The sequence below is a fragment of the Bubalus kerabau genome, chromosome 19 (genome assembly GCF_029407905.1).
Source record: "Bubalus kerabau isolate K-KA32 ecotype Philippines breed swamp buffalo chromosome 19, PCC_UOA_SB_1v2, whole genome shotgun sequence".
NCBI classification, from domain to species: domain Eukaryota; kingdom Metazoa; phylum Chordata; class Mammalia; order Artiodactyla; family Bovidae; genus Bubalus; species Bubalus kerabau.
The window spans coordinates 46,961,806-47,033,894 of record NC_073642.1 but is presented as its reverse complement, the minus strand read 5'-3'; the positions used below and the strand labels follow the sequence as shown (position 1 = coordinate 47,033,894).

General features: G+C 37.9%; 1 protein-coding gene and 1 long non-coding RNA gene across 7 annotated transcripts; one reads left to right on the top strand and one right to left on the bottom strand.

Annotated features, from left to right (window-relative positions):
* Positions 1–24,091: 24,091 nt before the first annotated feature.
* On the top strand, positions 24,092–43,222 carry MBIP (MAP3K12 binding inhibitory protein 1). 6 transcript variants are annotated; one of them, XM_055556502.1, is made up of 9 exons: positions 24,097–24,335; positions 27,968–28,087; positions 29,825–30,049; positions 30,138–30,234; positions 32,617–32,682; positions 32,905–33,051; positions 35,573–35,670; positions 40,804–40,842; positions 42,694–43,222. In XM_055556502.1, exons 1-9 carry the CDS (start codon positions 24,207–24,209, stop codon positions 42,796–42,798), a joined length of 1,026 nt encoding a protein of 341 aa, XP_055412477.1. In that variant the 5' UTR covers positions 24,097–24,206; the 3' UTR covers positions 42,799–43,222. The 6 variants fall into 6 exon arrangements, with proteins under 6 accessions (XP_055412481.1, XP_055412480.1, XP_055412477.1 ...); XM_055556501.1 differs by having other exon boundaries at positions 24,100–24,335; positions 42,691–43,222; XM_055556503.1 differs by lacking the exon at positions 24,097–24,335 and adding an exon at positions 24,454–24,601 and having other exon boundaries at positions 42,691–43,222.
* LOC129634336 (uncharacterized) lies at positions 40,215–54,989 on the bottom strand. The gene is made up of 3 exons (XR_008705561.1): positions 54,665–54,989; positions 45,944–46,092; positions 40,215–40,347 (listed from the first exon to the last, which is right to left on the bottom strand). It is a non-coding gene; the product is annotated as an uncharacterized LOC129634336 (long non-coding RNA).
* Between the last annotated feature and the right edge of the window lie 17,100 nt (positions 54,990–72,089).

Genomic DNA, 72,089 nt, shown 5'->3' with positions numbered 1-72,089 from the left:
TGGCAGAATCAATATCTTTTATTTTAAGCCAATTTTCTGACACTAGGATTTTCCTCAGTTTAGATGGGTTCCTAGTCTTTGATGGAAAGAAGTTGACTGACTCTGGTTGTCTCAATTCCTGTCTTAAGGAAGCCAGGTTGGTGGTTAATATAAACTGTTATGTAGTAGTCAAGAAAATAACATTCAGAAGGATAAGAACTCATGAAATTCTTCAAGTATAGGGAGTATCTTTTCCATTGGGAACCCTCAAATTCTCAGGATAGGACTGGACTCATACCAGACACTCAAATATGTGTATGACTAGGCTCCATGCAACCCAAGGAGTCTGTATCTGGCTTACCTACCGAAGTATCAGACATACAATTGGTGTTGAGGAGGAAGGAAGCCAGGAGGTCCAGGAATCAGTTCAGTCACTCAGTTGTGTCTGACTCTTTGCGACTCCATGCACTGCAGCATGCCAGGCTTCCCTGTCCATCACCAACTCCCAGAGCTTGCTCAAACTCTTGTCCATTGAGTCAGTGATGCCATCCACCCATCTCAGAAAGGGTCCAGAGATGGTTACTTTCAATTCTAAGTAATACCATTCTCTTAGGCAGTATCTTAATGGATCAGACACTGAACAAAACATCTGCACTTTAACAACTATCTTAATAATAGCGCATGTTATTAAACACCGAAGAACTTTTGGAACTACTCACATTAAAAAAATTTAGAAAATTGCATTCAAATTATAGGCAATCTACATAGGAAATCACTTGCAGTTAATGTGTTGCTTAATAGGCATATGTTTCTTCATGTAAATTTTGGTATTTTCTTTGCCCATGATTTAACTAACTCACCTTTTAAAGAAACCTGTTATAAAACTATTTTAAATCTCAATAGTTCTAGCTTTTAGTGGGGGGAGGGGGTGGTGGTGAATGATGCTGCTTCCAGTTTAAAGAGTTTCGTTTATTATCATCACTGTAATAGTTCAAAGCAAAACTAAGAAGATAATACCATTTTTATTATCTTCAGGGAAATTTTCCAAGTGTTTTGGAACCCCATCTGTATTAACAAATATAAATTAGATGAAATTGACCAAAAAGAGAGCTCTCTAAATGAGAGTTCAAAAGATGAATTATATGACCCTTCACTTACTGATAATAACAATAATTTACCTTACTACTTTATAGTTTACAACATACTTTCACATACTTTGTCTCAATTGATTTGAGCAACTTGTAAGTTAAGTCATGCAGCTAACACTAGCCCATTGATTTTTTTCTATTTCCTTGATTATTCAAGCAATTCATAGTCATTGTAGATAATTTAAATATAGGAAAATACATAGAAAAGATCACTCTAAACCAATCATAGTCAATATTTTGGTGAATTTCCTTTCAGTCTTTTTTTTCTATGTGCTATTCCAGTATTTAAGCTAACACCCCATGCTGCTGATGCTACTGCTGCTGCCACGTCGCTTCAGTCGTGTCTGACTCTGCGACCCCAGAGACGGCAGCCCACCAGGCTCCCCCGTCCCTGGGATTCTCCAGGCAAGAACACTGGAGTGGGTTGCCATTTCCTTCTCCAATGCATGAAAGTGAAGTTTCCCAGTCGTGTCCGACTCTTAACGACTAGTTTATTATTCCATTGTTTTCTTTTGACATTGTAACAGCCATTTCCCATTTCCTCTGAGTCTTTAAATATCATTTGAACAACTGCATTAGACAATTCTAATTTTTAAACATGTATACATAAAAGATATTTTGGATATCTTTATGCTCAAAACATTTTTTTGTGTGTTTCAGGGTACTTTCTCAGGGCAGATTACAAGATTACATTTATCAAATACTAGAAGCAGGCACAGGATCAGAAGGGGTTTGATTTGATGTAGCTAATCTTACTGCCTTTGAGAACAATTCTAATTTTACAGTCCTTAAAAATCTATAGAAAGTTTTCTTTGCATCTTTTTAAAATGTTAGAGACAGAAGCCCTCAAATCACTCTTTTCATTATGTTCTCTGATGAAGAAAAAAAAATCTAAGTTGTTATATTAATAGAATGAGGTATTTAAGGAATATTATTAATTTTGAGTATCATTCCCTTTAAAAAGATGAAGATGTTAATAATAACAGCCAACTTTACTGAGAACTCACTATGTGCATGGCATAGTGTTCTAGCATTTTACATGTATTCATTCAATATAAGATAATTGCATGATTGAGAAAAAAGAAAAGTAATTCATTTCAACTAGCCATGAGAAACCAGTTTATTAACATGGTAAATAGGTTTAGGTTTCCCTTAAATAAATGTAGAATATAAGAAAAGCTGCTGCTAGTCAATCAACAGATATACCAATAGACACTTTCTGATCTTGAGAAATGTTGTAGAATCTCTCAGAGGCAATTAAAAATGGAAGAGGGAAACAATTGGGAGGAGGAATGAGTGACGTGTACTTTTCATTTCTTTCTTTATAAAGTAATAGATGGCTGAAAAAGAAAGATTAGGATGTGAATACTAGTGGGAATCAAAGAAAGGAATATAGTCACATAACTTGAGAAAAATGTTTAAAAGAACATAGTAGACTGATTGTATGTACTAGCCACTTGCCTGAGAAAATTTTTCTATTATCTGATTTCATGCTCACAACTCTATAAAGTAGGTGAAATTATCCCCATACAATCCAAGGGAGAAACTAACCAGCAAATGCTTGACAGAGTATAGAAGTCTAGGTTAGAAATGTTAAATAAATATATTTAATATTTTCAAAGATAAAAATAAAATCAACAAAAAATAGGTGTTGAAACACACACATTAACCTAGTAAAGCAAAATAACCAAAAAACATCTTAGAAATAAAAACTACATTTTAAATTTAAAAATCTCAGCAGACGAGCTAAATGGCAGACAAAATACAGATGCAAAGCAAATTAATGAACAGGAAGATGGAACTGAGGAATACCCCCAGAACCAAGCTATTAAAAGACATAAAATATATAAGAAATTTTAAAAGACACTTGCTGCTTCAGTCGTGTCTGACTCTGTGCGACCCCGTAGACAGCAGCCCACCAGGCTTCCCTGTCCTTGGGATCCTCCAGGCAAGAATACTGGAGTGGGTTGCCATTTTAGGACATCTATTTTCAGGAAGAAAGACTAGAGAGAATGGGCATTATCTGAACAGAAAGTAACTATCAATGTGGGAGAAAAAAAATTTTTAAAGACCTATGTCTTCGTATTTTAAAAGCTTTTCTAATGCTGCTGCTGCTGCTGCTAAGTCGCTTCAGTTGTGTCCGACTCTGTGCGACCCCATAGACGGCAGCCCATCAGGCTCCACCATCCCTGGGATTCTCCAGGCAAGAATGCTGGAGTGGGTTGCTATTTCCTTCTCCAATGCAGGAAAGTGAAAGTGAAGTCGCTCAGTCCTGTCCGACTCTTAGCGACCCCATGGACTGCAGCCCACCAGGCTCCTCCCTCCATGGGATTTTCCAGGAAAGAGTGCTGGAGTAGGGTGCCATTGCCTTCTCCGTTTTCTAATGCTAAACAACATTAATTAAAAAAAAAAACAAAACTCATATAAAAACTCATGGTGATACTTGTCAAAAGTAAAAAAAATCATTAAGCTTCCATAAAGAAAACACAGAACACTATAAGGAATGAGAAAATATTGTCGTTAGATTTCTCAGCCATAACAATAGTTCTAGAAAAAAGTCCAAAAAAAAAAAATAATAACTTTCAAAGCACTGGGGAGGAGGGGGGGAAACCTTTGAACATAGAAATCTGATAATTCAAACTGTCAGTCAAGAGTGATGACAAAGACATTTTCAGATATAAGAATATAGAAACTTTAACCCCCACAGAGCCTCGCTTTAAGATATTTGGAGAAGTGGACTTGTAGTTGAAGCAAACTTGGTATCAGAAACACTTTTTAAATGGTGTTAAATCAAAGGCATGAACTTGGACATGACTTTGAGCAAACTCTAGGAGAGAGTGGACGACAGAGGAGCCTGACTTGCTGCAGTCCATGGAGCTGCAAAGAATCGGACATGACTTAGCAACTGAACAACAACAACCAAAATCAAAGTCAGGGAATGAACTTTTTAGAGCAGTAGGAAGTTAGAGGTAGAGCTGTTGTCTGGGACATCCAGGCACTGTCTGTGTTTTGCCTAACACCCTCTTCCTACTCTTAGGAGAATGTAGCCCTCCTGGTTCTATTGGCTGAGCTGGAACTCAGCTTTCTCCATTCTGGAGGATGTTACTTTGGACAATGTCGAACCACTGCCTGACCGCTAGGAGAACCAAAAGGTCAATAAAAGCTGTGATAGATCTCTACTTCTGACCAAGATGGAGTAACAGGGTTCAGATCCATCCTGCCAAGTAATTACCTAGAAAAGAAATAAAAAGCAGAAAAAAGCAGCAGATACTTTCAGATGTTGGACAGTAAGAATCATAGGACTGTGATCCGTGAAAGAAAGGAAGCAAGCAAGTTGAGCCCTACAATTGCACCAGTTTACTAGGCAGTAACTAGATAGTTTCTATATATTTTTTTAAAATAATTTTTACTTTATTTTATTTTTGGCTGTGCTGGGTGTTTGTTGCTTCGTGGGCTTTTCTCCAATTGTGGCGATGGGGGCTCCTCTCTAGTTGCGGTGCTCCAGCTTCTCAATGTGGTGGCCTCTCTTGTTGTGGTAAGGACATGCTGGTTTCTGTAGCTGTAGCACATGGGCTCAGTAGTTGCAACTTTCGGGCTCTGGAGAACAGGTTCAGTAGCTGGTGGCACATGGGCTTAGTTGCTCCATGGTATGTGGGATCTTCCTGGACCTAGGATCAAACTGTCTGCTGCATTGGCAGGTGGATTCTTTCCCACTGAACCACCAGGGAAGCCCTAGACAGTTTCTAGTCTGCAGCATAGGAAGGTGGGATGCAAATAAGTCTAATTATTTCACTGGGTTGAAGAGACAATGAGCAGCATTTGGGGAGGAAAGGAAGCTAGAGTTTGTAGGATGGAAAACCAGAGAAAAGGAAGTTCTGCAGAGGAGAGTTCTGGAGATCTACAGATCTTTGGCTGAGTATTGATCCAGGTACATGTGAGAGAGAACTACCCAAGTTTTAAAAGTATTAGAGCACAGGATAGACAGTAGTAGAACACAGGGCTCACACAGGAATGTAAATACAATAGTTTGTGTTCTCACAGCATGAGTGGAAATCTCTTGCAATATAAGAGGTCTTGATTAGAATACTCAGAATGGGTATCGCCTTAGTTGTGAGGCTAAGTTAGCCCTGGCCTAAGGCTGCTCTGGACATGCCAAGACAGAGTTTAAAGACAAGCCTCAAAAACATTCAACTTGTTATATGTACCTTAACTGCATATCAAAATCAAATCCTAATTAAATGGATGCTTCAAAATCCAGAAACCAACAGTGTAAAATTTACAGTGTATGGCAATCAAAAAATCAGGAAAATGACCCATAGCCATAATAAAAGTCATTCAGTAGGAACATACTCAGAAATAAGAGATGATGTAACTAACCAATGAAGATATTAAAATAATGTCAACTTTTAAAACATAAAAGTAAGTGGTTTAACTAGCAAAATCTACTTTATTTGGGAATAACAGAGAAATTGCATTTTGGGACATGGCAATTCATAGGCAAGTCCAGAGAACAAAGAAAAAGCATCCTCTTATATATAGGAAAGGAGGAAGATGGAAGGGGCTGTTTTGAGTTAAAGCTCATTGGAGGAGAACGAGAGTTCAGGATTGTGGCAGCATCTTATTGGTTGAGTTGCCAGGGATTTTATTGGCTGGCTATTGCTGGGCAAGGAGAATATCTTCCTTCTTTCTGTTGGGGTATGTAAAGTAAGCTTCCTGCTGAGGTATGCTGCAAGGAGTGGTATCTGTGTGAGAGCTCCCCATTCAGGGTTTCATGACTCAATTTTGAATGAAGTTTCCCTTTATTCATTTTCATATTTCACCCTTTTGACCTTTCCTCTAAAGCATCACTAATCAAGAGTCAGGTTTTCCATATTTAGTGGTTTTATTCATTTGATGCCAGAAAGAACCTTTCCTGGTTGTCATATCCTACTTTGGAGGGAAAGGATACCCTCCACACTTGAGTAACAAGAAAGGGTAGGAGAGAGAACTCTCAGGCATTTCTTATCAAAAGTCTGTATCTTATAGAAGTCATGTTGGAGATCATCTTGAAGCACTGAGCTAGCATCACCTTATTAGTACATTGTTTCTAAAAGGGTTTGGCAAGCAGTAGGTACAAAACTTAAAAACAATTATGCAAAGCAAAATTAAAAGTTTATGACAAATCTAGAGTATATTATGGTTTTAAACCAGGACTGTAGACTTGAAGGCAGCCAACTGAAAACTGAAAAAAATCAAAGGACCCTGGAGAGCTGGGTTATATTTGTTGTAACCAGTGCACTATTCTCTGATCTTGGGTTTCTGCCCCTCCAGGGGCATCTATCCATGTGCAACAGGTATTATTTGTTATTACACAAATGCTTCTTTGTTCACAAAGCAGGCAATCAAGAGCTGTGTGATCATCTAAAAATATTTTAGCCAACAAGTCAAGTAATTTTTGTTGGGTCATTTTTGTTTTGGATAGGGAATCAGACAGCTCTCCTAATGTTAGGGAAAGATTTCTGATAATGCATTCACTGGCACTTACTGCAACCCAAGGGAGAAACACTCTCCCTCCAGAAGTGATCTGGAGTCACGAAGCCTCCTAGAAGTTTCCATTTAAGGGAGCCACAGAGGCTTAATAGGGTGGGACAGTAAGAGACTTCTGACTTGTTATGTATGTTAACAGAGACAATTAAATGTCCTAATAAGCATTGGCCTCCAGTTCACCAGTTATATAAACATTCATATGCCCATGGGAAATGCTGTTCACCGAAGACAAAAATGAAACCAGCTGGAGTTCAGAGAACCCTAGCTAAGATCTAGTTATTGATAGATCCATTAGCTGGAATTTCTCAATTAACCTTTTAAGCCAAATATCAGAGGAAATGGGATGACATTCTGTAAGATGCCATTCCATCCTAAAAGATCCTTTCTGGAAGCCTTGTAAAGAAGAGTTAGCCTGTTTGTATTTCCCTTGGATGCAGGGGGGACACATCATGTTTAGATAAAAGAAAGATGTTGGGGAACAACAGTCATGTAATTAACAAGGGTGGTGGTGTTTAGTTGAGCTAGTAGGGTTATGACTGGGGAAAGATTAAAACAAGCTTTGATCATAACAGCCTAACCCAGTAGCTAACATCCATAGGCTCACAGGTATAATTGGCAATGGCATTTGGGACTAAAGAGAAATTGGCTACATGTAAGACCAAGTGGTCTATGCCATAGTGAACAGAGTTTCTGGTGACTGATCTAACATTCAGGAAGATTCCTCTCTTTTGAAGTAGATTGGGAAAATGTGGATAAGAGCATTGTCTTTCCAAGAAAGAAAGGGAGAAAATAAGCTAAGAAGCAATAGTGAGGAAAAAATGTATGCAGATCTGGTATGGTCACCTTGGAAGAGCTGCCTCCTTCAGCTGTTGTCTGCTTTAATTCCCAGAAATCTTTATTTTCAGGTCAGCAGATGGTATAGAGGCTCAGTCAAGGTTTCGTGCTCTCTTTAGATGTGACACATGAGTCCACTCCCAGGAGTGTATCAGCATAAGGATTGGTTATCAGTATCCCACAGGGGTCTTTCCACTGGGAAAATTGAAGAGAATTTTTCTGGAGGTGTCTTTTCCTGTAGATGAAACCTCTAGGCTGCAAAATGTGGTATTTGAGGTCTTCATCTCTTGGGAGCATGCTGTGGAAAGATTGTTCTGCTAAAGCCTGGTTATTTTTAGTGCATGTAATTAGACCTTTGCAATATTGAAGTCTATCTCCTCTTATTAGTTGTGGACCAAAAGAGGCAGGAGCTAGATGCATGGGGCACCCAGGAATTATCTCAAAGGGTTTATGAGTTCCAAAGAGGGTAGATCTGAGATTTAGAAGGACCAGTAGCAGTGCCTTTGGTCAACGTGTTTGGAGGGTTTCTACAAATTTTGCCAACTGCCTTTTGATGACATCGTTAGTTCATCTCGTCCTAAAGACTAATTTAAGAATGATGATAAGCATAGTGGAAAGTGCTATAGAACTGGCCAAACAACACAGACTTGAAATAATATTTGACCAGTAAAATTAGTTCCCCAGTCACTATAGAGTTCAAGAAGGATTCCCTAGCTAGGGATAATCTTTTATGATAGTATTTTAGCCACCGAAGTGGTAGTAGATAGAGTAGTAGATAGATAATTAGTCTTATCTACATGGAAAGATTACTACCAAGTGGAAAAACAAACCATGACTAAATCATATATTTATATCCCTGAGAGAAAGAAGCTGAATAAAATCCATTTGCCATACTTCAAATGGTCCATTTGACAATTTACTCAGCAGCAGTGTGGACATGTTTCCCTGGATTATATTGTGGGCAGGCAGAGCAAACAAAGTAGGCACTCCTTCCAGCCTTATTTCCCCACCAGTATTGATTCATAAATGTCGTCACTTTACCCACAGACTAATGGTTTAATGTATGTGCAATGGTCAGGAATGAGAATCTTAGAGTCTCTGGAAGAACTGGGTTAGTATTTGCCTCAAATCAGGGTTCTCTTTTTATTAGATTTCCAGTAAATTCCAATAATTTTTTTTTTCTTTTCTGGGGCTGACTTTTGGGCGTGAAAGTGAAAGTGTTAGTTGCTCAGTTGTGTCCGACTCTTTGCGATTCCATGGACTGTCTCCTGCCAGACTCCTCTGTCCATGGAATTCTCCAGGCAAGAATACTGGAGTGGGTAGCTCCAGTCCCTCTTCCAGGGGATCTTCCTGACCCAGGGATCAAACCCAGGTCTCCTGAATTACAGACAGATTCTTTACTGTCTGAGTCACTAGGGAAGCCCCTAGTCAAATTTTCTAGATTATCTAGAAACATCCCTTTGGACCATAATAGAGTTTGGTTGTTGGTTCCTTTGAGAGCAGAATGCTTGGTGGAAATATCAGTGAGGTGGTTTCCTTTAGCTTCCAGGGAGTTAAGTTTGGAATGCCTAGGGACCTTAATAATAGCCAAAATGCCTAGTAATATAGTGGCATATAATGAAGCAACAGTTAGAACTGGACATGGAACAACAGACTGGTTCCAAATAGGAAAAGGAGTATGTCAAGGCTGTATATTGTCACCCTGCTTATTTAACTTATATGCAGAGTACATCATGAGAAACGCTGGGCTGGAGGAAGCACAAGCTGGAGTCAAGATTGCCGGGAGAAATATCAATAACCTCAGATATGCAGATGACACTACCCTTATGGCAGAAAGTGAAGAAGAACTAAAGAGCCTCTTGATGAAAGTGAAAGAGTAGAGTGAAAAAGTTGGCTTAAAGTTCAACATTCAGAAAACTAAGATCATGGTATCCGGTCCCATCACTTCATGGCAAATAGATGGGGAAACAGTGGTAGACTTTATTTTTCTGGGCTCCAAAATCACTGCATATGGTGATTGCAGCAATGAAATTAAAAGACTCCTACTCCTTGGAAAGAAAGGTATGACCAACCTAGACAGCATATTAAAAAGCAGAGACATTTCTTTGCCAACAAGGTCTGTCTAGTCAAGGCTATGGTTTTTCCAGTGGTCATGTATGGATGTGAGAGTTGGACTGTGAAGAAAGCTGAGCACTGAAGAATTGATGCTTTTGAACTGTGGTGTTGGAGAAGACTCTTGAGAGTCCCTTGGACTGCAAGGAGATCCAACCAGTCCATCCTAAAGGAGATCAGTCCTGGGTGTTCATTGGTAGGACTGATGTTGAAGCTGAAGCTTCAATACTTTGGCCACCTATTGCAAAGAGCTGACTCATTGGAAAAGACCCTGATGCTGGGAAAGATTGAGGGCAGGAGGAGAAGGGGACAACAGAGGATGAGATGGTTGGATGGCATCACCGACTCGATAGACATGGGTTTGGGTGGACGTTGGGAGTTGGTGATAGACAGGGAGGCCTGGTGTGCTGCGGTTCATGGGGTCACAAAGAGTTGGACATGACTGAGCAACTGAATTGAACTGAATAAGTTTTGGACATAAGAGCATTTTTTTTTTCATTTTATTCCCATTAGAAATGAGGTTTAAACCTGTTTCCATAGCATTCTGAAGCCATGGGCTACTCCAAAGGCATACAGACTACTGGAATAAACGTGTCTTTGCCCAGGGCTAGAATACAAGCTCAAGTGAGAATATATGATTCAGCCTATTGGGCCAAGGTAGCCAAAGGCAAAGATGCAGCCTCTGTGACTTCAAAAGTAATTGCATCAACATATTCCAGCTTGAAGTTCACCATTTTTATCCTTTAAATACAGAGCATTGGTAAACCATGAGAACTCAGCATTGGTTAGCCACGTTTGCTGTAAATCATTGTGAGGGGTCAAAAAGTGATCTGTTAGAGTCTACCAGTCACAAGTGAAGTCGCTCAGTGGTGTCTGACTCTTTGCGACCCCGTGGACTGTACCCTACCAGGTTCGTCCATCCATGGAGTTTTCTAGGCAAGAGTACTGGAGTGGGTTGCCATTTCCTTCTCCAGGGGATCTTCCTGACCCAGGGATCGAACCCGGGTCTCCTGCATTGCGGGCAGACACTTTACCATCTGAGCCACCAGGGAAGCCCAACACTAGTCGCAAGGAGTATCATTTTTAGAGGAGGGAAGAAGGATGGCAGGGTTAAAGTATTACAGTGAGTTACATGAGGAGTGGTTAGCAAGAGGTGAGACAGCTGGCTAAAAGGTGTTGAGTGTGCTGAGAATTCAGGAGGGCTCCTACCACATGGGATACAAAGGTGGTTAGAGAGGATCCCGTGGCTATTTCTTCAGTGGCCTTAACTAAAAGGACAGTGGCAGGAATGACTGAAATGAAGGGGTTATCCTTGAACCAATGCTATACTCTAGTACTTAACAGTGTACTTAAGAGCAGTGCTTAACTGCTGACTGTAGTACTCTATGGGGCAATGGTAACCCCCTTGTTTTTGGGTAAGTACTTCAAGGGTGCTTCCATCCTTTTCATATATGAAGAGGAAAGGGGGAAGTTGATAATTAAGGTATTCAGGGGCAGGGAAATTTTTATCAGGCTTTTCTTTCTGGTATTATACCTGTGGCGGATTCATTTTGATATTTGGCAAAACTAATACAATTATGTAAAGTTTAATAATAAAATTAAAAAAATAAATAAATAAAAGCTAGGTAATTTTGATCTTTTCAGTCAATATGGTCAAGTTTGGTGTTCTTTGCTGCTGCTGCTGCTAAGTCGCTTCAGTCGTGTCCGACTCTGTGTGACCCGATAGACGGCAGCCCACCAGGCTCCCCTGTCCCTGGGATTCTCCAGGCAAGAACACTGGAGTGGGTTGCCACTTAGTAATGTATATAAAGACTGGGCCAGGAGAGAAAAGTTCAGAAGTTGGTTCTGCCAATAGTCAGCCAATCTGAAAAAACTTTGTAGTCAGAGTTTGATTTGGGGTTTGGGAGATTCAGGATGCCATGATGCATATCTGGATCTCAGTTCAGCCCTTGTTCTGAGTGGTTGTTCAGTCGCTAAGTCATGTCTGACTCTTTTTGACCTCACGGACTGCAGCATGCTAGGCTCCCCTGTCCTTCACTATCTCCCCAAGTTTGCTCAAACTTATACCCACTGAGTCAGTGATGCCATCCGATCATCTCATCCTCTGTCATCCCCTTCTCCTCTTGCCCTCAGTCTTTCCCAGCATCAGGGTCTTTTCCAGTGAATCAGGTCTTTGTATCAGGTGGCCAAAGTACTGGAGCTTCAGCTTCAACGTCAGTCCTTCCTATGAATCTTCAGGGTTGATTTCCTGATCAAACCAGGGTTGACTGGTTTGATCTCCTTGCTGTCCATGGGACTCTCAAGAGTCTTCTCTAACACCACAGTTTGAAGCATCAATTCTTTAGCGCTCAGCCTTTTTTAATGGTCCAACTCTCATATCAACACATGACTACTGGAAAAACCATAGCTTTGACTAGACAGACCTTTGTCAGCAAAGTAATTTCTCTTCTTTTTAATATGCTGTCTAGGTTTGTCATCAGAGAAAGCAATGGCAACCCACTCCAGTACTCTTGCCTGGAAAATCCCATGGATGGAGGAGTCTGGTAGGCTGCAGTCCATGGGGTCACGAAGAGTCAGACACTTACTGACCGACTTCACTTTTGCTTTTCACTTCCATGCATTGGAGAAAGAAATGGCAATCCACTCCAGTGTTCTTGCCTGGAGAATTCCAGGGACAGTGGAGCCTGGTGGGCTGCTGTCTGTGGGGTCGCACAGAGTTGGACACGACTGAAGCGACTTAGCAGCAGCAGCAGCAGCAGGTTTGTCATAGTTTTTTGTCATAGTTTTCCAAGGAGCAAGTGTCTTTTAATTTCATGGCTGCAGTCACCATCTGCGGTGATTTTGGAGCCACCCAAAATAAAGTCTCACTGTTTCCACTGTTTCCCCATCTATTTGCCATGAAGTGATGAGACCAGATGCCATAATCTTCGGTTTTTGAATGTTGAGTTTTAAGCCAGCTTTTTCATTCTCTTTTACCTTCATCAAGAGGCTTTTTAGTTCCTCTTCACTTTCTGCCATAAGGGTGGTGTCATCTGCATATCTGAGGTTACTAATATTTCCCCCAGCAGTCTTGATTCCAGCTTGTGCTTCTTCCAGCCCAGCATTTTGCATGATGTACTCTGCATAGGTATAAGCAGGGTGACAATATATACCTTTGATGTACTCCTTTCCCAATTTTAAACCAGTTCATTGTTCCCTGTCTGGTTCTAACTGTTGCTTCTTGACCGGCATACAGGTTTCTCAGGAGGTAGGTAAGATGGCCTGATATTCCCATCTGTTTAAGAATTTTCAACCATTTGTTGCATCCACACAGGCAAAGGTTTTAATGTAGTCAATGAAACAGAAGTAGATGTTTTTCTGGAATTCTTTTGCTTTTTCTATGATCCAGCAGATGTTGGCAATTTGATCTCTGGTTCCTCTGCCTTTTCTAAAACCAGCTTGAACATCAGAAAGTTCTCAGTTCATATACCATTGAAGCCTAGCTTGAAGGATTTTGAGCATGACCTTGCTAGCATGTGAAATGAGTGCAATTGTGCAATAGTTTGAACATTCTATGGCATTGCCCTTCTTTGGGATTGGAATGAAGACTGACCTTTTCCAGTCCTGTGGCCACTGCTGAGTTTTCCAAATTAGCTGGCATATTAGGCGCAGCACTTTCACAGCATCTTTTAGGATTTGAAATAGCTCAGCTGGAATTCTGTCACCTCCACTAGCTTTGTTTGTAGTAATGCTTCCTAAGGCCCACTTGACTTTGCATTCCAGGATGTCTGGCTCTAGGTGAGTGATCACACCATCGTGTTTATCTGGGTCATTAAGACCGTTTTTTGTACAGTTCTTCTGTGTATTCTTGCCACCCCTTCTTAATCTCTTCTGCTTCTGTTAGGTTCTTGCCATTTCTGCCTTTATTGTGCTTATCTTTGCATGAAATATTCACTTGGTATCTCTAATTTTTCTTGAAGATATCTTTAGTCTTTCCCATTCTATTGTTTTTCCTCTATTTTTTTGCATTGTTCACTTAGGAAGCCTTTCTTATCTCTCCTTGCTTTTCTTTGGAAATTTACAATCAGTTTGGTGTATCTTTCCCTTTCCCCTTTGCCTTTTTCTTCTCTTCTTTTCTGAGACTAGGGCCCCAAATGCCAAACTTGGGTCTGAATAAACTGCAGTTTCTGCTTAGAAACTCTATGTTCCTTTGAGGCTAAAAGTTTTAACAGGTGACTGCTGTCTTCCGGAGAGGAGACCTGGGAAACAGGGTGAAAGTGAAAGTTGCCAAATCGTGGCCAGCTCTTTGCAACCCCATGGACTGTAGCCTGCCCACCAGGCTCCTCTTTCCATGGAATTCTCCAGGCCAGAATACTGGAATGGGTAGCCATTCTGTTCTCCAGAAGATCTTCTCAACCCAGGGATCAAACCCAGGTCTCTGACATTGCAAGCGGATTCTTTACCATCTGAGCCACCAGAGAAGCTGGGTAGAGAAGCAAATTGTCTACATATTGTAATAAAGTAGAGCTTCCAGGAAATTTTATATCATCTCAATCAGTTTTTAAGGCTTAAGAAGAAGGACTTTCAGTAAATCCCTGGACGTTACCGTCCATGCCTGTTGTTGTCATTCCCAAATAAAGGCAAAGAGATGCTGACTTATCCTTATCCATGGAGATGCTAAAGAAAGCACTGCATTAATCAGTCACAGGGAAAATTTTGCTTTCAGTGAAGATAGAGGCTAGTAAAGTATGGGGATCTGGAACAAGGTGATGAAGGGTAGCAATATTGTTTATGGTTCAGAAGTCTTGAAAAAAAATCTCTGTTCTCAGACATTGAGTTCCTTGACAGGTAAAATAGGGGTGCTGCAGGAAATAGTGTGGGGAAAAATGAGGCCCTGGCCTTCTAGTATTCGGATTTTGGTTTAGTGGTATGCAGGGCCTCCATATTTATAGAATATTTATCACTATTAATTCTGGGAAGAGGCTTTGAGGGATCAACCTAATGGAAGTTGCACCTTGGATTGTACTAACATTATTAAGGATGTTGGCCTTAAGGAGGGTGGTAGTGGATCAATAGAGACAAATAACTAGTCTCCTTAGAATTAGCTCTAGAGTCATCAGAAACAGAACAAATAAAAGATATTGAAGGATCATTTGTTTTGGCTAGTTGTCCATTTTGCTTGCTGCTATCAAATTCTAGAATTATTTCCCCTTTTTGGAGAAAGAAATTCCAGCATGATATTTTTGTAAGAAATCTTAGTGTTTGAGCACCAAGAGCGTAGCTCCAGAGTCAGTAAAATAACAAGAGAGATTCATTCCCAATCTGGAAAGCGGTTTCTTCAAGTTGACTAAATGGAAGTGTTGAGAAAGCCTCTGTAATTTCTGAGTCCTATCATTGGGGGTTAGGATGGCATTTGAAAGGCTGGTTAGAAGGCTGAAGGCACCTTGGCACCTCAGCTTGTAATAGGCTTTCTTCTAACATCCTTGCTCTTTGTAATAATGACAAAGAAGGCTTAAAGTTTGTTTAGGGACCTCTATTTGCTAGAGTTGAAAATTGAGGATTTTAGTGGGCTTTTAGTTGAATCATCCGGGGTGTGGGTGAGCTGGTTGGCTAAATTAATTAAGTATGGAGAAGCTGTAATTTCCCATTCATCCTGATCCTTTTAACTTGAAGAGAAAGATCCTGGTTCAGCCCATGAACCAACATAGTGTTAAAGGCCACCTGAATGGATTCAACATTCAAAGGAAAACTAGAAATTTTTTTGTTTGTTTTTGTTTTAAGACAATTTGAAGCTGGCAGTAACAACCATGAATAGCTCATTGGGCTTCTCGATACAAGCTTGAATTTTGCTTCTCTCAGCTAGCTTTGGGAAATGGAGTTATCTGGCAATTCCCTGATTCTAATCATATAATAAAGCAACAGTGTTTTTTTCCCCAGATTGTAATTTTAAAGACTTCCGGAGATCATCACAATTAGCAATTTCCATTCAGTGTTGGATCTAGCCTTCAGTGAACAAGCATGGGAACTAGCTGATATAAGACAGAGAAATGAAACTGATATGTTTAAATGACTATATTATATTCCTTATCAAATCTGTGGGGATACTTAGATACTTTAGGAAAATTTTTGACTGTGGCTCATAGTTTTAGTTCAGGGAACATATTAGGGAACCTAAGAAACATTTGGATCCTTAGAAGGTCTGATTTTAAAGGGACATATTTTTATAGATCCAGGGAAGGAAAAAGTCAGGAGAGGTTCAAGGAGAAATAAAAGTTCAATGAGAGATTTAGAATAGAGAACCAAAGGGTATAGAGGAGGTAGGGATGGCACAGAAGGGAAAGAGGAAGATGGCACCAGAGACAAAGAAGATGGGCGAGGAGGAAAAGAGGCCTCAGAAGCTTTCTTGTTTGCTTTCAAATATAGGCTTGTGTTGGTTTCTTTAGAAATGGTATTTTGGCAAGAGGAGATTTTAGTATTGAATGCATTCATAAACCTCCGGTTTCCAATTTAGTAGCAATCCCATTCAGTCTGCTTAATTTTAGAGCTGCCGTCTTCTAATTTAGTGCTGAGAAAAACGAGTTTGGCGATGTTGAAATTTCCCCATAACGGCCATTGGAGATCTAAATTATTTTTGGTTAGTCCATTTAGCTAAAAATGTACATGAGGAGAGACTAAACTAGCTGGGTTCCCAGAAGGAAGGTCCTCTTGAGAGAATTTAGAAAATTGGGATTCCATTTTAAAGCCTGTGGTTCAGAAAACAAATGTATACTTACCAAAGAATGATGCTTTGATGAAAACAAAAACAGACACTGAATTAAAGTTGGCAAGCTCAACCAAAAGGAGGGAGCTTAAATCTCAGATGAGACTTGCTGTTGTTGTTCAGTCACTAAGTCGTGTCCAACTCTTTGCAACCTAAGGCATCCCTGTCCTTCACTATCTCCCTGAGTTTGCTCAAACTCCTGTCCATTGAGTTGGTGATGCCATCCAACCTTCTTATCCTCTGTCACCCCCTTCTCCTCTGCCCTCAATTTTTCCCAACATCAGGGTCTTTTCCAAAGAGTTGGCTCTTCACATTAGGTGGCCACAGTATTAGAACTTCAGCATCAGTCCTTCCAATGAATAGTCAGGGTTGATTTCCTTTAGGATTGACTGGTTTGTTCTCCTTGTAGTCCAAGGGACTCTCAAGACCGCCTCTCAATAAGAAGCGACTTACTGACCAAAAAGGAAAAAAAAAAAAAATAAGACATAAGGACATGGAGTGCAAAGGGCTCAAGTGGGCAATGCCTAGGCACAGTATAATCAAAATTGCTGAGAACCAACAATAAAAAGAAAAAATTTTAAAGCAGTTAACAGAGACACAGAGAAACAAGGCTAGTAACTACAGCACACTTCTCAATAAACTATGCAAGCCAGAAGATAATGGAGACGTATCTTTAAAGTACTGAAAGAAAAAGACAGCAGATTTCTTTACCCAACAAACATTAAAAACTGAAACCAAAATTTCAGAAAAATAAAAATTAAGAGAAGTCATTACCAACAGATCTTCAATACAGAAAGAGTTAAAGGAAGCCCTTCAACCAAAGGGCAAATGATACTAGATGGAAATTTGGATCTACCCAGAGAAATGAAGGGCACCAGAAATGTTGAGTAAATGAGTTAATGGAAAATACATTTTTTCATATTTTTGCCTTAAAAAATAATGGTTGGTTCAAGGCTAAATAATAATCATTGTTTGTGGGAAGATGTAATGTGTGTGGGCTTCCCTGGTAGCTCAGCTGGTAAAGAATCCACCTGCAATATAGGAGAACCAGGTTCGATTCCTGGGTTAGGAAGTTCCCCTGGACAAGGGATAGGCTACCCACCCCAGTATTCTAGGGCTTCCATGGTGGCTCAAACGGTAAAGAATTTGCCCTCAATGCCAGAGACCTAGGTTCGATCCCTGGATTAGGAAGATCCCCTGGAGGAGGGTGTGGTAACCCACAAGAGTATTCTTGCCTGGAGAATCCCCATGGACAGAGGAGCCTGGCATGACTACAGTCCATGGGGTCTCGAAGAGTCGGACACAACTGAACGACTAAGGACAAGCACATAACGTGTAGATTTTCCTGTAGATGGTTTGTTTATGTTTCCATATTAACTTTAACTTTTAAAATGAACTTTCCAGATCTAGAAAAAAATATTTATTGTTATTTTATTCAAAGTATATTAACTTTGTACATTAATATGGGGAGAACTATCATCTTTATGATATTTAATTCTTAGCCAAGAATGTAGGAGGTCTTTCAGTTTTTTCGAGTTTACTCTGTGTTTCTCAGAAGTGTCTTATAGTTTTGTTTAGGTAGATTTTTGTACATCAGTTTGGAAACCTGAATCTTAAATATTATGAACTACTGACTTATGAAAATGAATTAGAAATGTAGACCAACTACCTCTGAAAATAAAATACAAATCAAAGGGGAAAAGTGGGGTTAATTTTATAAAGCTTGATTAACATGATTTTCAAAGAAAAAAATGTCTTTAATATAAGGTGAACATTTATAAAGATAAATGAGGTGATTAACAACTATAATAAAATAGAAGAAATGTAAAATGTACTTTATAACTTTGAATGAACCATTTTCTTTTAGTTGGTCTTTTTTCTACTAATATTAGCAACTTCGACACCATTTTTCTACTTTTTCTACCAATTACTGAGAGAATGGTGTTAAAGTCTCCAAATATAATTGTGGTTTGCATCTTTCTCCTTTCAGTCCTATCGGTTTTTGCCTCAAATATTTTCAAGATCTATTTTTGGTGTACAAACAATATTGTTAAGTCTTTTTTGATGAACTGACCCTTTCAACATTACATACTGCTCTTGTGGGCTTTCCAGGTGGCTCAGTGGTAAAGAATCTGCCTATCAAGCAGGAGACGTGGGTTTGATCCCTGGGTGGGGAAGATCCCCTGGAGAAGGAAATGGCACCCACTCCAGTATTCTTGCCTGGAGAATCCCATGGACAGAGATCTCTGGTGGGCTACAGTCCATGGGGTTACAAAGAGTTGGACACAACTTAGTGATTAAACAACAGCAGCAGCTGCTGCTCTTGTGATATCTGCAGTCTGATATTAAAATAGTCATTCTGGCTTTATTTCTTTTTTGTGGGTGTAGAGGATTACTGAAATTAAGGCACTAGAGGCAGTACAGTGGAAATATATAAAGTGGCTGTTAGAGTGAAATATTCGGCTTTTGGATTTAGGATAGGTTGCAGATATTAGGAAAAGAACAAGGGTATACCAGGCAGGTGAATAGCTGATGGAGAACAGATGGATTTATTTTTATTGGTACTTGCACACTGTATATTTTTTCCATCTTTAACTTTTAAGCTGTCTCTATCTTTATATTTAAAGTGGGTTTCCTTTAATCAGCATATAGTTAGATATTAATTTTTAATCAGTCTTTAAATCTGTGTTTAGATCATTCACATTTAATTATTGATATTGTTGGATTATAATCTATTACCTTATTATTTTCTCATTAAATATTTTTATGATTCCTTCCTATCTCCATTGCTGGCTTATTATTTATACTTATTTTTTTAAATGCTTTGTTAGTTAACCTAGGGTTTATAATTTACATCTTTATCATATTCTACCTTCAAATATTATGCTGCTTCATGTACAAGGTGAAAATCCTACAACTGAATATTTATAATACCTCCCTCCCAATTTTTGTGCTATTTTGGTCACGCATTTCCTTTATATATGCTGTAAACCCACAATAATGTGCTACTATTTTTACTTTATACAGTTAATTATCTTCAGAACAAATAAAAGAAAAATGTCTCCTATATCACTTTATTTTAACCATTTATTAACATATTCATTTTGCTGTGTAGATACCAATATTTTTCTGCTGTCATAGTCCTTTTGCCTAAAAAATTTCCTTTAACATTTCCTATAGTGCAGATCTGACATAGTGAATTATCTTGATTTTGTCTACCTTAAAAAAAAAATTCTTTATTTCTCCCTCAACTTTGAAATGGAGATATGGAGCCTAATTTCCTTCTTCTTGGGTATGGGCCACACAGAGTAACTTGCTACTAACAAGTAGAATCAGCTGGAAATGACAGTGTGTGACTTGAGAGTTGTTGTTTAGTTGCTTCATTGTGTCTGATTCTTTTGTGACCCCGTGGACTGTAGCCTGCCAGTCTCCTCTGTCCATGGGATTTCCCAGGCAAGAGTACTGGAGTGGGTTGCCATTTCCTTCTCTAGGTGATCCTCCTGACCCAGGGATTGAACCCATGTCTCCTGCTTGGCAGGCAAATTCTTTACCACACCAGGGAAGCCTGTGACTTGACTCCATCCTAAAGTCATTGTGACTTCTCTCTGGCTGTCTTTCTCCAAAGTGGGTGACAGAACCACCATTCAAAGTCACTCCTGAATTTCTCATACAGAAATTTGGTGATAAGAAATATTTGTTGTTTTAAGTCACTAAATTTGTGGATATTTGTTAGGCAGCAGTATATAATAGTGGAGTTCTCAGGGTTTCCTGGATCTGATGCTTTCACTATTTGATAGTGGTTTGGCTTTCACTAGTTTTGGAAATTTCTTGGTCTCATCTTTTGAAATGTTTCTTTTGCCCCAGTCTCTCTCTATTCTTCTTTAGGGGTTCCAATTACATGTATATTAGACTCCATGATATTGTTCTATGGTGGTTGGATGCTCTATTTTCAGTTTTAAAAACTTGCCATCCTTAAGTCACCAATCCAAGCTGAGCAACAGCCCCTTCTCTGAGGGACTCCACAGGGATGTACCTCTAAGCTCCTAAATTTTAATAATTTCAAACTTTTCTCTTTGTTCCCATAGCTCTAGAGGGGTTAGCTATTTCCCAAATTTCCTAACAGTGTGATAGATACTGTTCTCTTGTTATCTTTTCAGTTAATTAACTTATCATACGTAACAATTTCTATTAAAATTTTCTTTGTTGAAGTAGCAGTATGTTTTCTTAACCTTGAATGAATCACAAATCAGTATGGGAAGTCCTAGTAAACCAATCCTCAAAGCTGGGATTTTCAAATTGGTTTAGCTGTGTCCTTGGACTTGATTGTGGTGCTGAGCTCCTTGCTAATAGAAAGTGGAATGTTGTGATCTGTTGCATGCTATGGCAATACAGTTAACTTTATTCCAACTTCTTTGATCATGGAAACTTTTGTTGACAAGAAGCATCTTGTAAGACCAGTATTCAGCAGAGCAAACTTTGGGAAATGCTGGCTTCACCATACTTCTCTATCCAGTGTATCCTCCCTAAACATATCATGGCATGTTAAAGTTGCTGCTACTGTTTTATCTAAATTGAGAATTTGTACTCATCATTTGAACCTCAAAATCCATGTTTTATATCAAGTGTTTAGAGTTTTTCCTGATAATGAATCCAAACACCTCTAATTGGTTGTATTGCTTTATACATACCTCCAATATGATTGTTGTCACATTACATCATAGTTGTTTGTTTACATAAATGCCTCACCCATGAGAACTGGAACTTTTTGAAAGACAGTCCTTGCCTGATTCATCTTTGTACCTTCAAACCTGGTCAGAATGCCTGGCATACAGCTGGTACAATTAATTTTATGTGTGTCTTTCATGAGAAGGTTATGGAGGCTAGCTGTGCTTATTCATTAAGGAAAATTTAAGCACTTTGAATTTGCTGTTCCAGGGGAGAATAAACAGACATGCTTCATTATTTGAAATGAATGGCTTATAGCATTCTTACTGTGTTGTACAATTTCCCCTCAAGAGCAGAAGCTTTTGTTTTTCCATTTTACAAATCTGTTCAACTTAGGCAAATAAATTAAACTCAACAAGCATATATATACTGAGCTTCAGGAATAGCTTCAGGATAGTAGGCTTCAAGAAGCCTCCTGATAATAGGCTTCAGGAAGGAGTAAGAAAAGTTCCTAGAAAGAAGAAATAATGCACAAGAGAGTCAATTTTCAGGTATTAGCTAAGTAATCAATACTATAAGTGGAAGTCTACACATTGAAATAGAGAATTTATATACAGATCCAATGGCCACTAATCAATTCTATATTAGAGGTTCAAGGGAAAAAGTAAAACTCTAAATTTCAAAATCAGTGATGGCAAAGAAAAGGATGCTGCTGCTGCTGCTAAGTCGCTTCAGTCGTGTCCAACTCTGTGCGACCCCATAGACGGCAGCCCATGAGGCTCCTCTGTCCCTGGGATTCTCCAGGCAAGAATACTGGAGTGGGTTGCCATTTCCTTCTCCAATGCATGCATGCATGCTAAGTCACTTAAGTCGTGTCTGACTCTGTGTGACCCTATGGACAGCAGCCCCCAGGCTCCTCTGTCCACAGGAGTCTCTAGGCAAGAAGACTGGAGTAGGTTGCCATTTCCTTCTCCAAAAGAAAAGGATGAGCAGTATCTTATTAAAGATGGTATTCTTATACAAATCAAGTTCCCAAATGTGTTTCATACCAGTGTCCTGAATATTGGGGGAATAAAAGAAAGACCTCACATCTAGATGAAAACAAATGATCTGGAATTGGTTGCTAATATGTTACCAAACAGAAACTAGTTACCTCATTAGAATGATACTCTAACAAGAGAACCAAAGGCAGAGAAAATATGCTAACATTGCAAAGAATCCCGAATTTAGGTTATATATGAGAATGAGTGGCTTGAATGAGAAGGTTACTTAATTTGGGATTAGATATTGTGAAATCTATCTGACATCTCTAGACATAGGCTGGATTATAAACTGTATATCTTGCTGTGAACAGGGACCAGACAAGATTACTGAAGATCCTATCAAGCCTGATGCTCTTTGAAAATGAAAGCCTAATTAAGAGCCTCCCTAGGGAGAGGTCAAAGGCTTTTTTAAAATCCCTATTGCTCTTAATCCCAGTTCCTTGGTGCCTTATTCCTTTCCTTTCATTCAGTTCACTTCCTTCGCTCGGTCATATCTTTGCGACCCCATGAGTCACAGCACGCCAGGCCTCCCTGTCCATCACCAACTCCCATGCCATCCAGCCATCTCATTCTGTCGTCCCCTTCCCCTTCTGCCCCTAATCCCTCCCAGCATCAGGGTCTTTTCCAATGAGTCAGCTCTTCGCATGAGGTGGCCAAAGTACTGGAGTTTCAGTTTCAGCATCAGTCCTTCCAATGAACACTCAGGACTGATCTCTTTTAGGATGGACTGGTTGGATCTCCTTGCAGTCCAAGGGACTCTCAAGAGTCTTCTCCAACACCACAGTTCAAAAGCATCAATTCTTCAGCACTCAGCTTTCTTCACAGTCCAACTCTCACATCCATACATGACCACTGGAAAAACCACAGCCTTGACTAGACGGACCTTTGTTGACAAAGTAATGTCTCTGCTTTTTAATATGCTATCTAGGTTGGTCATAACGTTCCTTCCAAGGAGTAAGGGTCTTTTAATTTCATGGCTTCAATCACCATCTGCAGTGATTTTGGAGCCCAGAAAAATAAAGTCTGCCACTGTTCCACTGTTTCCCCAACTATTTCCCAGGAAGTGATGAGACCGGATGCCATCATTCAGACATTCACTTCCTTTCATTCAGACTACTCTAAAACTGAAGAATACACTTTGTGCAAGTTTCTACCTCTGCTTCTTCTAAAGGCATTAGTTTATTAGAACATTAAATCCTCCCTCCCTTATCTCTAAACTGACAATGTTTATTGTTCAAGTGTTTATGAACAGATTTTAACACTAAAAACTTTCTAACCTTTTTTCTTCAATTGCACAGGACAGACTTTTTAATGTTAGACTCTCTAATACTACAAACTAAGCATCTTTTAACAAAGTTATCTGATAAGTAATATTTTGTCAATTTTCAATTCAGATTTGTATATTCTGATTTCAGAGATTGTGTTGCATGCGATTGCTTACTTGGTTTAAATTCCTGTTGGGATCATCTTGACAGTGTTTCCCTTTATTGAAAACAGTTTTAGGATGAGTGTCTCTATCCTATTACCCAGAGAAAAACAACTGATTCACCAGTTTTAAAACTTGACCGAACTATTTTGCAGATCTAATAATATTCCCTTGATAGTAAATGAGGCATAAAATTTTTTGTTTTATATCTTCTTCCTCTAATGAAAAATTAGTGATGTTAATTTGAATACGGGTGAAAATATTCTATCCAGTTATGACAATTCTGTATGGAAAAGTTCTCAATATTTACAAATAAGCGTTGGCAGCGCTGCATCCCTGATGAGGGATCTTTCTCCAGACCACTCCACAGGGCCGTGTTAAAATTTTAACTTTTAATATGGGACTAAATCACATTTAACTATAAGTTTTCTCTAGCAATACTCATCACTAATATCTGAGTAAAGGTACACTTCACGAAGCTAACCCTCTTTGGATACCGATTCCAATCTCCAGGGGAAATGTGGCCAGTCTCACGTAGGTCGGCAATCATCCGTTCGCTGTCCTCAGCGGAACCTGATTGGCGCAGGTGCTTGTCAGTCACACAGTGGGTCCTCAAAGCCTTGGTCTAAAAGAGACGCAGTGCTTTGACATCATCGCGGAGCGACCGAGGCGATGAGGGAGGGGTGGGTTGTGAGCGCACTTTGGTGCTGGCGGGGGCAGCCTCAGAAAGTGTCATGGCTGCTGCCGCTGAGCCTAGTCGCCCGACCATCGGTGACAGGAGCCTGGAGCGGAGCTGCAGCCCCAGCCTCTCCCGAGAGATAGTCTGCGAAGTCTTTCGCTCCTTGCATAACCTGGCTGGACAAGTGAGTGATGTTCTGTGGAGTAGGGGTTTGGGAAGCGGCCTGCCCCTCCCCCCATTTTCCCTTGCGCGGAGGCAGGGGGCACCGGAGGCCTGCAGGGTGTGGGACCCGGCTGGAGTAGCAGAGGCCGGGGTAGGAGCGTGGGCCCGGTAGCCTGTGGGCTGAGTGAGGATGGCCGCGCTGGTTAGATCATGACCGGTGACAGGCTAGATTTGCAGCTCTTCTCACCAAGAGTGAATGAGGCTAGTGTGAGTGATAAACGCGGCTCGGTAAGAAACAGGCTTGGAGAGAATGGATACGGAAGAGCTTCTCTGATGGTTTGGGAGGCGCCTGGAGCCTCAGGATCGTTTTTCTTCCAGTTCATTCATTGTAGAAATTGATAGGTTCGTAGGGCCTGAGATTTTTAGAAAAGCGCTCTCTCCGCCTCTTTAGGGTGATTTGCTCTTATGAGTCACTTGCTTTTGTTTATTTTTTTTCCTTCTGGCCGTAGCTTGCATCTCTTCCCCTTTAAAACGAGGAGGAAGAGAAAAAGAATCTAAACTATTTCTAGCATAAAGTTGGCTGAGTTACCCTTGGTCTATACAGCTTGCATCACAAGTTGTTTAACTCGTAATTCAACTATTTATTAGTTTAACTGGCTGGTAAATAGCTTTTGTAGAAATGTCATAATAAAATAGAGCTTAAATAAAGGTACTCCTTACACTGAAGGCACTGTTTACTGATGTAAATGCAAAGCAAATTTTAAATGAGAAACAGCTTGAAAATACGTTTATCTGCTTTCAAAAAGAAATCTTTAAAAAAAAATCTTGGACTTAGGCATTTGTGTTGAAGATAACAGTAACTTCCTTTATGAAAATAGTGTGTTTGATTTGTGAAAATTATTTTTAAAAGCCTTGGGTAGATGGTGAATCAGTCTTTTAAAAGGTTATTTCAGTATTTTAAAGAATTTCAATGTTTGTCCTGACTTACAAAGAGCACTGGTCTTAGTTAAACATTCATTTTGGAGTAATGGGATGATTATTAATAGAGTCAGCTAAAAGTTATAACTTTTAAACTCATTAGTTTGTCAAGGACTTAGAACTTTTATTTATTTATTTTTTAAGACTTAGGGTAATTATTTCAGTCTGAAGACTCAAGACGTGTAAGTGGTTTAAATGTTTGAGAACTTTCTATGGCGTGGACGTTGGAACTTTTTTTTTAATCCTAATATCAAGATGAAAAAAGTTTATACTCACCTATAGTTTACAAAAGTACCCCCCTACCACTGAGGAGATCCTTTTTAAAAACATTAATTTAAACCTATCTTTTGAAATAGTTTGCATACTGAATTTTTAAAACTCATTTAAAAATTTTAAACATTCTGACATTCTGTAGGTAAAAATAGTGGTTAAAATTTACTTATGTCACATGTCAAAAATATTTAGAGTAAATATTTGGTTAGTTTTCATGACAGAGTAAAGGGACCATAAATAAGACTAAATAAGATTGTCAAAAAATAAGATTGTCTCATCAATTAAATGCTAGCCAATTTGGTGATACTCTCTATATTTTGAGATGTACTGTTAAAGATAACGAAAGCCAGAGTACTATACTTATAAAATTGTTCCTGGTGGAAATAACTATTTCCTTTTGAAACAAGATTAAGGAATCTTTCAAAATGTTGTAAAATGCCCAGTTCCTTCTATATACTATCATTGTGTTATTAGCTCTCCTCAATAGGAAACATAAAATCAGATGTTAAAATTTTTCTAGCCCAGATTTTGAATTTATTGAATACTGATTTTGCCTCTGGTTGCTGCGTTTTACCAAGCTGAAGAAATATTTACTGTTAACTTGGATTTTTATATTAGTGTAATAAAGTTTTTACTGAAATGTGTATTTTAAATAGTCCATATTAATGACAGACTAATACCTTTTTGATTGAATGGTTTACAAGTTCTATAGGTAAAAATGCACAGAATTCATATATTACTAATAGGGAATTTGTTGAATAATAGTTGGATGTATTGGGGATAGTTTTAAAGTTAATTTGTGACATTGTTACGTGGTTTCTTCAAAGACCAAGTATCTTGCACTTGAAAGCTTATGTAATTCTGCTAAATTGAAATGAGAATATAATCCAGACATTCAATTTAATTTCTGTAAGTTATTTTCTCTAGAAAATTTGATGCTTTGCTTTGGTTGAGGATTTGCCTGCGTTATCCCCAAACTGTATTTGTAAATTTGTTATAATCAACTATAGATTTCCTTCAGAACTGTAAAAGTATAGTGTTGGGTTACTTCCATGCATAAGCTGTTGTCTAAGGAAACCTTTATAAGCATTAAAAATAGAAATTAAGATTAATATGATTATCTTAATATAAAACCTTAGTTAAAATAACAAACTAGTTTTTGCCAGTGCATCCTACACAAAACTTCTTTACACTTGTCTAATATGGACTTTAAATATTTCTGTCAAAGGGTGGTCATACAGCGTTCATTCGTATAGTGCCTTTTGGGGAACTTTGGATCTCTTTGGTACATTGATTGATTTTTTTTGTTTTATTATAATCACAGTTCATAAGATCCTAACTAATAGAACACTTGTCCTTATTTTGTAGAAAACATGACTAATTTTAAATAAATGATTTCTGAAAAAATAAGAGTTAACTTGATCCTGCGATGCAGGATATATGCCATAACACACGTGTCCCTAAAAATGTTTACAGTGATTCACTTTTATTCACTTGAAATACTAAAGATGGAGGCTTTCCTTCTAAAATGTTCATTCATCTTGATATTAATTTTATATTCAGGTTTGTGGTAGCTTTCTATATATAATTTTATCGTAATAGGTCATACGTAGCCAATTTATGAGAAATTTTCATATGATAAACTCTTTTACTTTACTAGAAAATACTGTTTAGCAGTGAGTCTGACCTTTCCATCCAGTCTCTGGCTGTTTATTACACTATTGTGGAAAAGCATTTGTTTTTAAATTTCAGATTTCCACAGCTAAATAATAGTTTAATTTTTATTTGAAGTAAACATATGCTGCCATGTATCCGCAGACTTTATAATATATATGAATATGAATGTATGAGTTGATTTTTAAATTAAAAATAATTGGTTAAAATTGAAAACAATGAAAATGTGATTCGGAAGACATCAGAGGAATGATATATTTGTTAAATATTTATGTACATATTTAACAAAAAGAAATGCAGAAATTTTGAAATCAGAACTTTCATAAATGTACCTCCCCCCTGTATTTAATGCTCTTAGCTAGAAGCAGTAGGATTTTGAATAGGGCAAGCATTTGTTGGCCCCTATCCAAAAGTTTTTAGATGCTGAATTATAAAAAAAAAAAAAGCCTCACCTTTTCATCTTTCCTGGATAGTTTTGCCTGTGAGATGGTCCCATTACACAGACCCAAGAAAAGAATTAAGAGATGTCATCTGCTTTTTTCTAAGAATTGGACCTTTCTTGCCTTTTTGGAGTGCTAGCTAGGTAGAGCACTTTTATGTATCATTAAAAACTTGAGAACTTTGAGCTAAATGGCATGTTATTCTATAGAAATCTTATTTTTGTGACAATCCCATATGTACAGCTTAATCATGTAATTTTTGTGATATTGCTGGTTTGCCCCTTTAAAGCTTAACCTCAGAGATGATGTGGTGAAAATTACAATCGATTGGAACAAGCTCCAGAGCCTCTCGGCACTCCAGCCCGCTTTTCTCTTTAGTGCACTTGAGCAACACGTTTTATATTTACAGGTAAATTTCTTGTTAAAAATGTTAACTCGATATTGAGACTAGAAATTAATTGTAGCTAAATTGTACACTGGAGTATTTGTAGGTTCTGTCTTACCACCTTATTAATACTGTTATTAATAAAAGGTTACTTCAGCCAGATTGGATCCAAATCTGTTAATTTACATAGTGATCAGGACAGTTACAGGAATATAGCCGAATGGGCTGATGTGGGTGTGACAACTGAATGAATGCAGTTCTATTCGATTCCAGACTTGCACTGAAAATTCAATACAGTTGCATCTATGGTGGGTTATAATTAAGCAATAAGACACGGCAGGTGTGTGTCATGCTATGATAATGATTCCATGCCTTGGGTGAGTTTGGAGGCTCATGGAGTGCTTTCAGTGGTTCAAGAAGTGGCATTATCCCAGCATGACACATCCTGGAGTGTCTATTGCAATTAAACAGTTTCAGCATAGTTTTTAAAAAGAAAGTAATTTCTGTGACATTAATGTCTCATATTAGTAAGTAGCTGGTCACTATTTTATCATCTCAAGAGTTTGAAATAATTCATTCTTTATATTAAAAGCCAACACTGAATTGTTAATCTATAAGAGTATTGCTATATTTTTTTTAATATTTCAGTTCAATAACCAAACAGTATTATGACCTTACTAGTTTCCACGTGAACATATTTGCAGTTATAATTGATGGAAGTTTACAGTTTATCTCTAATCAAAGTATAAAATATGAAGTGTCATAAAGGTTTGGATTGGTCAGTTTAGTGCCATTAAGATATAAGGATTCAGAAGAACTTTTGGTATAGCAGACAAAGGAAGCAAAATTGTGGTATGAAAAAATAATTGGAACTTTGACAAGTGTTGGTATGTTTTGATTAGTGAAGTAGACAATTTTCAGCCCTCTATTCAGGACTTTATGGGAAATTTTAACTGTTTCATGTTAAAAGTAATAGTTAACCATAGTTTTGAAGGGTGGAAGCAAGGAGCTATAGGACTCAGTTGAGGCCTAATTTTGTGTGTGTGTGTTGAGGGGATGGTAGTATAATTTATATGATAGAGTTGTATTCCCCACTAGTATTGTAGGCATCTACCTCTTTGAGCTATGGCTCTTGGTAGTTTTTTTTTTTTCCTTGTTCATTTTCTTTTTAAAAATGTAAATTCATGACCCAAGAGGATGTCATGTCAGGAAAAGCCTGAGTGTTCACTCAGCATAACACCTATGTATTTCATGTCTGTGCTCTCTCATTCACTTTGGCCAACTGCAGTTTCAAGTGGAGACTCTCCAGTGATACAGTGCTAATGCGGGGCTTTGCTGAGTGAGAGCACTGGCTCTTGTGTTAAGGAGGAAAAATACGAAGCCTTAGTGTTCTGAGGAGGCATTTGAATGACATGTTAATTAAGTGGCATTGGTGCCAGAGGCTGAGGCTTTGATTTGGCACAAAATAAAAGATGAGTGACAGAATGATTCCCTCAAAGAAAATTTTAAATTTCCTCAGGTTTTCTTTCTCTTCTTTCCTTTTTTCTTTAAATAGATTTATAGCAAATGATATTGGTCACAATAATAGAGAACAGCAAAAACACTTACATGTGGTCAGATCTATGTATGATGCCAACCTTTTATATTTAGTTAACTGATACTGAATATTGCTTTTACTTAGCTGAAATTTATATAAATATGGTAAATGTGATTAATTTTGATCAGTTTGAACCTCAGCAGATGGAATTGTGTTCTTCTCAGCCTTTTTTAGCAAAACTTCAGCCTCTGATTAAAGAGGAGAATACAACTGTTGTTGAAGAAATAGGAAAAACAGAAACAGGGAACAAGAATGAAGTAAATGCCAACTTTCCCATTGGAGACCTGGAAGAGGAAGAAAAGCCCAAAGACTGTGATATAGGAGATGTGAAAAAGACACAGGTCCATTTTGATCCAGAAGTAGTTCAGATAAAGGCTGGAAAAGCAGAAGTAAGAAGTTGGGTTTTGGGGGGCCAAGGGAGTATTTTTTAAAATTTTACTATGTTTGAATTAAGATGCATATACTTATTGTTTGCAGATTGACAGACGAATATCTGCATTTATTGAAAGAAAGCAAGCTGAAATCAATGAAAACAACGTCAGGGAATTTTGCAATGTTATTGACTGTAATCAAGGTAACTACCTAGAAGAAGTTAATTTTTTTTAGGATTTTAATGATCTTTTTTTTTTTAAATGGATAACATTAAGAACACAGTTTAATTATTTCACAGGTTTATTTGGAAACTAAGACAGCAGAATTTTCTTCTGTTTAATAATAGAATGTATTGCAAAATGGTTTTCATTTTGATTATACAGAAATCAGATGCTAACGTGAAAAGGCAAATGTTTACCACAGGTGAAGAGATTGTTTTAAAGTTCCTTTAGGAAATGAAGATAACATATGGATGACAGGGTTGCTTAGTCACACTGTAAGAAGGAGCTGAGCTATATAAATTTTAAGTCTAAAGGTACTTATGAAATTATGACATTAATACATGAAGTTAAACTTAGTAAAGTTCATACTCCTCAAGAGGGAGCAGTTTTCTCACTGCTCCTTAGCTGTTTGAAAGGTTTTATGTCATGATAAAACCAATTTGTCATCAAGACTGTGGTATCTTATGCTTCTTTCGTTTCTTTCATACTGTGCATACATTTGCTGTTTTTCATCAGAATCTCCTTTCCTCTTCACATGATACTATAGTGTATTTACAGATCTGCAGGTATGCTGCAGAATACAAAATTGCAAAGCACTGGCATAGATCGTATTCAGGCATCATAGTAATAATCAGAACAAGTAGTTCTTAGAAAAAATTGTGGAGAAGTGTTCCTAATTGGGATGAGGCATTTTCTTGTTGCCTCTAATATCTCTTGACTAATTATTACGAATACTGAATTGTCAGATGAACCTAGAATTGACTCATACCACATTGGTGCACTGATTCTCTTCATAATGAAGTAATAACAGGCTCAAGGTGGGTCCTAAATTCAGCCTTTCCTATTATTCACATTATACACGCGTATCTCTAGATTTGGTATATTTGACTGTTAGCTTTTCAGAACAGGTGCAGCAGTGGCAAAATCTCAGGTACGACAATCAAACTGCAGGCAACCCATGAGCAAGGGTTTGTTGAGGGAGCAAGCACATGTGTCACTAATGTTATTCCTCTGCTCTCCCTGCTAACTCTATTATTATAAACCACCAGGGGATAGAAATTGACAAGAATTGAAATGCTCAGCAGGATTCCTTGGCCCATTCAATCCCTTGCTGGCTTCCAAACAGTGCTGGGAAGAATTGCTGTGGAGAGTGACTAGCACTCATACATTCAATGTCTTCACACCATGCTGAATTTCTCTCTAATGGGTCGGTTAATCTATGTATTTGGAATATAGCTCTGGAATGGATGATAGCTTCTTTTTTTTAACCCTTAGCCCCGTGAAATGGTAGAAAGAGAATGGAGAGGTGATGGCCCTTTAAACATATTTTGAGGTTTCAAAAAGAAAAAGAAAATGACTCTGCCTGGTATCTATATATAAAAGATAAGCAAATTTAGAATTTTATTCCCACGGTTTATGTCAGCAGAACTATCTCAAGGAAATTTAGACTGAAAAAATTCAGATGTATTATAATGTGTTCCTTTCAGGACCTCTCAGTTGACCAACATACATACATTAGGTTTTTTTTCAAATTCAGATTCCCTAGGGAAAAGAACTTTCTTTCAGTATCTTTTACCATCCATTTTTATTATAAAATAATCAAGGGGAATTTTTTAGGAAATTTACTGCAGTACATGGTTTTACTTAACATCATTTTAAAGATTATTTTATGTTTATATATTAATATCATTCCAACTTTCCCCCTAATTTATTTCTTGATATCTAACTTGAAAGAAATTATACTTTTCTGCTTAGAAAAAATTTGCAACAAATTTTCACATGGTATCCTTCTTAAAATTGTGTTTCTTGAAAGGGATAGTTAGGAAAGATATAGATAGCTTTTGTGTTTAGGGATTTTAAAAAAATGAGCATCGAAAATCTAGGCAAGTGTAAAAGTATGTGTTGTAGATTTCAAGGTCTTTTTATGTGGTATTCTGAAATACAAAAGTATTAAATGCATAATCTTTTATATTTGATGTTCCCTAATTAGATGAGCACGCAATGTCACAAATGCTGTATTTTTTATATGCTGTATTTTTTATATTTCAGTAAAAATACTGAGCTTTGTTTATTTCTATGTTGAAATTGAATATCTCTTTAGATTACACATTTTTAACATTCTATAATATATAAATTATTTTCTCCAAAGACACAGATGGTCTTTAGGAATGTTGGTATTTGTTAAAAATTAAATTATGCCACTGAATGTTGAGGACTTTTCTGTATATAAATCAGACATTAGATAAGATTAGATGTTCTCTGATTATGCGTATGAGTAATATATGCATTATTGAAGGGTTATCAAAATGTACATTTGTAGTTAAGAATATACTTAAACTTATACTCATCTAAATTCTTCTTAGAAAATAGTTGTGCAAGAACTGATGCGATTTTTACTCCTTACCCTGGGTTTAAAAGTCATGTAAAAGGTAAGTATCCACCACATAATATTTTCATCATTGACAGACACTTATTCTTAATTATAAGCAAAATGGAATAGAAATTACTTTCCTATAAAATTTTATTTATTAAAAAAAAATCTTGCCTTTCTTCCTACTTGTGGTATGAAAAGAACGTACAGTACTATTTGGGAGAGAGAATTTATGAGTTTTGAAATGTAAATTTAATAAACTCAAAGTTTTTGAACTTAGTTTCTAGAGTTGTGAATACATATGGACCACAGACTAGATCTGAAGGAATTCAAGGGTCGGGTCATAACAGTATGCTCCGAGATTGTGGTAATCAGGCTGTAGAAGAACGACTACAGAATATCGAGGCTCACTTGCGATTGCAAACAGGTAAGCAGAGTGCCTGGCAGTGCCCTATAGTGGACCTTTGGAAGTGGTTAAAGAAATTCCAATTCATTTATTCACCAAATTTTCATTGAGGGTTTGTCATGTACAAAACATTGTTCTGATGGGTAGAAAAGGGAAGAAAGCATAGTCCCTGCTCCTAAGGAGTTTACAGTTCATGTGGTTGTGTTCCTCTTCCTCCCCTTACACTTCCATCAATTTCATGACCATCTCTCTCATTCTTATCACTGTGCTAGGTACAAAGTATTAAAAGGTGTGACCCTAGTCCTTTAAGATTTTCCAGTGAAGACAAGCATAGAAATAAAGACATGCCATTGGGGAAGTGACCAACATTTATTAAGTGCCAGTCACTCTGAAAGTATTAAACGTATATCAATTCACTTAATATTTAACTACCTTGTGAGGTGTTGGTGCTGTTACCCTTGTCAGATAAAGAAACTGAAGTTCTGGGAACTCAAGCAGCAAGCCCAATGTAGTAAGTGGAAACAGGAAATCAAACCTAGAACTTAACTGGCTATAAAGCCTCAGTATCCTTCCCCATTTAGTCATCAGATCCTGTCAGTTCTATCTTATAAATATCATTATGCACAGAGGCACAAAATACGATTCAGGGAATTTCTAAATCCAGTCTAGCTGGTGTGTTTGTGGATGGAGGTAGAAGATAATAAGAGAATGAGTAAACCATTGAGGATAATAAGAGATAAGCATTAAAATTAATTCTCCCAGAACTAATTTAAACTACAGCTGTATAATAGGATTGACTGGTTTATTATATCTAATAGTATCCAGTAGCTAATTTTGAGAAGTACCTGTTGAATGCCTACTATATGCAAAGCACTGTTTTAGACAGGAGGGATAACTGAGATGATGTAATCACAGTTCCTGGCTTCGAGGACTTCATAATCTATGGAAGAAAGATTTATAGTGAAGGGGGATGTTAAATGAAGATTATGGTGGGGCTCAAGGAGCCTCTTTGTGAAGAGATTCAGGCAGTGCTTTGTGGACCCAGTGAAGCTTGAACTGGTTCTTGAAAGGTACAGAGGTGCAGCAGAGGACATTCTAGCGAAAGGGAGCAGCAGGAGCAAAGTCAGATGAGTAAGTTATTCATTTCCCTTTATTCAAGAGCAGGAAAAACCAAGCTCCTAAAAATTAGTTTTCCGAAAAAAACATATTTCTAGAGTTTTTGTATTTAACAAGTTGATACTTTGGATGTGAATGTTCTTAATGGCATATGATTATCTAATGTATTTATTCATTCAGTACGTATTGAGTACCTGTGCAGTCTGTGAACTGATGCTTCCCAGGTTTGTGCAGTGCACAGGCTGCACAGCCATACCCAATGAACGAAACAAAAATTTTGCCTTCTTAGAGTCTATATTATTAGAGTGAAGAAACAGGCAATATATGAGCAAAATATATAGAATGTCAGTGGGTTTAGAGAAAAATAAGGGAGGGAATGTTGGGTAGGGGGAGGTGGTAGCTCTGGTATTTTTTAAAGAGCGGTCAGGGAAGGCCTTACTGATACGGTAACTTTTGAGCCAAGACCTGAAGTTGGCAAGAGCTAGCCTTGTGAATACAGAGGTAGAGAGAACCACAAGTGCTGAAGCTGTAAGAGTACTTGGCCTAGTTGAATAACAGAAAAAAGAGATCAAATAGCTGAAATGGTATGTGGGGACAATGTCCAAATTGTATAGGACCTCGTAGACTACTGTAAAGGTTTTTTTTTTAATGTCAGTGAGGTGTGAAGGTGTTGAAAGGTTTTGAGCAGAGAACTAACACTCTCTGAATTACATTTTTAAAGGATCATTGGCAGCTGTGTTGTAAACAGACTTGAGGCATGCAAGGCAGAATCAACTAGACCAATTTGGAGGTTATGATAATCCAGGGAGAGGTGGTGCTTTTGACCAGAATGTTTGCATTGGGGGGTGCTGAGGAATGGAAGAACTTAGGATATAATCATAACCTTGAAATCTCAGTAACCTTAATTTTACCAATCCCCTCCCTAGAAAGTTAGTTAAGAATTATGGTAAAGCTCTTTTTTATAAAAAGTTCTTCTGAGTTAAAGGAGAAAATACGGCATGTAAGGAGAAGTTTAAATTGAAGAAAATATGACGTATCACAACCACTGAATTGTCAGTAGTCACTGCATTTTTCTCCTCCTTAGTAAGTATCAGAGTCTGTCAGAGATACAAGTTGTTCTGTATGGGAACTATTAAATCTTATCAAATTGTATCTTATCAAATGAACTTAACATAAAACAACATGCCTAGCAACATAGGAAGCATAAATGGGGCTTTGGGGAGAAGTGTGATACAATAATATATCCCATAGTGTATAATATGAAAATGTTTGCTAAAGATTTCATTCTATTTTACTCCTGTTAATTTATTTTCTTAAGTTTAAATAGTTCCCATTCTTTTGCATAAGTGTCTTTGCATGGTATTTTAAGGATAAAACTGTAAGAAGAATTATCCAATAATATCTCAGTTTCTTTTCATGTATTTAGGTGGTCCAGTGCCAAGAGACATTTATCAGAGAATTAAAAAACTTGAGGACAAAATCCTTGAATTAGAAGGCATCTCTCCTGAATATTTTCAATCTGTAGTAAGTATACGTATCTTTAAGAAAAAATAAATGTTATTTTAGGATTCTTTATCATATAACAATTCACTCATAGATCTCCTGTGTGCAAAAAACCGTTTTAATAGTTTAGTGATGAATGAACATAGTTCTGAGTAAAGAGTTACCTAGTTCTTTAAAGACTGAGTTTTTTTAATGTTGTATTATGGACATAATTTTTTTGAAGAGTTACATCATGGCACATTACCCAAATTCTCAAATTTAAGCCATTTTTTGTGGCATAATAAATCAGCCTGAATAGCCCTATTGCTCTGAACTTGCTGTCTTGTAAAACAGAGGCTTCCTCTGGGGCCTTATTTTCCATTATCCCTCTGCCTCTTTAATCCCTCTCTCTGCAGACTTTCTGAAAGACTAGTCTTCATTTTTCTCCTTTTCCAAGAACACTAAAAAACAATCTGTGCTGATAAGTATCTTTGTCATATTAGCATGTTTCAGACAACTGATCCTGGGCTCATTGTGTTATTTTCCTCAGTCTTCTGGGGTGATTATACATAACACCTGCCTTCACCTGCCTTTTCTGGGGCTTTGTGTGTGTGTATTTTAAAGCAATGCCATATTCGAAAGAACTAAAGTAAAAGTGAACTAAATTTTTAAATTTACTAAATTTTTAATGAAATTTACTAAAACTCCTATTTCTGAAATATTATATAAAATAACTCAATTAGCATGGATCATTATAAGTCACTGGTGAAAACAGGATTATTTTCAGAATAACAGCAATCTTTCCAAAGTTTCAAGTTGGTATTAGAGTAAGGTACAAAAAAGGAATATTTCCAGATGAAGAAGGTAAGTCAAATAAACAAAGTGAGCAGTGAATCTTAAAGCTCAATAATTTAGAGAGTTTTAGTGATTTACTTCCCTTCAATATAAAATGAGGCTGATTAAAGTACTGAGGGCTGAAGCAAGGATTAAATGAGATAATGCCAGTCAGGCACCTAGCATGCTGTGTAGCACAAGGTAAAACCTCAGTAAATATAAGCATTTAAGTGCAGAAACCATTTAGAGGTAGCTGTATAAACATGGGTAAGTCATACAACTCCTGGCCTTCTCTAATTTGAGATTTGTTGGTGGTTTTACATAATTACAAAGGCCTTTCCATCTTGAGGATTTTCCTTTGCCTCTTCCTAGGAAACTTCATAGAGATTGTATGCCTTTTCCTACAGTAACACATCATAAGTTTTTCCCATTCAAGCTGCCTTCACTAAGAAATCCTTAGGCAGGTTATTTTTTCTAGTTCAGTTTCATATCTTGTTAATACAATTCTTGTTAACAATAGAACTCATCTTACAAGAGAGTATTATAGAATTACATACCTTTAGTGGATCTTGGCCCTTCAGTCTTTCTTCTTTCTCTCTGATTCGGTTTTTAAAAGCTTAACATATCTCTGTTACTAAATTTAATTAACAAAAGGACAACCCCTTCAAATCATAATCTTATTTTGGGGGATTCTTTATACACAGGGTAGAATGTTTGGTTAAAGAGGTAGAAATAGATTATAGAAGACCTTGAAAGAAATTTAAGGTTTAAATGCTGTGAAAATTTTTGAGCAGGGAAATGACTTGTACAAATGGTAGAAGATTCATCTGATACTGTTCTATAAGATATATGAAAAGACTGAAGAAGACAGTATTATACCAGCTTAAATGTGAAGTGCGATCCTGAAACAAGGACATGAGAGCAAGAATAGAAAAGATTAGTGCCACTGACAGTAGGAAAGAAAAGTTGGCAAAGATTGATAATTGATTGTATAGCCAGAATGAGTCTAGTCTTTGGTTAGAAAAATAATACTATCATTGGTAGAAATAAAATCTGGAGGAGGAGATATTTTGGGAGGAAATGTGGACTTATAGTCAGCAGGATATGCAGTTAGAAGTATCAGGTAAACTTTTGAAGGTGTAGGTAGGACTTAACACTTGATACAATTGGGAGAGACAATATAGACGTGATAGGTAGAATGGGTAAGAACATTGAGACTGTCAGAGGCCTGAGGTCTGAAACTAACTTCAGAGGCAGGAAGTATTATAAATGTCAACAGGATTGGCCTGTATGTGTTGGGTTGTCACACTTGTAATAAAACTAGTGCTTTAAAAATTTTTTTCCAAATATATTAAACATGTATTTGATTAGAGGGATCATTTCTGGATTAGTATTTGAAATGACATATCCAAGTTAATAGTGAGCTACAAGCACAAAACACTGAAATGTTTGAACTGGTTTTGTCCTTAAGGCCTCTGAATATGTATGGTACAGACTCAAAAGCAAAGATTTCATACCCACCCTTCCATAACAGAGGAATGTCCCAGCTATAGGAGCTGCATTCCTTTCTCAGAATGGAACCAGCTTTAGAGCTGTCGTTGTGTGTGTGAGATTGATACACACCCTGCAGATGACATAGCACATTATTCACCACTCTTACTTTTCCTCTTGCTGAGAGTACTCATAATGGCAGTTGCATAATTTTACACGTCTTTTCTGTAGACTCTTGAAGAATAGACTAGATATGTAGCACAGTCTTCTAGCTTCCAAAGGTAGGAAGTAAAGGAATATTGAGCCCATTAAATTTCCTAAGGATTGAACTTTTGTTAGAAATCAAATTTATGAAAAGTTTTTAAATGAAATGTATCTAATCCAGATTCACATGTAGGTAAATTCTAAACACAGTTGGATGAGATTATCATGGGTAACCGTGCGGCACAGTATATGAAAAGGGAAACGTAAACAGAAAAACGATATAAACTATGTTTGGTTCCTAAAAAAAAGTAGCTTATGTAAAGTTCTTTTCATTTACGAAACAGACATAAAACTCAAAAAAAGTTAATGTATATAAAGCAGGAATTACAACAAAGATTAGTATATGTTTAAACTTTTAATGTGGTAGTTCTAAAGATCTTTACCCTTCACATTCAACATGGAAAAATTTGAATGTAGTAATGTTTTAAAATTTTTGGGTGCATTGCTTAACAGACCATTTAAGAGGTACAATCTTTATGAGTATGTCCAGATACTTACTTACTGATTTTTAAATTATGACCCTGGAAAACAGTAAGTATAACATTCTTCACGAGTATATTTCCATAGCACTTTGTTCATTTGATAGCATTTATCACTTACATGTTTATATGTCTGTTTTTCACACTAAATATTTAGCCTCTGAAGGGCAGGAACTGTCTTGTTCATCTTTGAACACAGAATGTAGTAGGCATTACATAAATGTGCAAATGAATGGATAGGACTTGGCCGATAGTTAGCTATTGGATTTTTAAAGGGATGTTGACTTTGTTTGAAAGCACTGATTAGATGGAATCGTAACTCTAGCCCATAATGGTTAAGTCCTGGTTCTAAAGGGAACTGTGGGGAGAAGGGAGCACTGAGTTAATTAAGTTTTTGAGAAAGAGAAACCTTGAATGGGTTTCTGTCTGGTGGCATTGTGAAAGCATGAGTTAGAGTTTGGAGTCAAAGTTCAGAAACATATCATTGCCCACGCCGGGGAGAAATGAAGGTCTGAAACAGGGCAGTGGGACTAGAAGGGACGAAACATTTAAGGCACTCCCCTGTCACCCTTGACAATCGGTTACCCTTTACAACAGATGAGAAGTAAAGAAAGGGGTTGGTCATGAAAGAGGTCAGCTTACCACTAAGTTTCTTCAGAGCGTGGGTTTCTTTTAAGTCATTGAACCACTGATGGCCTTATTCTGATACTTCTCACTTTGGTTTCATGATACATTAATCTGATTGCTCAATGACATGGAAACTTGCTATATTTTACAGGTTAAGCTGTTAGGAAAACAAGGGGAAATGTGTTTTCATTGCTGTGTCAAAAGCCACCTCTTGGGAACGTTTGAGACTGGGTGGGGACCAAATTAAAAATTGAGCCCTTACCTGCCCATAAGCCCCACCACAGTATCCTGCTCAGTTTGGCACAGGAAGAAGCATGTTTATGTAGGCACTTCCATATTTAATTATTCCAACACTTACTGATTTCCCACTTACTAGAAACTACTGACAAGAGGCATACCTCAGTATTCTTTGAAAACAGCTTTAAATCTTCATGGTTGCAGATGTTCACGAGAAAATTTTACTGCCTGTGTTGACAGTTTCTTTGTCAGATGTACTAATGTACTAATATAATTTGCCATTCAAGGCCTTGTAGGTCTGTGAAACTAAGAACAAAGTCAAGCAATCATTTATTAGATCAGGGTTTAAAAAAACGCACAGCAGTATGTTGGTGAAAATGTTATTAGCTTCAAGTAATAGAAATTTATACTCAAACTGACTTAAACAGTATGAAAATAATCTTATAACACAGGAAGTTCAACAGTAATGCAGTCTTCACGGTAAATTGATTTATTGGGCTAAATCATGACTGTCAAAGAACTGAGCTCTTTCCCGTCTCAGCTCTGCTTGGTGCTGACTTTTTCCTCAGGCAGATGGTAAGATAGCCACCGTGTTTTCTGGTGTCCTGTCCAGATGACAACAGCGTCCGGAAGAACTGCCTCCTAGATGGCTTTCTCTTAGAAGTGAAGAAGTTTTCTGCAGAAGCTCTTCTCTAATTCCCAGCTGACGTCTCCTTAATTGCTGGCCAGAACGAGGCCCTTACCTCTTGTGGTCACTGACGACCAGTGGGGTGGAATCGTTAGTCCCCTGAGTCACACAGACAGTGCCCATTATAGTCAAGACTGTTTTCACCCCGCTGCCTGGTATTCCACATTCTGTTTCTCTCTGACTATTGCTGTTTCACCTGTTCAGTATCCTGGGATAGGAATGTTCTAAGAAAGGAAACTAAGTAGAAGATCCACAGAGCTCCTCTTACCACAATCTCTAGGCCTCAGTACAAGGTGGAAATTAACGGCTAAAGTATAGTTGTGTATAGCCAGGGACAAGCATGTTCTGACATTACCACTTATACTTTTAATACTATCTTTGGAGGGTAACTTCCAAAGTAGAAAAAAGCAGGTGTCAGTTACAGATAGTGCTCAGTGAGTTTGTGGGCTTTATTTCTTCCAGGGTTCTCCTTATTTTGTTCACTCTTCTATAAAGAAAAATTATTTCGATTTTCTAAGTATTGATTACTTTTTTTTTTTTTTACTTTTAATCTAGAACTTCTCTGGAAAAAGAAGGAAAGTTCAACCACCTCAAGTAAGTTACTATATTTTTATTTTGGTTTCTGAAATAGTTTGGTTTTATACCTTTCTTATTAATAAAAGTTTCTACTGTGGTTGCTTTTAGGTCATATCCTGGGATTTAGGACTGGAAAAAAAGGGCAACATAAATTAATGTGTCATTTTAAGGACATGGAGTGACTCAGATAAAAAAAAAATAAAATAAAATAAAAAAATAAAATTTATCCAGATGTTAACTGTAGAAGAAAGTATCAATTACAAAATGCTGAAAAATAATAAATGTTCAGTTTAACTCTCATCCGCTTTCCTTCTGCAGATAAGGCTAATTAGCATCTAAGTCAAAAAAGGTGTCTGGCAAAGTTGACTTTAGTCCACCCCTGTTCACAGTACTACTGTATTAATTGAATCTTTAAAAATTTATGTTCATCCAATATTATCATTTCAACATTTAATAAATTAGTTTTTACAGGTTATACTCTACTTAGTTATTATAAAATATTGGTTCTATTCCATGTGCTGTGCAGTATATCAGTGTAGCTTATTTCATACACAGAAGCCTGTATCTGTTAGGCTCCTACTCATATCTTGCACCACTCCAATTTCATTCCTTTATTGTGGCTTATTTTTGTATTTGTCCCAGATCTAGTGCAAAGGTATGGAGGAGGCCAGAGCATGGTGATTGTAGGAACTGAGGTGGCTGCTCTGCTGTCCAGGATTTGGACTTCCTCTGTGGCTCTTCTGTTAGTGCCCAAAGCTCCTCTAAGCTGCAGTGTGGAGTGGACATGCTGGGGCGCTCATGCTGGGAGACAAACCACCGTGTTCCTGAGTGCTCTGACAGTGGCCACCTCCTTCCCACCCCGATCCTACTCTTGGCACCCTTTTCTGTTTCTGCATAGCTGAACAGAGTCTTTCCCCAGTGTTTGGCCCAGATCTCGCAGGCTGTGGTATGGAGTGAACAAGGCTGGCGGTGTTCACCCCTTTAGACGGAGAGATCTAGCAAGGCAGCATCTGCCAGTGTAAGGCTCTCTGCACCCTGATTATTGGGAAGCCAGCACAAGCGCTCCTCCCCATAGAATCTAGGCTTCACCAGCCCTTCCGTCTGTCACAGTGGATTTCCCAGCAGGCGTGGGGACTTGTCGCCCCTGTGCAGGACCCCAGGACTGGAATTCCCAGATTATGGCTTAGCCTGCTTGCTCCCTCCCCAATGCCAGCGTTCCTCCCTTGGAAACCTTCTCTTCCTTACATATCCATCCCAGGGGCACAAGTCCTGACCTGATGTTTGGTTTTTCTGTATTACTTGGTTTTGTAGAGATCTTCCTTGCAGCTTTGGTTGTATAATTCTGCCATTTCCAGTTAATTTTCTGTGATAGTTGTTCCACATGTATATTTTGATTGTTTGCAGAGGTGAGCGCCACATCCTTTGCAATCTTGATCCCCTTCTATTTTTAATTGTAAAACTTTGAAATTTGAATGTCCACTTTTTTTTTAGATTAACTGCAATCAACTACCTTGGCTTTAAATTAAAAGAGAATTCCCAGTTACTTTAAGCAATTAAACTAAAATTTTTTTTTCTTACTATTGACTATGAGAATAGGCAGTTGAAAAAATGCTTTTATGACCCTTTCAAAGTATAAAAGGTCCAAGATAGCTTAGTCATTAGAAAATCAAAAGTAAGAAATACTTAAGCCTTGTTGTTTTATGTCTTTAAATTTATAGCATAGTAAACATATATGGTTCAATTTAAAAATTATTCTCATGAGAAAAGTTATTTACCATGCTTTTGGATATTTTATGTATTTATAGTACATTTAGCACTTTACCTGCATTAAAAGTCTTACTCAGCAATTTGTGTTATTGTTTACAGCAGAACTATTCACTGGCTGAACTTGATGAGAAAATTAGTGCCCTCAAACAAGCTCTGCTCAGAAAATCGAGAGAAACAGAATCCATGGCAACACGTCACCTTCCATGAAAAACTCCTCTCGTTCTGTCATTTTATTTTTTTAGATATGTGTGTGTAACTTACGTATCCATTTAATTAATTGCAGTGTTTTTATTAATAGTAGACTTACCTCAGAAATCAAGGTTCATTTTCATGTGAGTCCACTTTGCAGCAAGCAGTCTTTAAATATTCCAGTATACTTTAAGATAGTTAATGCGTTGAAAGTAGCATTGTTGGAATTTATTCCCTTCTGTTTTAAAGGAGGTATTTTGAAAATTGAAAACCTTAATTAGAAAGAAGTACATCTTTGTGTGTATGTGTGTTTATCACAGAAAGGTTTATTTTGAATAGTGATGTTTAAGAAGACTTTATATTTTTAACATTGATGTTAACCAGTTTTAGTTTAAAACAGTACTTTGTACATAACAGGCATTCAATAAAAGTTTGAAATGAATTTTAAGTGCATATATTCTTTTCCAAGTGTCAATTTAATCTAAATAAATAGATCAAACCTTTTAGGGGCTTCCCAGGTGGTGCTGCTCCTGCTAAGTCGCTTCAGTCTGTGTCCAACTCTGTGCAACCCCATAGACGGCAGCCCACCAGGCTCCCCAGTCCCTGGGATTCTCCAGGCAAGAACACTGGAGTGGGTTGCCATTTCCTTCTCCAATCCATGAAAGTGAAAGTGAAGTCGCTCAGTCGTGTCTGACTCTTAGCGACCTCATGGACTGCAGCCTACCAGGCTCTTCTGTCCATGGGATTTTCCAGGCAAGAGTACTGAAGTAGGGTGCCTTTGCCTTCTCCTCCCAGGTGATGCAGTGGTAAGGATTCCGCCTGTCAATGCAGGAAGCTCAAGCGAGGTGGGTTCCATCCCTGGGTTGGGAAGATCCCCTGGAGAAGGAAATGGCAACCCACTCCACGATTCTTGCCTAGAAAATTCCATGGACAGAAGAGCCTGGCAGGCTACAGTTCATGGGGTCTCAGAGTCAGACATGACTGAGCACAGCACACACACACATCTGTTATTCTTATTGACTATGTGACCTTAAGCAAGTTACTTAATCTCTCACTGGGTGTTAATTACCTTATCTGTAAAATGTTAGGATAATATATCCTACATTTGTAATGAACAATAGTTGAGATATGCATGTACAGCTTTTGAGCCTGTCTGACATAAAGGAAGTGCTTAGTAAATGTTATTACTGTTGACTAAAACTAAGTCTTTGGAAAGTAGTTAAGATATTACAACTTACATAGTCCCTTTTCCTTGAGCACCTCCCCTCTTTGGACTGCCCCAGTTTTATATTAGGCAGTACATATATGTCCATAGTTTCAAATTAAACATTTAAATGCCCACATACCTACGATCAATTAATCAGTGACACAGGAGGCAAGAATATACAGTGGAGAAAAGCCAGTCTCTTCAAGTGAAACTGGAACATTTCCTCATAGAGTATACAAAAATAAAAATGGTTAAAAGGCCTAAATATGACATGTTGATATATGGCAAAACCAATACAATATTGTAAAGTTAAAAACCGTAAAACTCGGAGAACATAGGCAAAACAGTCTTTAACATAAGTTGTAGCAATATTTTCTTGGATCAATCTCCCAATACAAGAGAAATAAAAGAAACAAACAGATGGAACTTAAACTGCAAATTTTTGCATAGCAAAGAAAACCATCAACAAAAAGACAACGTATGGAATGGGAGAAGACATTTGCAAAAGGATGTGACTGACGGGTTAATATTCAAAATATCTAAACTGCTCATAGAATTCTTATCAAAATATCCAATCAAAAAATGAGCAAGCAACTTGAACAGACATTTTTCTGAAGAAGGCAGATAGTCAACAGGTGCATGAAAAGATACTCAACATTGTTATTTCCTAAGTAATTATTAGCAAAATGCAAATCAGAACCACAATGGGATAACTCGCCTGTCGGAATGGCTGTCATTAAAAAGAACAAATACTGGAGAGGCTGTGGAGAAAAGAGAACCTTCATACACTTGTTTGGAATGTAAACTGGTGTGGTACTGCAAAAGTTCCTTAAAAAAACTAAGAACTATCATATGATCCTGTAACTCCTCTCCTGTGTATATTTCCAGAGAAAACACACCAAAAAAGATACATGCACCCTAGTGTTTACAGCAGCATTATATACAATAGCCAAGAAATGGAAGCAACCTAAGTGCCCATCAACAGTGCTGAAGATGATGTATATATATACAGTGGAATATTACTCAGCCCTAAGAAAATGGAGTAACTGCCATTTGCAGCAACATGAGTAGACCTAGAGAATATTATGCTTGGTGAAGTCAAACACAGAAAGACAAAATTTATAATATCACGTGAAATTTTAAAAAAAATATAAATGAATATATATAAAACAAACAGACTCACGGACCTAGAAAACAAACCTGCAGATGTCAAAGGTGAGAGGGATGTGAGAAGAGACAATTTAAGGATGTGGGATTAACAACAGATGGGAACTACTCTGTGTAAAACAGAAGCAATAAGGATAAGTGCCCTGTACAGCATGGGAAACTAGACCCATCATCTTGTAATAACCTATAATGAAATGTAATTTGCAGATGATCACTATTCTGTACACCCAGAACACAATGTTGTAAATCCACTATACCTCAACTAAAAAAAAATTTAAAGCAGCCATAATCAAGGAGCAGATATTTCGCTCAAGAATTGTTTGGTTGTAAGAATCAGAAATCTGCCTAAAAAGCTTGTAAAGCAAAGTTATTAAAAAGGATCAGAAATACGGAATTTATTGCAGGAAATATAGCTCGACATTGTGGCATCCAGAAAGTCACCAGCAGATTTGTTCATCTCTTTTGCTGTGTCTCTATCTGCCTCTGGCTCTGTCTAGTTCTGTTTCTGTCTATGCCCTCCTTGCTCTCTGCTCTCCCTCTCTGTCTTTTGCCCTCTGTCTTCCTCCTCCTCATTCCTTTTCTCTTACTCATAATCACCTATGCATCTATTTTATTCTCTGTAAACTGGTTCCCCTGAAGGCCTCTTCATTTCTGCTTCCTCACATGGGTGACCTGTTAGCCCTGTACCCATGACCTTTGAAGTTCCATGGTGCATGTTCTGAACCCAGCTCTATAGAACCTCACAATTCCATGGACTGCCGCTTGCTTACCTGTCTCTGTGTTTCTTACCTTTAAGTCCTTTAGAGGCTGAATGTCAGTGGGATCGGGGGTCTCAGTCAGTTGTGGCCAGGTCGATGGGGCAGAACCTCTTCATAGAAATATGCCGCGTACACACGACCTTGCACCATCATTTGTGGAAGCCTTGAAAATGGGGTCACCTGGTTAAAAAAAAAAAATGGGACTTTAAAACTATTCCCAAGAACAACACGTGGATGGGCTGTTTCCACTAATGTCTATAATCTTGCTTAATGGGATCCGGTATTACAGGAACAGTGACAAATGCCTGCCCTTCAGTCTCTATCTGGTGTTCATAATCACTGTCCTGCCAGAATGACCACCTCTGGGTTTATTGGCATGTTTTACTATCGTTACATCAGCAATACAATAGGAGAAACCTCAACAAAAAGGATCAGTTGAAAAAGGAGGAAGACTTAAGAGGTGGCGAAGAAACTTAGAAAATAGGATCATTAACTGATCATTGGTCTGCCCCTAAAATAAATACCCCAAATCTGTTTCTTGGCCTTTAGCAAAGTAAGTTCCTAACTCGCACCTGCCAGTCCTAGGATCTGGCCATTAGAAGGATTTCCTTTTTCAATTGTCCTTTCAGACCTGCTCTTCAGAAGGACATTAGAGAGTCCTTCTCTCTCCAGTAAGTATTGTCTGGTGCCAGCATGCTTTCCTACTTGAGTTGGAGCCTCCAGAAGAGGCCAGGATGCACCATGTTGGTATGAGTTGGTATAACTGCCTAAGACTACGGCTCTGGTGGTAACTGCCCAGTATGTTAGCGGGCTCTCAATCATTGTCTTTCTTGAGTGTGTCACTGACTGAAAGGTGATGCCAGGAATTTCTGAGGGGAATAGAGGGTAGAGTAAGCTTGCACCCTTAATCACCAGGCCACCTAATGACCATTCCTTCAGGATTTTTGTTATTCAGCTCTCCTTAGACCCCATTATTCTTAATGGCTCTGTCCTCAAGAGAATAAAGGAGGAAAAGTGACCTGAAAGAGGACTATAGGGCAGGAAGCACTTCTTCGCTAGTCTACCCTTAAAACCCCATCCACAGTTACATTCCAGTCTAGGGACATGTTTTACTAGAGATTGGGAATTGGGGGCCGTGGGGGGTGATAGGCAAACATCCTGCGGAAAAAGGCTAAGCTTCCTCAACCAGTCTAGCTATTGCTAGCTATCGTCCTTTCAACTGCCAGGCTCTCGAGCCCTGACTTCTTCCAAATTAATGAATAATATCTGGATCTTCAACAATCTAAGCAGAAAAGAATATGAAATATAGATACATAATTACCTGCTTTTTCCAATATACTTTTTGCCAAACAACCTGGTACTGAGAACTCCTTGCCACTGACTTTTACGTCCATAGGGAATTAACACATTCCCACATCTCAACATCTGAGAACTTATATCTGAGGCTTTGGCTTTAGTGACGTGGCTTGGGCTCAAGAGATTTGGGGCAGTTGTTTAGGTATCTCGCCACCTCTTATTTCTATGCCACCCGATTTCTATGGGACTGGGGAATCTCTGCACCCGTGCCTTTACCCCAGCCCTCTGCCTCCACTCCACAGACAGTCCTACATTTTTCACTCAGGGCCTAATACAATCCTATTCCTGGCACTGATTTCTGTTTTAGGGATTTTGTTGTTTCCAAGAAACAGAAAACCAATTCTGACTTAAGTAAAAGGATGTTGTTATAAAGAATGTGAATAATTCAAACTGCAGGAAGTTCACCCAGGATTGGTCACCCTCTCTCCCCCACAGGGGCCTGTTATCTGGATTCTGCATACCGGCTTTGCTTCGTTTGAAGTTTGGCTTCAAAGATGTCTTTGCAATCTGGTTTTTTCCGAGACTTTGAGCTCCATGGTGCTGTTAGCTTTGACCCAGCCCTTTGGTTCCAGTGTCCTGAGTTTGTTTCTTATGATTCAAAACCTGGGGAAAAAAGGAGTTCACATTCTCAAGTTGGTCAGCTATCCACCCTGGACCAATTTTCTTTGGTTTGAGTATTAGGATCGCCAAGAACAAACACACTTGCCAAGCCTTACGGGGAAAGAAAACATGGACTCAGAACTCTGACCCTGTGTTCTCTGCCACATTATAAAGTTTTTAGTTCTTTAAGTGATACTTCTTATCCTGTAACTTTAACTGAAAACATTTTGAGATTGTTAACCCTAGAGATACTAGTTGGGGTCACTAGACAAAACTGTAGCTTTTTGGTTTCTTTTGAGCAACTATTTGTAAGGACTGATATTTCATGACTTTTAGTTTTTCTTAATTTTTCTCCCAGGGATAAAGAGAAAATTTATTTTTTATAAATAGGATACAATCCAGTACATCTTTCAGTCCCCATGAGAATCCACTGGACCCTTTTATTACTCTGAGATACATTATGGGATCTCAGTGATTTAATTTTATTCAATTTTTCTTACATCATTTGAAATATTTTACTTTTTCATTATCTCAAGAATTATTTAATTATTATTAATCAATTATTCCCATGTCACTATTTTACAATAAATGATGATCACTATTACATCATCCTTAGTTTCCATATTGCATTTCCCCTAGTATTAACATCATCTTTTAATAAGATATAAAATTCTAGAAAGATACCATCTTTTGAGTTTTTTTTTTTTTTTTTTTTTTAAGGCCTTCAATGAATCCAGTTGAGAGTTTAGATGAGATCGGGCATATTTAGGGTGGTATGGCCTAGACCACAGTTGAGAGTTTAGATTATTTCATTTTGACTATAATGACAAATATGAATAGGAGAAAATCAATAGAGGAATCTTCACAGTTATTAAGAGAATCAGAGGTAGATACAAAGAGACAGAGGGTTATCTAGATCCTAATGATGTTGATGAAAGTGATCATTGAGGCAAAACCTCAGACTATAAGCCTTCAGGTGCATATTCTAAATAAGTTTTCTCAAACTGAAGAATAGATGAGTGAATCAGATATTTCTAAGAGCAACAAGGAAATATGGTATTCTCATCCACTTACTCAATAGGAAGGGCTTCATTATGCAATAATTTAAGACAAGGACTTGGAGCATCTAATTTTGCTAAGTGGATAGTTTAGGAGTATTTGTCCACTGTTTTTGATGTTTAGCCACCAAAATTTACTTGATATAGTTCCCAGGTGAAAAACGCTAAATACAGACACAGACTTCATTTTCTTGGGCTCCAAAATCACTGGACGGTGACTGCAGCCATGAAATTAAAAGATGCTTGCTCCTTGGAAAAAAAGCTATGACAAACCCAGACAGATTATTAATCCTGCATATTAAAAAGCAAAGACATCACTTGCTGATAAAGGTCTGTATAGTTAAAGCTATGGTTTTTCCAGTAGTCATGTACAGATGTGAGAGTTGGCATAAAAAAAGCTGAGCACTGAAGAATTAATGCTTTCGAATTGTGGTGCTGGAGAAGACTGTTGAAGAGTCCCTTGGACAACAAGGAGATCAAACCAGTCAATCCTAAAGGAAATCAACCCTGAATATTCATTGGAAGGACTGGTGCTGAATCTAAACCTCCAATATGTTGGCCACCTGATGCAAAGAGCTGACTCATTGGAAAAGACTCTGATGCTGGGAAACATTGAGGGCAGGAGAAGAAGGGGCAACAGAAAAGAGAGGATGAGATGGTTGGATGGAATCAACCATCCAACCATGGACATGAGTCTGAGCAAACTCCTGGACTCCATGGACATGAGTCTGAGCAAACTCCTGGAGATAGTGAAGGACAGGGAAGCCAGGCATGCTGCAGTCCATAAGGTTGCAAAGAATTGGACACAAATGAGTGACTGAAGAACAACACAAATGTGACTAAAAATAAATAAATGATGTAGAAATGAAAAATTACTGGACTGTCATTCTAATTATTCATACATATAAATTTAAAATTTAAATTTTTTTCTAATAATTGCCATCCTTCTTCAAAAAATTATGTCAAAGTTTTTTTAATGTATTACATTTTGGTAGTGCACATGCAAGAAGAATCAAAGTAACAATAAGCCAGCATCTAATTGAAATGTATTTGAAATCTGGAGTCACTATTTATAAGATGGGTATTTTCCAGATTCATGCATAGCAGGTAATGACCAGTTAGTTACCTTCAACTGACACTGTCCATTTTAAGGGTCTATAACTTCAAAGCCAAAAAAAAAAAAAAAAAAAAAAAGAAATAAAAATTGTGTTCACTATGCTTGAATTTTCAAAGTTCTAATTAGGCCATGCCTTTATACTTCTGTAAAATTATTCATAAAGTGACTTAAATATATATTGTTAAATTTTAAGATTAATCAATGCAAATGGTATTTTTCCTGGTATACTGAAAGTTAAGATATATTTTTCAAATATGAAAAGCTTTGTAAAATTCATATGCCTAATGGTAACTTTATAATGGTATCAAAGTAAAAAAAGTAATCATATTTAGATAAGAATATAAAATCACTTTACAAGCTTGTTTTTTAAATGGTTCCAAGAAATTTAAAGACATGAGGTCACTTTCCCACATACTTTCTCTAGGAAACTTTAGTCAAGAGGAATGAATAAAATCATGAGAAAATCCTTGGACTGCAAAATATTGACATGCTTCTGTTTTTTAAAATAGTAAACATTTAAGTTGCTGGCAAACTGCTTTCTCTATGGAAAAAGTTGGGATACTTTAAAAAACAACCCATCCTTGTAGGACAAAATGCTTCAAATGTTCTATACTTATTTTTTATAACATTCACTTCCTGGTAAGCACAGAACTGGCTGAGAAATTTGATTTATTCTAAGTACTATTTTCGTGTCTTTAAGTGGCCTTTCTGGGATGACCTTAATCTACACTGCTACAAACCACTAGAAAAAATTTTCTAAGTTATAATTAAAAGTTTTAATATTGATATAAGTTTAGACTATCAAACAGAAGGGGTTAAGATAATAATAGATCTTTGTCATTCCAAAATTGTGAAATTAACCCCTTTTTTAAAAAAGTATGAACTATTTCAAACATACAGAAAAATACAGACAATAATATATGAATCATTTCCCACTACTCAGAATTAATAGGAGTTAACATTTGCCATACTAACTTAAAGTTTTTACTTTTAAAGGAAAAGGCCAAGTAGAGATATAATGAAAATCAAATCAATCTCTCTCTCTCACAGAGGGTGACACAATCCTAACATTGGTATGCATCATTTTCATAATATTTCAAAAATACTGATTTGTTTTTAGCATGTTATGTTAATCGTATCCTACTTAAAACTTGCTACATTTTACTGAACACAGTTTTGAGTTTTAACCATATTGACTAATGTATATCTACTTTACCTATTTTAACTGTTAATTAATATTTCAAATATATGAATAAACTGGAGTTTATATGTTCATTTCTGAAATGAGGGCTATCTAAATTGCTTCCACTCTTTTCATGTCTTGGTGGATACCCTGAATTACATGTGGCAGCCTCTGGCATGGGTAGGTTTCCAAAACACATAGCTTCCAACCTTGGAAAACAAGCTCCCCTAGAGATACGCTGGAATGTAATTTTAAAAGAGGGATGTAGGTTAACCAGTTATTTAATATAGGTAGAACCAGATATTTCAAGTGGTATACAGGAAAGTTTAACCAAGCATAAAATATATGCTCAATTTTTAACTGTGAAAATTCTGTTTCTTCTTGTACCACTCTAGTCAATTTAAACATTTAGAGCTTAACAGCATGGAAAATATCCTTTTAAATTCACTGTTGCTAAAGAACTTCAGCCTTCATATGGCAGCCTATTAAACAGCTTCTATTCACCACCTCTTTTTTATCCCTTGTTCTTGGAATTGTGATCTCATTTTATCTGTTTCAATAGTAAGACAAGTATAGATGACCTCTTGTGCCAATTAACAAATCTGGTGGAAAAAAAAAACATGACTGATGCTTGAAAAGTCATGGCCTCTACTTTTATTTGCCTTTATAAACAAAATCAGAAAAAAAGGAATAGAAAAGACATTCTGTTAACCTTATTCTCTTGCCTGAGATGATCAACCTAATATAACATTATGATATAAAAAGAACTGTTGAAAATTCATTTATTCACTCAACTTGTATTAAAAAATAAGCACTATAAAGGGCCTGGGTATATAGTGATGCACAAAACAGGTAGAACTGCTGCCCCCAGAAGCCTTAAGCAGTATATGTCCTTATACACTGCATTGACAACAGCCCCAGTTACTTCTTTTCAAGAAAACTCGGGGGATCTGGAATGCCAAGAAGCATAACTAACATGATCAAGAGAATGAAAATAACCAGAAAAGCTAATCATTAAGGTCTGTGTATCTATTATGCTGCTTTTGTGTACAAATTACAGAAAACTTCTACTCAACTGGCTTAAACAATGAGACATTTGTTATTGCACAAAAAGAGAAGTCCAAGAGTGGTCAATCCATTAGTTTCATTAAAGAGACAGGTTCTTCCCATCTTTCTGCTCTGTCACCCATAAGCCTTCATGGGGCAAGAAGGCTGCCACACTTACAGGCATCACATCCAGGAAAAACCATGTAGGTAGGACAGCAGAAGATGTTGTCTTCTGACACTCCTCAAGTGTCTCTTTTTTTCTGAGACTTCCTCTTTTTACATTTCATTGACCAGAACTGCAACACATACACCTTCCTAAACCCATCACTACCAGGAGGAATTACATTTGCACAACTGGCTTAGACTAATTTAGTTCAATTCAAAATACTGAGCACCCACACGCCAAATGTTCTCTACTCTTAGCTAAAAAAAAAAAATAAATGAACAAACCAAATAGATGACAAGTATTGTGTAAAGCTCAGGGACATACAGGCAGTGATGTAAATGGAAAATTAAAATCTCTGTGTTAAACAAATTGATCAAGAAATTTGTTTTTAAAGTTTCCATGTGACTATGCTGGAAAACAAGATCAATGTTGGGAGGTACCTATGTCTCCATTAAGTCTTTTTTACAATTGCTTGCTCTCAGAAAAATAATTTCAAACCTGAAACTTTAAGTGGGAAATAATAAGATTTTAAACTCGTATTCATTTCATCAGTTAAACACCATTACTGAAGGAACATTTTCTTCCCTCAAGAAATAAAAATATGTCCCTGACTCTGTTTTATATTGTGTCAACAAGCCAAATTTTAAGTTTTATGTCAATGATAGAATAGAAAGGATTATTCTTATACTAAATAATACTGCTGACAAGAGGGAAGTAATCCCTTTAATTTATTTTTTCAAAGTACCTTCTCATACAGTAATCTGAATTGTACCACATTCTTACTATAGAAAGGGGTAACATGAGGCTTGATTCCTCATTTTTTAGATGTAAGAACTAGGATTGTTAAAAGTTAAAAGATTTGCCCCAAGGACTTCATGACCAAGTAGTCACAGAATCAAGATTAAAATCAGATTACTTCATTCCTAATCCAAAGGTTTTAGAGTAATTTAACAAAGTTTCATGTAACTTAAAATTATGACACTCTAGAAACCCTTTAAAAGATTGTTTAAAAAAATTCAGAATTTCTCTTTTCAATAAATTCTAATATAATGGCTTTAAGGCCATATCCTCTCCAATCTAGCCCCAGCTATTAGATCCCTGAATCCTAGGTACTTTGGATATATTAGGTTCAAAATGCTTCTTTTTCAAATGTTTCTATCACCTTCTCCTTATTAGAAGTTGCTACATATTCCATATAAACTCAGAATGCAGCAAGCCTGTGCCTAGGCATGCGTGTGGATTTAAATCCTAGCTATAGGAAATATTTGAGAAAAATCTCACTGGAAGGGTCACTGTATAGGAAAAATGACTCTTCCTACTTTCCTGGATTTTAGGAGGGTAAAAAGTGATAAAATGTTTTAAATCTGTCACACTTAACCCCTCTTTTTCAAAAGTGAAAGTTGGGTGATAGGAAACTAAAGAAAGCAGCAGGTTCAGAGAACAAGACATTTCCTAATCAAGACTACAAGGAAGGAATAAGGATTTCCTCAAGAGGATGGTGACAAGCCATTTCTCCTTGGAAATGCTGATTTATTATACACGGAGATTATACAGAGTGCAACATTGACATCTCCTGTCCAGACCAGACTCCTCTGCCCATGGCGTGCTCAAGTCCCACCAGTCCCACTGCTTAGCCGTCCTGAATCTCCCACCAGACTCGGCACTTCAGAAACTAGACTCCTGATCTTTTCCTCTGAGCCCTTCCAGTCACATCCTTCCCATCTCCGCAGTGGCCACTCCCGTCTTTCCAGGCCCTCAGCTCAAAAACCACCTTTAACTCCTTTTTTCTTTTTTTTTTTTAAATTTCCCACATTCAGTTTGTCAGAAAATTCTGTTGCCTCTTCAATATATTCAAGATCCAACCATTTGTCTTCACTTCACCACTACACCCAAGCCCGAGTCACCATCACACCGAGCCCCTGGCTGATAGCGAAACCCCCCGGGGGTTTCCCTGCCTCTGCCCCAGCACTTCAGCTTCTGTTTTCAACCCCACAGCCAGAATGATCACTCAGATCACATCACCAGAGTGATCACATCACCAGGGTGACCATGTCAGTTCACATCAGCCACTTCTTTGCCGAGAGCCCTACAGTGATTCTTAGTTCACTCAAGAGAGAATCTGCAGGATCTGCGTGCCTTCTTCCTTATCTGACCACCCCCTCTCCACCCCATGGTCCAGACACACCTGCTGCCTCGCTGCCCCAGTACGCTCACCAAACGCCTACCTCCCAGCCCGGAACATTCTTCTTCAGATGACTGTCCCACATGCCCTGCCCCTCTTTGCTCAAAACTCACTCTCAAGGACGTTGACATGCCAGAAAAAACACCAGGCAGCATTTAAATATAAGTTCAGGTAAGCAATAAATTGGAGAAGGCAATGGCACCACACTCTAGTACTCTTGCCTGGAAAATCCCATGGACGGAGGAGCCTGGTAGGCTGCAGTCCATGGGGTCGCTGAGGGTCGGACACGACTGAGCGACTTCACTTTCACTTTTCACTTTCATGCATTGGAGAAGGAAATGGCAACCCACTCCAGTGTTCTTGCCTGGAGAATCCCAGAGACGGGGGAGCCTGGTGGGCTGCCGTCTGTGGGGTCGCACAGAGTCGGACACGACTGAAGCGACTTAGCAGCAAGCAATAAATAGCCTCTTAGGTACCCAACACTTTCATGTTTATCTGAAATTCATATTTAACTGTATATCCTTTTGTTTTGTTCTCTTCTAAATCTGGCAACCCTACAAACAGGTTCTTTCTTTTTTTTTAATTTTATTTTATTTTTAAACTTTACATAATTGTATTAGTTTTGCCAAATATCAAAATGAATCCCCCACAGGTATACATGTGTTCCCCATCCTGAACCCTCCTCCCTCCTCCCTCCCCATACCATCCCTCTGGGTCCTCCCAGTGCACCAGCCCCAAGCATCCAGTATCGTGCATCGAACCTGGACTGGCAACTCGTTTCATACATGATATTTTACATGTTTCAATGCCATTCTCCCAAATCTTCCCACCCTCTCCCTCTCCCACAGAGTCCATAAGACTGTTCTATACATCAGTGTCTGTTTTGCTGTCTCGTACACAGGGTTATTGTTACCATCTTTATAAATTCCATGTATATGCATTAGTATACTGTATTGGTGTTTTTCTTTCTGGCTTACTTCACTACAAACAGGTTCTACCCCGACCCAAGCACATCCTGCCTTCCCTCTACCCCCACATTCCAGATTTCTTCTCACCTGCCCTATTTTTTTTTTTCTCATTCCTCCTAACACTGTTTCTTCTTATAAACTACATAATTTACTTAAATATCACATTTATTGCCTGCCTCCTCCTCTGGAAAAATGATCTACATGTGAGCAGTTCCAGCATAAAAGCAAATTTGTGATCAAAAATTTTTATTTCTCAGCACATTTCTTTTCTACTGTTTTGAAGGGTTGGAAGTTTATGAAAACACTTGAGAAAACATAGGCACTGCTATCTCTCCATCCTTACTATTTTCACACAATTAATACATATGCACATGTTAATATAATTGATTTCCACTTAACACTAACATTTGCTGTAAACTATAGAAAAGAGGTTTGTCTTCCAAAAAAATACACCAGACACATAAGTAACAAAATTGAAAATTCCCATGGGGAAGAAAATAACCTAAAAAAAAAAAAAATCCAGGGATTTCCCCAGTGATTCAGTGGCTAAGCCTCCACACTCCCAATGCAGGTGACCCAGGTCCCATCCCTGCTCAGGTAACTAGATCCCACATGCTGCAACTAGGAAGTTCACAAGCTACACTGAAGATCCCATGTGCCACGACTAAGACCCAACACAGCCAAATAAATACATATTTTAAAAAATCCAAACACTGTGATTGAATTTCCCAATTATGTCTTTGTTTGATAGCAGCCAAATAGAGAGATATATTTTAAATTAACAAATGAATTTTTTTGCAGCAACATGGCCATCATCTGTTGAATTCTACAGCTTAATAAAAGCTATGGAATATGTGACCTCCTTGTTCTTTGTGATTCCTTCATGTACTTATTCACTCAGCTTACAGCCGCGGTTTAGCTGCTATGTGTAGAGCACTGGGTGTTAGGCAATGGGGAGAGGGGAGTGGGAGGAAGACACTGGAGAGAGAAGGACCCAAGTCTGAAAGACATGGGAAATCAGCTTAAGCAGCCAGCAGGAGGAGGAGGGAAATGGCCCTGTCAGACTCGCTCCTTAGAAAAATTACTCTGGCTTCTGTCTACAGTGTGGAGAGTAGATTACTATAGTTATTAACTACATTACACTTGACTAAGAAGTTATTATTATAAACAGGGTCTTAACCTTAAACCTCTAGGCTTCCAAGAAAAAATTTCAGAAAAGGGATGTTTGGAAGAAACCACAGTAGATCTGTTTTAAATACCACAGTCTATTCAAATGTAGTTGATTTAAAGTTGTATAAATAGCAAACATCTGCAATTATATTCGATTCTGTGAATTTCAACTAATGGAGAAGAGTCAAGTCTAAAATGGAGAAAAAGAAAGAGCTGATGTGAACTAACAATAGGGAGGATCTACTCAAATCAGACAAAGGATGAGGTCTCATGCATTATCTCATTTAATCCTTAAAACAGGCTAAGAAAGTCTTGGGTTATTACCTTTATTTGCAGATAATGGATCTGAGACTAAGAAAGGTGAGTCTTGCCCTTTGTATGGGGCAGAATTGGCTAACCTGCCCTCACTCTCTCTCTAAGCCCACGTTCTTTTCTTTACAAAAAGCTGCAAATACATTCACAGTACAGCTAAGTTAGGCAGAAGATGGGTTGAGGAAAGGCTGATGTAACCTTGAATAACAACAGAATAAAAGGGGGAAGATGTTCAGCTAGAGTAAAGGCAAAAATTTAATTGGAAAAAATTATGAGGAATTATCCTTTTGATAAGAGCAAAGAAAGGCAAATTTTCATCTCAAATGAAGAGTGGAGAGCATCAATTTTGAATTTTTTTTGGAATATGACAAGTACAGCCATAAATATAGTTTCTATTGAACTACAGAATTCAGATGTTCTTCTTGCTGAGGTACTACTATTAAAAATAAATGCTACAGAGAAGAAATCCACTTATTAAGTCATTTAACACAACCTCTCTCACATAGCCTGGTATTTGTCACTGGTCAAGGAGGTTTAATGAGCATTCAGATCCTCTGAAAGTCAGCTATTTGAGTGTATTGGCTGCCCAGCAGGGTAACATTACTTGCTACAGGGAACAGAGGGTCTTCTGTCTCCAAAAGGACCTTTCATCTAGGTTTGTGACAAAAATTCTAGAATACAGACTCTCTTTGGCCAGAGAGCCAGTCACTCTGAAAAATCACTTCATGCCCTTTCAAAGACACAGGCTAATCCAGGTCTGGGGCGCAGCTGACGGTGACCCACATATTGAAATTCCAGGAGCACAGGAAATGGCCACTTCTTGAACCAGCCTCCCTACTTACTACCTGGTAGAGATCTTACATTAATATGTGTGGTTGCTTCATGACTCACTCACCTCATGAACTGGCCAGTCAGCTACCAAGCCTCTAGGCAATGAATCACAGATTTGTTGAGATTCGACAGGGAAGGTAAGAGGGGAAAAGGCTGGCCTAAGGGTAATCCCAGATAAGGCAATGGCACCCCACTCCAGTACTCTTGCCTGGAAAATCCCATGGGCAGAGGAGCTTGGTAGGCTGCAGTCCATGGGGTCACTAAGAGTCGGACACGACTGAGCGACTTCACTTTCACTTTTCACTTTCATGCATTGGAGAAGGAAATGGCAACCCACTCCAGTGTTCTTGCCTGGAGAATCCCAGGGACGGGGGAACCTGGTGGGCTGCCGTCTATGGGGTCGCACAGAGTCAGACACGACTGAAGCAACTTAGCAGCAGCAGCAAGGGTAATCCAGCTCACCAGGAAGCAGGTGAATCTATTCAGGTTAAGAGGATGGGGCTGCATATGTTAAGAGACCAAAGAGTTTTGTGACCATAGTCACTGCTCAGTGTTTCTCAAAGAATTGTTGAGGTATTAGGAAAAGTAGGTATTAGGAGTCAGGCCTGAAACTAATGTTTACTTAAGTTTTCCACTGACCATATCTGAACAGGTTAAAAACCGCTTAGGTGAATGAAGTGATTATACATATATTCATACTGCACAATTGCACTTATTTCACATACTAGCAAGGTAATGCTCAAAATCCTTCAAGCTAGGCTTCAACATGTACTTCCAGATGTACAGGATGGATTTAGAAAAGGCAGAGGAACCAGAGATCAAACTGTCAACATCTGTTGGATCATAGAAAAAGCTAGAGAATTCCAGAAAAACATCTACTTCTGCTTCATTGACTATGCTAAAGCCTTTGACTGTGTGGCTCACAACAAACTTTGGAAAATTCTTAAACATATGGGAATACCAGACCACCTTACCTGCCTCCTGAGAAGCCTGTATGCAGGCCAAGTAGCAACAGTTACTTGGACATGGAACAATGAATTGGTTCAAAATTGGGAAAGGAGTACATCAAGGCTGTATATTGTCCTCCTGCTTATTTAACTTATATGCAGAGTACATCATGTAAAATGCTGGGCTGGATGAAGCTCAAGCAGGAATCAAGATTGCCAGGACAAATATCAATAACTTCAGATTTGCAAATGACACCACTCTAATGGCAGAAAGTGAAGAGGAACTCAAGAGTCTCTTGATGAAAGTGAAAGAGGAGAGTGAAAGAGTGCAAGAGCTGGCTTAAAACTCAACATTCAGAAAACTAAGATCATGGCATTCGGTCCCATCACTTAATGGCAAATAGATGGGGAAACAATAGAAACAGTAAGAAACTTTATTCTTTTTGGACTCCAAAATCACTGCAGATGGTGACTGCAGCCATGAAATTAAAAGATGATTGCTCCTTGAAGAAAAGCTATGTCAAACCTAGACAGTGTATTAAAAAACAGAGATATCACTTTGCTGACAAAGGTCCATATAGTCAAAGCTATGGTTTTTCCAGTAGTCATGTACAAATGTGCAAGTTGGACCATAAAGTAGGCTGAGCACTGAAGAATTGATGTTTCTGAACAACGAGGCTCCAGAAGACTCTTGAGAGTCCTTTGGACTGTAAGGAGATCAAACCAGTAAGTCCTAAAGCAAATCAACTCTGAATATCCACTGGAAGGACTGATACTGAAGCTGAAGCTCCAATACTCTGGCCACCTGATGTGAAGAGCTGATTCATTGGAAAAGACCCTGATGCTGGGAAAGATTGAGGGCAGGAGGAGAAGAGGGTAACAGAGGATGAGATGGTTGGATGGCATCATCGACTCAAAGGGCATGAGTCTGAACAGATTCTGGGAGATCGAGAAGGACAGGGAAGCCTGGTGTGCTGTAGTCCATGGGGTTGCAAAGAGGTGGACATGACTGTGACTAAGCACACACTCACATAAATAGAATATATACACACGCAGGCACACCCTTCTCCTGGGGCATAGTGTGAGCCATGCATGAGCTTTTCTAAATATGGGTGGATGTTTTTGTGCCTTTCTACTCAGTTAATAAAGCAGCTAAGAAAAAAGATGAAAAAGGGAATGAGAGGGTGGAGAGGCAAGGCCAAACTTACCAATTGTCTTTGCCCCTATCTGGCCTCTTGGGGCTTATAGACAGCATCACTTAAGCAGGCCAGCCAAGCATAAATCAGTACACCTGTGTCCTTGAGGCAGCCCTTACTGAGGAGTTTATTTTTGTTTCAACACTTAAAGTCTGACTAGCATTTGCTCCCTGGAAATGGAATGGGTGGGGGGCAGGGAGGTCTTTGAACATTCCGATGCAGTAAAGCCGCAGCCGGTACCCTGGAGGAGAACAGAAGGGAAGAGAGGTGTTCCCACTGCCAGAGCTTTCTGCAGATAATTAAAGTGAAGGCTGTGACTCGCAGCAGGGTGATTTTAACATATCTGGCACAGGGCTTGACTAGGGTCTCTCAATGTCTCTTCCTTTGCAGTTATGCCATTAGCTTTCAGAATATCCTGCATGGGGAGAGACACTTTTCTTCAATCCATTCCATTTCTCAATTACTAAAGAGTTTTGAGTTTAAAAGTTCACCCCCAAACCCATTATGTTCCCGTCTCAGGCGTCCCCCATGTCTAATGGGTAGTAAGGAGATCACTCTTTCAGACACTACAGTGCACATTACTTAAACATCCAGCTGCCCTATTTCACACGGGGAATAGGCTATGCAATAAATCTATCTGATCCTTTATTGTCTGCCTAGGGAATGTATGCAGGGTTCTCATCTTTGCTACAGAAACAGATTTCTTCTTTGCTGTGTAGAAAGCGATTCATCTCTAGGAGGCTAATTTCTTATAGTTGAGTGCAGGATCTTAATAAATAAACCAAAAAGTGAAGTGCTATTTTGAACAGCCCTCACACCAGCAGGAAGAATCAGTGAATGAGGAACCATAGAAGACTGTTCACTCCATACGCATTTACTCCAAAATGTTATTTAGATCAGCACTGGATTTTTTTTTTTTTTTTTAGTAAATTATAAGTGATTCTTCTTTCTGTATTAATTAAGAACATACACTACTTCTCAAGTGTTTTAACTCCCCCAGTGCCAAGCTTAAGTCCTCTGGATTAATCCTGATTCATGAAGAGCTTTGAAAACATAACAATGGTAAGCAACAACTCAGAGTGATTAAGGAATCAAGATGTGTGCAGGTGCTTGTTAAAAAAAATGCACTGAAAGATGGCAAATGGGAATTAGAAAGATAGCCCAGACATACTGTCAGAACAAGCTAAAAATTTAAGGCTTTGAACATGTTAGATTTACATCACATCACAGGTCAGAAGCTGCTGTGGGAGGAAGGGAGGTATGAAGAACATGAAAGATGCAAGGTTTTTAGCAGAGTGCCTAGCACGGACTTAGTCCTCAAAAAAAAAAAAAAAAAAAATAGCATGAAATAAATGGAAAACATTGACAAAAAATAGGGATGGAAAGAAAATAGTTTTTCTGTGATCATTTTAGGTAGTTTTACAGCACAGAAAGGGGATTCAAGGTATCTTTTGTCCAGGCTCATCTGATGAGATGTCTTAGGTATACATATTAGTCTATATCAGAACATATTAGTATTTTCCAGAGAAACAGAGTCAATAGCATAGACAGAGAGATAGGCAGACAGGCAGATAGATATTGGGTTAGCCAAAAATTTCATTTGGGAAATGAACATCATAAGATGTGGAAAACATCTTATGGAGAAACCCAAATGAACTTTTGGACCATTCTAATATTAAGAGAGATTGGCTCACATGATTCAGGAGAATGAAGTCCAATAATCTGCCATCTGCAAGTCAGAGGCCTAGGAAAGCTTCAGTGGTGGTTTATCTTCAGTCCAAACCCAAAGGACTGAAAACCATGAGGATCCAGGTCCAAAGGCAGGAGATGGAAGTTCCATAGTTCAACAGAGAACAAATTTGCCCTCCCTACACCTTTCTGTTCTATTCAGGCCCTCAACAGATCAAATGATGCCCACCTGTAATGGAAAAAGCAAATTTCTTTACTCAGTACAATGATTCACACAGTAATCTCTTCCAGAAACATCCTCACACACACACCCAGAAATACAGCCCCGGCAATTTGACACATAAAATTAACCATCCTCTATGGTATAATTCTCCACTTACACAGCCCACTTTTTAATCCAAGCGATCAAATCATTCCTACACCAATACAATGTTCCCTTTCTGTAATATAAACTTGTTAATTCATGCATAGGCTTTTCCTCAGTTCAGAGAACTCATGGCCCGTGGCTTTCTCCAAAGCAGTTCTGAGAGGATGTGACTGGATTTTAAGCCCAGATCCTATAAACCGAAGGTTTCCCTGTTAGGGGAGGGGACAACCACCATGTATTCATGATGTTGAAGTGTCTTATAAGGAACAGAACCAGGATCCAAAACCCATCTCTCAGGATTTCCCAGTAATGATCTCCCCAACAGTCTCACGGCTGCAAAAGTAATCTCAATAAGTCCTCCTATTATGGGAGAAGAATATCCTCAGAAAAACTAAGTGTTTCAGATTTTGCCTTAATTTTAGCTCAACATGCAAGGTTTCTTCGTTTTTGTTTGTTTTTTGGCTTTGCACAATATGTCGGATCTTAGTTTCCTGAACAGGGATTGAACACAGGCTCACAGCACTGAACGCATGGAGTCCTAACCACCAGACCACCAGGGAATTCCCTATTAATAGGTTTTTCATGGCAGTAATGACTAGCTTAAGACTCTCTTGACAAATACCCATTAGAAAGCTTAAACAGTGTTTCTCTTGGCCTCTATCAAGCTAAGGCCCTACCCACTGGTTCAGCACTGATTTTTTAAAATTAAATAAATACATACTTTGCTCTTGGGATAGGCAATGTTCACTTTTATCTGGCATAACTGAGAAATTGGATTTTTAGAGAGTGAAAACAAATACATGCTAATTTTATGACATAATCTCTCTAGAAAGGAACAAACCATATCGAAACGATCTCCATTGTAGACCTTTAATTAAACCATGCCTGTGCTGGACAAAATACTCATCACAACTGGGAACAGAGAGGTATTGTTTTAAACCTATTATGCACAAATCATCTAATTTTTTCAAGGTTAATGAGTGTAATTTACCCATCTTTGGTTACTAAAGGGGGTATATGTGATGAACAAAACTTAAGAGTTCATCCATTTCATTTCTGTTGCTGATTCACTCACATTTGTTTGGCTTTTATGTCCATGTAATTGATTTGTATAATACTGTCCAAGCAGATGGGCAACTGCTCATGACCACTTGCAAACCATTTAGATTATTACTGTACTGATGTTTATTCAAGGCCAAATGGAGAGAACATAAAAGGTGTGATGTTCAGCTTAGCATAACAATATCATGAAAAATCTATTTGGTCTCAGCAGTAAAATAGAGTCTCCCTACCAATCAGTTTCATAAGTGCAAGTGAATTGCTTCTGTCCATGTGGTAGACTAGCTCCCCAAATTAATTATGGCACAGTGTTCTAGCTTCACAATATACTGCAAACTCTCCAAGAACACAATAAAAGGACAGTCATCTCCAATGATACAAGATGTTAAATTTCACAGTGAAGAATTCTTACACTTTGAATCAAGGATAAAAAATTACAACCATCTGTTAAAAGTAAGTAAATAGATAAATGTTTGATAACCCAGAGAGCCATTGTCCACTCAAATTAGTTCGTGGATAGCACTGATTCTAGTTTTTTTCAATAAATATATATTTTCCACTTTAGTAATATACTATATTGAACATCACACCTTTATTATCTTGCTTTGAATTATAATTAGTACCATTAAAATGGGAAGATCCCTTGGAGGAGGGCCTGGCAACCCACTTCAGTATTCTTGCCTGGAAAATCCCTTGGACAGAGGAGCCTGGCGGTCTATGGTCCATAGGGTTGCAAAGAGTAGGACATGACTGAAGCAACTTAACATAGCAGCACCATTGACAACACATCTGTTCAGAACCTTTCGGTTTTCTTTCTTAGAAATTTACTATATATATATATACACATAAATATATATATATATATATATATATATATGGATGGATGTATATATGTATAGTGTGTGTATGTGTGTTTAGATTTGACATTTGGATGAAGCTAAACATGTTTAAGGGCTTCCCAGATGGCTCAGTGGTAAAGAATCCACCTACCAGTGCAGGAGATGCAAGAGACCTGGTTTCAATCCCTGGGTTGGGAAGATCCCCTATAGGAGGAAATGGGAACCCACTCCAGTGTTCTTGCCTGGAAAATCCCACGGACAGAGGAGTCTGGTGGGCTACAGTCTGTGAGGTCACAAAGAGCTGGACACAACTGAGCAACTGAGCACATACACACACACACATACAGAACTTTAAGGCCACAGTTTTCACACATAAATACTGAGACATTCTTCCCTTTATTTATGCCAGAAGAAGCTAATTAAAGCTGTTTCACCAAAATCCAGACCAGTTATAAATGCTTTGGAAGGACTGGAAAGACGTTTTCATTTTTATCCTAAGTGCTAACAATCAACCAAGTCTATAATGCAGACCAGAGAGGTCAAGACACTTCAGTTCAGTTCAGTTCAGTCGCTCAGTCATGTCCGACTCTTTGAGACCCCATGAATCGCAGCACGCCAGGCCTCCCTGTCCATCACCATCCCCCGGAGTTCACTCAAACTCATGTCCATCGAGTCGGTGATGCCATCCAGCCATCTCATCCTCTGTTGTCCCCTCTTCCTCCTGCCCCCAATCCCTCCCAGCATCAGAGTCTTTTCCAAGGAGTCAACTCTTCGCATGAGGTGGCCAAAGTACTGGAGTTTCAGCTTTAGCATCAGTCCTTCCAAAGAACACTCAGGGCTGATCTCCTTTAGAATGGACTTTGGATCTCCTTGCAGTCCAAGGGACTCTCAGGAGTCTTCTCCAACACCACAGTTCAAAAGCATCAATTCTTTGGCACTCAGCTTTCTTCACAGTCCAACTCTCACATTCATACATGACCACTGGAAAAACCATAGCCTTGACTAGATGGACATTTGTTGTGTGCAAAAGAAGGCCAAGCTTGGAAACGTGAATATCTGAGTGATTCGGAGGAAAAGCAAATGATCTCTAACCTGGAGTAAAATCACTGTGGCTGAGATCTATTAGAGATTCACCAATACCATTTTGTTTCTCTAGACATAAAGGAACACTACACTTCTCAACCTCCTTTGCAGTTAGATAGGGACCATATAACCAAGTTCTGGCCAACAGAATGTGGGTGGAAGTGATATAAGCTATAGACATAATGTAAACCACTTTCTGGACTGGCCATGACCCATTTGGTCTCTTCTTGCCAGATCTTCTTTGAGGCCAGTCCAAATTTACATGGGAAAACTTAGGTCTACCTTAAAAATCAGATAGAATTTTAGGCTGAAATTCTCTAAACCAGAAAGTCTTGGGATCCTTGAAGAATAAAAACTGTTTAGGCCAGGCTAATAAAAGCTATGGGCATCACAACAAACTCCATTTTTAAAAGACTGTGTGGCTCTATATGGAGAACAGTATGGAGGTTCCTGAAAAAAACTAAAAATAGAACTTCAGTATGACCCAGTAACCCCACTCCTCAGCATATACCCAAAGAAAACCATAATTCAAAAAGATATATATACCCCAATGTTCATTGCAGCACTATTTACAATATCCAGGATAGGAAAGTAATCTAAGTGTCCATGAACAGAGGAATGGATATAGGAGACATGGTACATATATATACAATGGAATATTCAGTTCAGTTCAGTTGCTCAGTCGTGTCCGACTCTTTATGACCCCATGGACCTGAGCATGCCAGGCCTCCCTGTCTATCACCAACTCTTGGAGTTTACCCAAACTCATGTCCATTGAGTCAGTGATGCCATCTAACCATCTCATCCTCTGTCATCCCCTTCTTCTCCCACCTTCAATATTTCCCAGCATCAGGGTCTTTTCAAATGAGTCAGCTCTTTGCATCAGGTGGCCAAAGTACTGGAGTTTCAGCTTCAGCATCAGTCCTTCCAATGAACACTCAGGACTGATCTCCTTTAGGATGAACTAGTTGGATCTCTTTGCAGTCCAAGGGACTCTCAAGAGTCTTCTCCAACTGAAAATAATAGCAAATTAAGCAACTGACAAACAACTAATCTCAAAAATATACAAGCAACTCCTACAGTTCAATTCCAGAAAAATAAATGACCCAATCAATAAATGGGCCAAAGAACTAAATAGACATTTCTCTAAAGAAGACAGATGGCTAACAAACACATGAAAAGATGCTCAACATCACTCATTATCAGAGAAATGCAAATCAAAACCACTATGAGGTACCATTTCACGCCAGTCAGAATGGCTGCAATCCAAAAGTCTACAAGCAATAAATGCTGGAGAGGGTGTGGAGAAAAGGGAACCCTCTTACACTGTTGGTGGGAATGCAAACTAGTACAGCCACTTTGGAGAACAGTGTGGAGATTCCTTAAAAAACTGGAAATAGAACTGCCTTATGATCCAGCAATCCCACTGCTGGGCATACACACCAAGGAAACCAGAATTGAAAGACACACGTGTACCCCAATGTTTATCGCAGCACTGTTTATAACAGCCAGGACATGGAAGCAACCTAAATGTCCATCAGCAGATGAATGGATAAGAAAGCTATGGTACATGTACACAATGGAGTATTACTCAGCCATTAAAAAGAATACATTTGAATCAGTTCTAATGAGGTGGATGAAACTTGAGCCTATTATACAGAGTGAAGTAAGCCAGAAAGAAAAACACCAATACAGTATACTAATGCATATATATGGAATTTAGAAAGATGGTAACAATAACCCTGTATACGAGACAGCAAAAGAGACACTGATGTATAGAACAGTCTTTTGGACTCTGTGGGAGAGGGAGAGGGTGGGATGATTTGGGAGAAAGGCATTGAAACATGTATAATATCATATATGAAACGAGTCGCCGGTCCAGGTTCGATGCACGATACTGGATGTTTGGGGCTGGTACACTGGGAGGACCCAGAGGGATAGTATGGGGAGGGAGGAGGGAGGAGGGTTCAGGATGGGGGACACATGTATACCTGTGGTGGATTCATTTTGATATATGGCAAAACCAATACAATATTGTAAAGTTAAAAAATAAAATAAAATTAAAAAAAAATAAATTCCTTGCTTATTCATCTAAAAAAAAAAAAAAAAGAGTCTTCTCCAACACCACAGTTTAAAAGCATCAATTCTTTGGCACTCAGCCTTCTTTATAGTCCAACTCTCACATCCATACATGACTACTGGAAAAACCATAGCATTGACTAGACCTTTGTTGGCAAACTAATGTCTCTGCTTTTTAATATGCTGTGTAGGTTGGTCATAACTTTCCTTCCAAGGATTAAGCATCTTTTAATATCATGGCTACAGTCATCATCGGCAGTGATTTTGGGGCCCCTCAAAATGAAGTCAGCCACTGCTTCCCCATCTATTTGCCATGAAGTGATGGGACTGGATGCCATGATCTTAGTTTTTTGAATGTTGAGCTTTCAGCCAACTTTTTCACTCTCAGCCATAAAAACGAAAGAAATGGTGCCATTTTTAGAGACATGGATAGGCATGGAGACTGTCACACAGAGTGAAAGAAGTTAGAAAGAAAAAACAAAAATCGAATAAAATCACTTATCTGAGGAATTTAGAAAAATGGTACAGATGGACTTACTTGTAAAGCAGAAAGAGAGACATAAATGAAGAGAACAAACTTATGGATACCAAGTGGGGGAAGAGGGTATGAGGAATTGGGAGATTGGTACTGACGTATATGAGCTCCCCTGGTGGCTCAGACGGTAAAGAATCTGCCTGCAATGTGGGAGACCTGGGTTCTATCCTTGGGTTGGGACGATCCCCTGGAGGAGGGCATGGCAACCCATTTCAGTATTCTTGCGTAGAGAATCCCATGGATAGAGGAGCCTGGTGGGCTGCAGTCCACGTGGTTACAACGAGTTGGACACAACTGAGCCACAAAGCACATTGACATACATATGCTACTAGTGTATAAAATAGATCACTAATAAAAATCTACTGTATGGCAAAGGGAACTCTACTCATGCTCTGTGGTGACCAAAGTGGGAAGGAAATCTAGAAAAGAGGGGATATATGTATATGTATATGTATAACTGATTCACTTTGTGGTACTGCAGAAAATAACACAACTAAAGCATCTATACGCCAAAAAAATTTTTTTTAAACATACCATGGAAAAATAAAACTGTCTGTAAAAGTCCCACTTACAATACACACAGTATTTATTGCCAAGGATTAAGATTTAATAATATAAAGAAATTAAAAAAAAAACTCTGCCAGATGTAATGAAATCTTTTTCTGATGATAGTGTAGATAAGTCAGAAGTCCAGAAGCTTCAGGTTCACCCTTCTGAGCATCAGTACCTTTGAACAGCTGATACAGAAGATAAGGGTGATTTGATTGAATCTGGCACAGCCCAGAACTCTCCTTAAGTTGTGTTTTTAAATAAAACTTAAAACCCTGAAGGATAAGATGTTATTATTGCTTCTTTCTTTCTATGACACTACCCAGATAAAACCATTTCAGCTATTTAACTTATTTATTTATGGCAAATGAATGGCAATTTATTACAAATATGCTAATTTATTCATATCATAAGATCTACATATTCTTCTCACAAATACCTATCACTTGCCTCTTTCTCTAAGTGGAGGATTATTTAGCTTTATGGAAATATAAACAATGCCATGCTTTATATATATTAGTATTTAAAGCCTCAATTTAAGAGGACTTTCCAGTGACGAAGATATTTACAACTGACTCTAATGTATACTTTAAGTCTTGAACTTAAGTATAAAAGTTGTTTTCTTTTATCCTTCTTTCATTCACTTGAGCATTTATAAACTCAAATCCTTCACAGTGTTATTTAATGTAGCCTGCTCTTTGGCTTAGAAAGATATATTGCCGTATTTATCAATTTTCTGAGAAGTTTCTCAAACAACTTTACCTTACAAAATTCTACTATTATAAAGTAACAATAATGCAACAATGAAATTATATATTTTCGGAGTCCTTCTCCCTTTAGTGAATAACTATTAGTTAAAGAATAGTTTCTTGCTAAAGAAGGCTTTTGAATGGTATGGTCCATGATTCTACACGATAACCTCAGAGAGTGAATGGACCTGTCACTAGGGCATATAATCCTCCAGGCGAAGAAGAAGAAAATGCATTACCACATAATTAAATACTTTGGGGGAAAATATAGGAAAAGAAACTTCATCTTTTGTCAAACACACTTTTGTTAACCCAGACTTTGCCAGATTTGCAATGTGTCAAAACTGGTCCTTTCCTTAGCCATTTAAGAACCAAGAATGCCCACTCATTGTTCACGACTAGTTTCCGCTTGCGTGTGACAAAACAGCTAGTTGGAGAGTCAGCCTCGGTCAGTGTCTATTTAGGGCAAAATGTCAAAAAAGAATGTCCTGCATTTGGGACCCGACAATAATGAACATGGCTAAATCTGAAAATTAACAAAAGAAAGTGAACAGCTTTTTAAATTCTGAAGAACATTAGATTCTGGTGTCCTTTTTGTCCTGATTGTTGTGGCTTAACACTCTGAAAAGACCACCTGTTGGGCTGCCATTTTGTGACTGTATTAAATGCAGCAATTGCATAAAAGAACACTTTCCAAAATAACCCGGCATTATTATTCACTTATTTTATAGTAAATCTGCATTCAAAACCTGCATTAAAATATGAGGCTTTTCCCCTAAGTGAAATTTAAAGCTATAAGTTTGACATAAATGCATATTCAACTGCAAATGCTTGATTTTATGATCAAATGCATTATCCTTAAAAATGAGTTCAAGTAAACCTTTGATATGGCAATTAGAGAGTATGCTGAATGAAGTAAAACAGTCAAAAGTGGTGGATAGCAGACAGGGAATCCCCGAGGAAATGACACAAAACTGATAGCATATAATTATTAGACTGACACAGAGAGGCATAATGTAGTTGGAGAAAATTACTGTTGCCTATTAAAAGAATATGATCCCCTCAGCAATCCTGAAAGCATATTTTACTGGAACAATACCTCCGAATTCATGAATAAAAGAAAAGCCATGCCTCAAACTCACTGGCTTTGCAATACATTTCTACTAAAACTCTCTCCTAGAGCACAGTGGAAATAAAAATATTAAGTCCAACTGATCAAAGTTTATGATGCAAATGACAACTAAGAAAATACAGGAAGAGAATACTAAAGGGAAAAGAAACTTCCCCAAGACAGAAAATCATTTCCCATAAAACTTTCTTATAAGTTTTTAGAAATATGCATTTTGCCATTAAACATGACTACTTGTATTGCAAAAAAATCATCTGTGTGTCATGAACAAATATTTTGAAAAACATGACTCTATTTTCAGTTTTGTGGCTACCTTAGTGTGGTGAGGATCAATTCTCTATTCCATGATTTTTAATGGTATAGGAGCCTGTGGAGTTAATGGAGTTTCTGAATTTGAAAAACATTATCATGTACAAAATTTTACTTTAAAAAGTTTCTAAGATTTCCTAGATATTTCACATTTCACTTTAATTTGGAATATAGACTTTTAATCAAGATCATTTATTTCATTTATTTAAAATTTTCTCTGCTTAATGACCTAGAGTAAGTTAGGTGGAATGCATGACTGTATTGTCACAAAAACAACACATCTTTACCATTGAAGTGCAGCCAAAATGTCCTTCCCGAATTTTTTCAAAATGTCTATTCATTCCAGGCTTTACTTTTATAAATGTTTTATAAAGTAAAAACTTATTTCTATGTTGTACCATAAAAGAACTTTTTCTTCTAAAGGAAAAAAATAAAGGTGCTTTCCTAAGGCTTATGTCCAAAGTAGAAAAGACCACACAAAAAAAGCAATTTCCAAGTTGATTAGGTTTGTAAAAATTTCATTGCTGATTCATGCAAAATATATTGCCACAGTAATCAATTTTCCAACAAGTTCCTTAACTTACAGAGATTTTTGTGAGGTAAACTCAGAATATTTAATCTTAGAGTTAAAAGAAAAATTCCTGGGTAGATTTAAAGGAATACTTCTGTCTGATAAATAAGTACATTTGAATTTTACATCTTCTTTGACTTTATATTAGATGATATTAAAGAAAAGCTTACATCTTCCACATTCACAAGCAAACATAATCCCTGTTTTTCAAAAACAATACTTTTCCCTTTGTTCCTGAGTATTATAACTCTCATTCATAAATTTGGGATTTTCATGCTGAAAAACTGTAAATGCACCCAAATGTCATGGATATGTATGTGTCTGGAAGAGCTCTGATACTGAAAAGCAATACTGAAAAGTGGCAATTTAAAATTTTAGTTGATATCTCATAAATTTAGCTTCCTAAAGATCTGTTTTCCTGACATAAGTGTCACTCAATGAAATACTGATTATCCTTCCATAATAAAAATGATATGAAAAATTGGCAGAAGACATTATGTCCATATCCAAGCCACATCATAATATAGGGTCAGAGACCCTTGGAAGTCACTGACTTAGAAAATTAATACAATATAAAGCTTATATTGATACAATATAAAGTTTGTAGAGTTGTTCTACACCCAGATTAAAGTAAACTTTATTCTCCCAAAGAGAATAACCTCTTATAAACACCTCAAAATATAGGCAAAATTATATAACATATAGTAAATTAATATGAGTTCACTATTTGCAAGACTGAGTCCACAGACCTGGTTAGATAGAATCACGGCAGGAAACTTGAGCTTATGTAGAAAAATAGGTTGGACTTTGAAAAAGAAAAGAGGAAAGTATCATTATGAGAGTCACAATATACCTGGAACACCAAGGGTTAATAAGAGGTAAATAGGAGGTGAAGGAAGAGGAGGGATGAAGGAAATAAGAGAAATGGAACAGATGAAAGAAAGAATTCAATGGAAGGTATTGTTGGGCACAGTTAGGTGTCAGAAACAAAACTAGAAAAATGGGAACCGCTTCAACATCAGAAGGAAGATAAAAAAAAAAAGAATGTATACCACATAGTAAAAAGAGAAAGAAAATAAGAAATAA

Bases quoted from the DNA above. Each gene is read 5' to 3' on its own strand.
- MBIP (XM_055556501.1), top strand. From the start codon at position 24,207: ATGGCTGCTGCCGCTGAGCCTAGTCGCCCGACCATCGGTGACAGGAGC. The intron at 24,336-27,967 runs GTGAGTGATGTT...GCCCCTTTAAAG, and splicing joins TGCATAACCTGGCTGGACAA to CTTAACCTCAGAGATGATGT. The intron at 30,050-30,137 runs GTAAGAAGTTGG...TATTGTTTGCAG, and splicing joins TAAAGGCTGGAAAAGCAGAA to ATTGACAGACGAATATCTGC.